The sequence below is a fragment of the Cavia porcellus genome, unplaced genomic scaffold (assembly GCF_034190915.1).
Source record: "Cavia porcellus strain 051 isolate PalLab524CR breed Dunkin Hartley unplaced genomic scaffold, mCavPor4.1 scaffold_29, whole genome shotgun sequence".
Lineage (NCBI taxonomy): Eukaryota > Metazoa > Chordata > Mammalia > Rodentia > Caviidae > Cavia > Cavia porcellus.
The window spans coordinates 19094286-19155233 of NW_026947512.1; the positions used below are offsets into that span (position 1 = coordinate 19094286).

At 46.9% G+C, this 60948-nt stretch overlaps 2 protein-coding genes across 5 annotated transcripts; both read left to right on the forward strand.

The window, feature by feature from the left end:
* The first annotated feature begins 10838 nt into the window (after positions 1-10838).
* On the forward strand, positions 10839-17075 carry Blacat1 (BLACAT1 overlapping LEMD1 locus). The gene has a single exon (XM_063240214.1). The coding sequence runs from the start codon at positions 10839-10841 to the stop codon at positions 10938-10940; it is 102 nt and encodes a 33-aa protein (XP_063096284.1). The 3' UTR covers positions 10941-17075.
* A 943-nt stretch (positions 17076-18018) lies between these two features.
* Positions 18019-58533, forward strand: Lemd1 (LEM domain containing 1). Of its 4 annotated transcripts, none has more exons than XM_063240210.1 (8): positions 18019-18207; positions 29813-29932; positions 30921-31043; positions 33876-33940; positions 44260-44343; positions 50665-50772; positions 55359-55435; positions 56280-58533. In XM_063240210.1, exons 1-8 carry the CDS (start codon positions 18063-18065, stop codon positions 56467-56469), a joined length of 912 nt encoding a protein of 303 aa, XP_063096280.1. In that variant the 5' UTR covers positions 18019-18062; the 3' UTR covers positions 56470-58533. The 4 variants fall into 4 exon arrangements, with proteins under 4 accessions (XP_063096280.1, XP_063096283.1, XP_063096282.1 ...); XM_063240213.1 differs by lacking the exon at positions 18019-18207 and adding an exon at positions 27313-27886; XM_063240212.1 differs by lacking the exon at positions 18019-18207 and adding an exon at positions 27932-28434.
* Positions 58534-60948: the final 2415 nt, after the last annotated feature.

The window sequence follows — 60948 nt, forward strand, 5'->3', positions numbered from 1 at the left end:
ATCAGTCATTCACTCATTCATTCATTCATGTATTCATATCTTCAACAAATCTAAACCCATGTCATTCAACCAACATCCTTAGAATAATGCAGTATGCCTCCAATTTAGTACCTCCTAGGTTACAATATGAGGAGTAGGGAGAGGGAATGCATCTTCCTGAGGTCCTACAGCCCTTTCATCATGGGTAGAGCAAATCTGCTGGATTCCAAGTTTCCCTAAAAGGCACATAAATCTTCAAAAAGCTCAGAGGAGTCAGTTCTGATGCAGAGTCATGAGTCTTGATGGGACCTTAGGATTGACGGATCTAACATCCAAGTACAATAGCTTCCTTCTCCTCTGGCATCCCATTTATTGAACACCTTCTGTGTGTCTGCCATGATGCGTGTGGAATGGTTGTGCACTTGTGTTTGGTGTCCACTGAGACAGACAGCTAGCTCATTGTCACCTGCTGGAACAGACCTCTTCTCCAGCTTTTCTTGGGCTAAGGCCACATGCTGAGTTCAAGGCCTGCCCTCCTTGGCCTCCTAGGTCCCTGTAGACCTCATAGCTCACTGTCCCCCCCCCCCGCCCCGTTCTTTTCCCTGCAAAGGTGGCTTACTCTGGCTTATCCTCCACTGGAAGCATCGCCAACCCCAGGACCCACATGTAGGCTGTGGCTCATGCAGGGTGACTGTGTACCCTTGCAGGGAACTGTAGGACCAGGGGCTCCCTGAAAGGCCAATATTTCCCCACTGAAATCGGCTTCAGTTTCCAGCTTGGACCTGGGCTTCCCAGTCTGTGTTAGGATTAAAGAACTGGTTCCTAGAGAGGAAGGGGTACCCTTTCCCCCCACAGAGTCTACCCTACCACCAGATGGAAGCCACCCTCCCACCCCAGTGGCAAGGGAATGCAGGAGACCAGGCCTCCTCAGACCTGCTCTCTTAGTGCCTCCTCCTGTAGGCTGCCTCATCCTTCCCCGGCTTCCTCCAGTTCTGCCTGAGCCCTCTGCCCTCCAGGTCAGCATGTGCTGTCTCCTTTCTCTGTCTCTCTCGGGCTTCTCTTGCCTTCTCTAAGAGCAGAAGTACCCATCCAAGTGAGTCAGAGCCTCTGCAAGCCTTGTTTGCTCATCCACCAAGTGGAAATAACAGTAATGTTTGCTTTACTAAGTGTTCATAATTAATAGACACCCGATACTTCACGACACCATTTTCACTCAACACAAACTCCTTTGCTCTCCCTCCTTCCTTTATTTCTATACAATTTCTCCGGTGTTTTCATGTTTCTTCTTACACAATTTCCTCAGCAACACTTTTGTCTCTCCTAGTTCCATCCCCCTGCCTCTGTTTTACACCCCACTTCCTTTTACTCCCTCCTGGTTACCCCCAGCCCAGCCCACCGCCACTCCCCACCCCCCCCAGCTCCTGCCACAGGCCCAGGGCCCAGGCGAGGAAGGGCAGGGCAGGGCTGGGCTGGTGGCAGTGCTTCTCACAGAGGCCCAAGAATGTGTGGAGTCATGAGTGACAAAGAGAGCCTGCGGCAGAAAGAATGAGGCCTCTGTTGGGGCAGGAGAAGTTTCCCAAATCCTGGGCTCATCTGCGGGAGCACCTGAGGGCTAGGGAGAGGTAGAGATTCCATGGCTGCAGGTGGTAGTGTGGGGGCCTCTGAGAAGGGCTGAGTAGTTGTGGGAATTGTTAGTGTCTGTTTCTGGGGAGAGCCTCAAGCTCAGGACTCTGCGGGGCAGGGACGGAGAAAGGCCATGAGAATGTCCCAGGGTCCTGTGAAGTGGCCTTTGCTTACAGATGTTCCCTTGCCTACTTGTGCCCCAGCTCTCACCAGGAGCAGAGTTGCGGGTCTGGGGTGGCCACAGAGAAGACAGGAGCCGTGGGATGGCTCCAGTGTGAGAAGGGTGAGTCCTTGGGATTCTCAGGGAGTGGTGGGTTATTTCCACTCATGGTGGAGGAGGCAGGGACAAAGAGATGAGGCATCTGACCTGCTCCCTTTCCTCTACATCTTCAGGGCTCCTAGATCCCGGCCCCAGAAGCACCTTTGGGATAGACTCCCCCTTCCAGAGCTTATGTGGGGCTTGTCAGATGGGCTGGATCCAGCAGGCTGGCAAAGCCCTTTTGTGTGCCCAGGGACCGGAAGCCAGGACTAGCAGGGCCAGGAGTCTAGAAAGGACCAGGTGAGGGTGGGTGGAGGGGCAGACTCAAGCTGATTCGAGGAAGGAAACAGGACAGACCGGTGGCGACCTTGTCCCCAGGGCAGGGGAGTGGTGGGAACAGGGGAGCTGGGCCTGCCCAAGAAGAGAAGGAGAGGAACAGGGACTGTCGAGGTGGAAGGGGGGTCTGGCAGGAGACAGGGCCTGCAGGGAGCTGCCTCAGGTCTCCTGCCAAAAATTAAACCATAAAAAAGCAGGAGGGGAGCGGCAGGAGAAGGAAAGAGAAAAAGGAGATGGGGAGGGTGGGAGGGGACCGAACAGCCCCTCCACACCAATAGCCCGGCAGGGGGACGTGAGTAATACACGGCCGGTTCAGAGGGAGTGAGATCAAAAGCGAGTAGATACAAGAGGTTTGTGCTTCACCGAGCAGACAGCCAGAGGCTCAATGAGACCTTTGTTACCCGGGCCCAAGTCAGGGTTGAAGGAATACCTGACCGCCCCGCCCCCACCGTGCTCCGGCTGGGGGAGGGGCGGGTCACAAGTGAGTCAAGTTGAGTTGGGCACAGCCCGGCCGGCCGGCCAGTGGTGGGCGGAGGAGGGAGGTGGCCTGCCCTCTCTGGGGCGTGGAGCTTCGGGGTGCGTGAAGGAGTGAGTGGCTGCCCGGCAGGCAGGAAGTGGCTCTGCGGGAATTGTGAGGGTGACTTCGAGGAGAGGGGGGTCCGCAGGTGAGCAGCCCCGGTGGTCGAGCTCGTGGCTGGGCGCTTGGAAGGGTACGGAGGGCGTTCTGCCTGGAGCCCACCGCCCTTTTGCAAGTGCTGGGTCCGAGATTTCAGGAGGGAGCCATGGTAAATGCAGGAGAGGAGAACCATGGCAGCTAGGTGGGGGCCCATGGCCTTGAGTTCTGGGGGGAAGCTGGCGGATGCCCATTTGGACAAGTCTGGTGCGCGCCGTGTGTGTGTGTGTGTGTGTGTGTGTGTGTGTGTGTGTGTGTGTGTGTGTGTGTTGGGGGGAGTGTGCAGTTGTTGGGAAGTGCAGGAGGTCCAGGGGAAAGAGGGGTGTCCTAGGCTGCCTCCCCCTGAAACTGGGGTGAGGTAAGGGGGTTGAGGAGGTCGTAGCTACTGTTAGGCAGAGACAGGTCTTGCTCTGGGCCTCAGGCGTTTCATCTTCCCGTTGGGGTGTCCTGGGAGAGGTCAGGGCTGTGCCTGGAAGTTCCAGTCCTCTGGGGCTTTCCTGACTCTGGGTGAGCAGGAGCCCTTGTGGGGCCCCATCTTCTGAGGTTCTCAGGATGCCGGGGCTGACCCATTGTGGGAGAGGGGAGAGGACATGAAATTTGTGTTTAAGACATCTTTTCTAGGGTCCTGATATCTTGGTGCCCTCTAACTCAGCTCTTTACCCTAGTCCTGGAGATGCCTGTGCCAACTGCTATCTCCCTGCCAGCTAAAGTGGCATCAAGTGGAACACCCTTCCCAAACCCAAAATCCCAAATCTCAGGAAGTGGGGATTTCAGCTCCTGTCCTTTTCCTGCCTCCCACCAGATCTGGAGAGAAGACCTTCTCTAGAGGGAAGGAGGCATCGGTCTCTGCATTCCTATACCCAGACCCTCCTTTGCCCCTGTGCTTCCTGTGCTGGACTGGAAAGGGTTAAGGCTCATAAAGAGGGAGTCTACTCTGGGGCCTCTCTCAGGCTGTTTGCAGCAGCCTTGAAAAGATCCGGCCTTATTTGCTAGGGGAGGGGGTAGTAGGGACCCTGGGAGGGGGCTGGAAGCTAATTAAGGGAATGCAGAGGAGGTCCTTTATGGCCAGGAAGCCACCCCTCCTCACCGAAGAGGGACCATTGTGTGGGGGGCCTTTGTAGAGCAAGTCCTGGAAACTCATTACTGGGATAGCTTTAGTGTTCTTGGGGCCAGGCAGGTGGTGGAGGGTGATGGAGAATGTAACCTGGGGGGTCCAGGACTTCGAGGGAGGCAGTGTGGGTGGGTCTGGGCTGGGGGTGGTTGAGAAGAGACTCCCTGTGCCCCCAGCTTCCTGCTTTTGAGATTCCTGCCACTGGACCCCTCAGCTCTGCTGTGGCCTATGGCTTTTCATTCCTATGTGATTGCTGTTCCAAATTCATGTAGGGCTAAAAGCCATGGGCTACAGTGAGGGGCGAGCTCCTCCTGCACAGCTGCACCTCCTACAGGACCAGCTACCAAGGGGCACCAGAGGGAGGTCTGCTAGGGGACGACCCTTCAGGGGATCTGATAGTCCTGGGTCTGAGGCTAAACTGTGACCTTGGCCAAGTCACTTCCCCTTTCAGAACCTGGTCCCTTACTCTGAAACAAGGAGATTGGGCTGGTGATTCCTAAGGAAGGAAGCATTCTGGGTTTGCTGAAGGCTTGATTCCCCTCTTCCCAAGCTTCAGAGGCCTGGTACACATTAAGAGACTTGAGGGCTGCAGTTAGGGGCATGGAGCCTCAAAACTTGGGCTTTTTCAATTCTTTATTTATTTATTTTTTTGGTCTTTTTCGTTTTTATCGGGACCAGGGATCGAACTCACGACTGCCTGCTTGCAAGGCAGGCGCTTATGCCGCTGAGCTAGGGGCTTTTGCTTAGTGCCTCCAGTGACAGTTTCGGTTTGTTGGCCTTGTTTCTCCCTTCAGTCCTCAGCCTTCGGGAAGAGACCTTAGTGGCTGAAACAGAAGCCAGTGGGGGTTGTTAGAAGTAAAAGGGGGCAAAGCAGCATCTCCACTGACCACAAAGTCAGAGCCCGCGGTCCCTAGCTTCTGGTCCCCCCACCCAAGCTGAGCACTATCTCCCCAGCCTATTGCTCAGCCTGCTTAGCTCCCTTTCCAATCCTATTTCTACTCCCACCTCTTTTAAATCTGCCTGGCTTCATCCCTGCCATCCTGGGAGACTCAACAGATGGAAATAAAGCAAGCAGTGTGGCTTGAGTGGCAGGGGAATCACACCCCATCCCTTCCCCACCCCCCAATCTAAGACACTGAACTATATTTGGTGTTAAGAATCAGAAGCCAAGGGGGCTGGGGATTTAGCTCAGGGGCATAAGTGCCTGCCTTTCAAGCAGGCAGTCCTGAGTTCGATCACTGGTACCCATAAAAACAAAAAGGACAAAAAAAAAAGAATCAGAAGCCAAGTTACTTATAGTGTCCTGAAGGTGTTAATTTCCATAATCCGCACTTACTAAGTACCTACAAGGTACCATGATCCTAATAATTTTACCTGTCCTAGCTCATTTAATCCCTAAGATAGCTTTATTATTTGTCCATTTTATTTATGCAAATTCTGAGACACAGGGGAACTGAGAAAGTTGGCCAAGTGGCCAGAGCTGGGATTTGAACATAGATTGTCTGGTGCCAGAACCATGCACTTGACCACACCGTGCTGGATGCTGGGAATATCCAGGGCATGGGAAACTGCTCCGGACCCGGGCCAATGCTTGCTCACACTGGGTTGCCTGCAGGAGGCCCCTGTCAGATGCGTGTCCATGAACTGGCCTCATGGCCCAACTCCAGACACCCTCTGTCCATCACTGGTTTTCCTTTCCCAGCATAAGCAGAGGGGGGAAATCTGAACAATAGGAGAAGCAAAGAGAAAGCCCAAGCCAGCTGGGTTTTTGCTGGGGCTGATCCAGGCTGCTTCCCCTCCCACCCGGCTTAGATGGTGGGAGGAACAGAGAGGAGAATTTGCCAAGGTTTCTCACTGTCTCTTGATTTTCTCCCCTGGGATGGGAGATAGCTGGCTCCTGCCCCCACCTCTTCCTTGTCAGCAGCCCCAGGCTGCAAATGATCCCATCTTATATTCTACTCTGCTCCAGACATCACCTCCTGGTTTGCTTCCTCTAGCTCCGTATCTCTAAATAGGAAAGTTGGGTTGGAGCAATGCTCCCTTCCTACCCAGGAAGGTGACAGATGATGGACTGTACCTGCCTAATACCCCAGCGAAGTGAGGCACCTAGGCATCACCGAGTCAAAATTAATGAAAGGAATTGTGAGTTGGTAGAAAAATGTAAAAGCGTAGAGCTGTCCTAACAGACCCAGCAAGCCTGTCACCTGAGACAGTCCCTTCTCTGTGGGCCTGGTGTGCTTCTGAGGTTCCAGGGTTGGGGTTCTTCCCCTTTCTTTATCTCTTGGTCACCGCCAGGGAGGCAGGCCTGGAGAAAGTATGCAGTTAGATATTTCACATAATTGTCAAGCTGCCCTGAATAGGTAAGCTGGCCTCCTGCCTTCTCTTCCTGAGACTCGCTGATCAGAAGGCTGGGTTTGCGCATCCCCTGCCTGCAGATAGCTGAAACCGAAAATATTCTGAGCAATCCAAGTGTCTTTCAGTCCTCAGATAGGTGGAGCAGTGCCCGTGTTTAACCACACTGAGATTCAGGCGACTCTTTGGTGGTATTTGTCCCATTTTAAGTGGAAATGAGTTTGACTGCTAAGCCCTCCTCCTTTCTAAATGCAAAGCCTTGGATGCAGTCTCTGTCCTCATCATTAGAAGGTGATGGCACCAGAGTTTGACCTGGGGGGGGGGGTCCCTTCTAGTCCGCCACATTGGGGGCCACCAGGTTCTTGCGGTGCTGCTGCCTGTTACATTGGTGATCCCTCTCCCTTTCTGTCATGGTTAGTCGGTGACTCCCGAGGTGAGCCAGCCTCGCCAAACCCTGGATGCAGGCAGAGCACAAGGACACATTAAGACTGCTGCTGTTGTCACCGCACCCCAACCCCGCAGGTGTGATGGCCCCCAAGTACCTCAGAGCCATTGATAAATGTTCTCTGTTGCCTTGGATGGGAGTGCTTATTTGCCTCCTTTTCTTTATTTCTTTCCCTCCTGCTTATACCCATTTCTCTGTACGCAAGCAGGAAACCAGGGGGCTTCAGGCCTGAAGGCCACGGAGGCCTCAGAGCGCTTGACTCTCACGGACAGAAGGAGCTCAGTCTCCCGCAGGCTGAGAAGGAGTTAACTTCTAAGGAGAACTCCGGCTTCTCCCAGACTGGAGGCCTGTGCCCAGCCTGGCTGCTGCCAACTCTGGAGAGAAGTCCTGGGATCTGTAGTTTGTGCCACCACCCACCCCTGGCCTCCCTGTTTATCAACACCTCCACAGAGACTACAATTCCCAGAAACCTGCAGAGGCCAGGCTTTAGGGGAAGGGTGGGGTGCAAGGCTCAGGGATGGCAGGAGAGAGGGAGAGGGAGGAGATGAGGAGAGAAAACCCAATTCACCCCCTTCCTTTTAATTCTTTTTCCTGGTGTGTCTGCTCCACCACCCGAGCTAATCCCCCAAATCCGGTCTCCTAAGCTGCAGCTGCTCCCCTCGCAGTGATGAATGGCTCAGGGAGGGAAGGTGAATTCATATTTTAATTACTGAGGCGGGGTGCTGGGCCACAGGGTGGGGGTGGTGGGCTCTGCATTTTCTGGGAATGCCCCCCTCACTGGGTCACTTCCCTCTTGCCCCTTACCTGGGGTGGGAGGTTGGGGGTATGTTTTTTGGGGGGGAGGTGGGTAGGAGAGACACTTTCCCTCTTGCTGGCCAGGCAATTCCTGGCAAGTCCCAAACTTGTGACTATCTTCCTACCCTTCCACTCTCACTGCCGCCTACTTGGATGGAGGGCATTGCAGAAATCTGAGACACCAAGGAGTGTAAGGTCCCTGGCCTTACCCAAGTCTTGTCTTTCTATTTCCTCCATGTGTTCAAGCTACCTCCAGCCCGCTACCCCATCTTTGCCCCTGTGCTAGGGTCAGAGGCTCCGTAGAGTGTGTGTGGCAGAGAGAGGGGTAAGGTGAAGGCCAAGGGAAGGGATGCCAGGAGGATGGCTTGCTCTGGGGCCTGGCGTCTCTTCTCAGCTCCCACAAAGCTGGCTGGACCAAGGAGCATCTCTGACCCTGACTGTCTTGGGGAGAAGCCAGAGAGGAGGATGGGGGAAGGGCCAGGGCCAGGGCCTGCAGTAAGCTGAACCAACAGTGGGGTGAAGTAGGTTGGGGACAGGGGGTTTACTGGTGGCCACTCCATGCCTCTTGCCCTGCCAGTTATGGGTTTCTAGGCGCTTTCTTTCCATTGCTTCATCCCTCCTGGATCACAAGCATGGAGAGGAGAGTTCTGGAGGAGCAGAGATGAGTGGGGTCTGTTCTGGGGATCTCCAGCTGATGCTGCTGAAGCCCACTGCTAAGTATGAGGATAAAGACCAGGAAGAGAGCAGTCAGGGCTCCTGCTCAGCCCGCAGCCATGGCAAAGGGGCTTTTCAGGTGCCCACTGGTTGGGGCTCCAAGGGAGGAGGACAGAGCGCCCAAATCAGGCAGAGACACTGGTATGAGATGGATTTCTCTGGTCCATGTGTTCCCCACTTTGGAAACTAGCTCAGTGACCACACCACAGACAGAGCCCAGGCTGCCTCCAGAGCTTGGAGGAATAACCAGGACCCAGGAATCCTACTAGGGCAACTAAGCTTCAGCCCTAATGGGCTGTTCAAGCGTACCATGTAGATCTGGTTCCTACCCCAATCTTCTCTGCCGTGGTAGGCTGAGCAAAAAATCCCAAGGCCTCCAAAGGGAAGCAGTCACTGAAGAATATACATTTCATTGTTCTGAAGAAAGATTAGGCATGTGGTGAGGGGCAAAAGGACAAGGATCTTTGTATCCAGAGACCTCGAGCTGCCCCTCTACCTGAGTGGGGCTGGAATGGCCAAAGCTACTTGCAGGACTTCAGCTGTGAGTTCCTTTCCCGGATCAATTCTGTGATCCTGGAAATGTTTATATCCCCAGCACAGAAGTGTGTGCATTTCTTTTTTTTTTTTTGGTCTTTTTTCTTTTTATCGGTACTGGGGATCAAAATCATGACTGCCTGCTGGCAAGGCAGGAGCTTATGCTGCTGAGCTAAACCTCCAGCCCCAAGTGTGTACCTTACTGATACTGGCACCCAGGCACCCACGTGCTCTCCCTCCAGTTTTCCCGACCAGGTAAAGGGTCCTATGGCCTATCTAGCCCCTTAGGTTTGGGGTCTATGTGTTAAACCTTGATTCACCTTCTGGTATGCTGAATTGAGGACAGGAGGGGCAAGAGAGATCTAGCATTTCCCCCCACCCCCAGGAATGGAACCCAGGCTTCCTAAGTCTCAGTTTGGTTCCCTGTCTCTCTCTAGGTTTGCCATGGGAGGGACCCAGAGATAACTGCAGTAGACAGATCTAGAAATATAGTAGTTGTATCTTGGCTCTGACTATATATATTCTGGAGGTTGCTCTCTGCTCACTATATATACTCTATCAGAGTGGGTGTATAAATGGTACTGGAAAGCAAGTTATTAAATAACAGCCTACCTACCCATGCTGACTCAAGCTGGGCCTCCTGCCACCCAGCTGGCCACTGGAAATGCATTGCACCTATTAATTACAGCTATTAGATGTGTTACTGGGATGCTGAGAGTGGGAGAGGGGAGGGAGGCATGATCCTAATAGGACCCTGATAGGTCCATGGCAGGCGCTGCTCCTGCTAAGGGCCTCAGGCTTACCTGGAGAATATGAAGGAGATTCATCCAAGGGCCAGGCTTGGGGGACTGGCAAGAGGTGCCTCACCTGCGCCACCTCAGGCTCCTCAGAGATAGCGGAGGAAGCCACTTTGCAGGTGTGCCCTGCGTGTGGGGCATAGGACATCCCTGCAGCCTCTGCCCTAGCCTGGGCCTTCCTGTCCCTCAGCACTGGCTGTCACTTACCTTCTTGCTGCCCGTATTCTTCCCACCAGACCCAGGACACAGGGTACCCTCCTTCCTCAGCTCCTGGCTTCCCTGCCCGAGCTGACTCGAGGGCTCCTCTGCTGCAGACTCCGGCAGAGGTGACTTGGAGGAATGCGCAGGTGGACGAAGCTAGGGGAATACAAATGGAGAATGGAGTTCTGGCTTGAGAGCCAGCGTCCCATCCCCAGATACCAGAGCAGCCCTTGACTGACTCATGTTGAGGGTCAGATCATCCAGAAATGGGACGCTGCCCCCCTGGGTCAAATCTGGCCTCAGTCTCCACTCCAGACTGACCTTTTTTGGGTAGGGGAAAAAAAAATGATGTCTTTCCTTTTGTACCTACTTTCCAAGCCCTTTGCCTGGCAAAGCACTAAATAAAACAGCCTGATGGCTAAAAGAACTCTCTTTGCTGTGTGTTACTCTGAGCAGTCAAAAGATGTATACTGTTCCCTGTGGATTTCTGTAAGGTGTCAGACAGCTTGGCATGGATAAGGAAGGGCAGTGTGTGTGACTTGGTTCCTGCTATCAACATAGATACTGCGCTGGGTGAAGGACTTTTCCCAAAGTTCCACAAAGTCCCACCTCTGGATCGTCACATGAGACCTAAAGGAGTACATGGAAGCCCCACCTGGAACCCATGTAAGGTGGTACAAGTCAGAACCCAGGCAGCTTACTTCCTGTCCCCCACCACAGTGCGTGGACGAGATGAGGCAGAGGCTAAGGGATGTAGCAGGCGGCAGCTGGGCTTTCTCTTTGTTGACATCAGCTCCTGACAGCTTGGGAAATGGAGGTTCAGAGGTTCTTGTTGAGTGGCATGGCTCTCTGAGCTGGTGTGAGGTGGCAGGCAGAGCCCCGGAGTTTCTGGGAGTCCACAGAATTCCGGGAACATTAACCCCAGCTTGCTTTTCTCTTCCTGCCTTTCTCCCACCCTTCTTCCTCCCCTGCCTTTCCTTGTAGATCTCTGGTGAGCCCTGCCCAGCCTGGCCCAGGGCATGCCCCAGTTCACTTTTGTCTGCTTCTGTGGCCTCCACGGCTTCTGCAAGATGAAGAGGAAGAAGGAAGAAGTCCACAGAGAACGAGAAACAGCAGTGTGAGCAGAACCAGGGCCCCTTTGTTAGCCTGCAGCAGGTCACAGGCCTGAGGCTGTCATTCCTGCAAGGCTGGGGCAGGAGCCTCAAGCATTCTAAATCTTGTTTGAGCTGGTGCTCTGCTGGCCTACTCTTACCTGAGGGCACTGGCCTCCCGTGTGCCTCCCAGGCCTACTCACGCCCATGCGTCCTTTAGCTTCTGGTCCTCAGACCTCTCTGGTGAGGTCCCAGTCACACAAGAGGAATCCCAAGGCCTCTCAGTTGCCTTCCAGAGACAGAAGCCCTACGGAAGCCAAGACCTAAAGCTCTGCACCGGCCCTGAGGGCTTCGGGGCTCTGCTCAGGGACTTTTGCCTTATTCTGCCTTGTGTGAGGAAAGCTGTTTGCTAAACAGGAAACTGGCTGCTCTAGCAGAGACCCTGGAGGTGGCCTCAGGGCTTGAGGAGTGGGATAGCCAGTTCAAACCAAAGACGGAGCCTCTGCTTGGGTCCCAGGACCTGGAACAACCACAACCCTGGGAAATGAGTCTTTCTCAGCCCCTGCAGCATCTTATTGGGCCATGTGGGCCAGATCTGAGGTGAGGAGAGAGGCGGATGCTGAGTGGGGCATTCTGTCCACAGCCCTGGCCCTCACCCTGCTTCCATGATGTCTGAGCCTCTGGCAGCAGTACAAATGTGAGGGGTCTGTCCCCCACGTGCTGGACACCCTTCAGGAACTGTCTTCCAGGGACCAGACTGTGGGGCCCCTTTTCTGACTAAACTGTGTCCTCCTTCCCTTTATTTCCTAACTCTGCCTCACCTCACCTTCTCAGGAACCATCGAGGAGGGTGATGCTTGTATGTGGTACCTTCAGAGGAACTACTGGAGTAGGGGGATCTCTGGGACTTCAGACTTGGACTCATCTCCCCATTCCAACAGCCGTCCCGTTTCAGTCTTGACCCTCCCACTCCAAGCCCATTTCCAAGAGGTGGGAAGCAAAAGAACCCCACCTCCACCACCATTTCATCATTGAACCAGGACCCCTCAGGTGCCAGAAGAGAGCCTGGATAGAGACCTGTTAGACCGATTCTAATGCTTCTGCAAGCCAGCTGTCTTCTCTGCACAGAGACTGTCGGTACAGGGTCAGTCACACCCCTACTGGCATCCAGGGACAGAATTGCTTGTCTGACATAAACAGGTGGCCTGGTAAAAGAGGCAAGTGCCCCAAGAGAGGAGGGTCTGCTTTCCTATCCTGGGCCTCTCTGGGTGACTGGAGAAGGCACAGGCCTCTTTGCCACTCCTCAGAATCTGACAGTGTCACCTGCCCAACTTATGTCAGTGCTAGGAGTGTTTCCTGTCCTTTGGGCGGATTTGGTGGGGTCAAGGTTGCCTTGGTGAGGCTCAAGCACAGCTTAAGAGTTCTTTCTTCCATCTTCCAAGTCTGCCCCTGCCTCCCCTCAGCTCCAGCCTCCTCCAATCTGTTATTTCCATTTATATTCAAAGAATTATAAACAGAAGTCCTTCATTCAAGGGAACAGTAAGATTCAGCCATCCAACCCAGTGAGGTTGAAAGGGCCAGCAGAAATCCTCCCTGGTTCTTTGTCCTCATGGGCAATAGAGGCCTTGGGTGAGGCAAAGAGATGCACAAAAGCTTTAGAGAGCTGCCTTGACAGAGTTGCCAGAGAGCCCGCCTGGAGTGCATGTGTCCCTCGTGGTGGCCTGTGAGATGTCACCGCTGTGATGCAGGATGAAATTGTATCCCTGGAACGCAGAGGTGTTGGATGTTTTGTCCTAACCACAGAGCTGCCCTGGAGGAAAGGTCAAGAGAGTGGAGAACAGAGGCTCCTGGAGCTTCGAGAGGGTGACAGAGGACAGCTTTCTTTGTGTGCACCTCTGAGCCCTTGGCAGGGGTGGTAGTTGCAGGGTTTGGCAGGGAGCAGGCTCAGAGGACTGCTTTCCCCAGGAGAGCTCCCTCGGCCCTGGAAGGACGTTGGCTATCTCGGGTATCAGCATATGGGAACATGGCTAGGGTCCCAAGGTGAAGGCTTCCGAGTGCAGGGCTAAAGCTGGGGCCAGGGCTACAGCAAAAATGGCCGGTGGAGGAGGCAGCAGCAGCTACAAGCTCTGTGCTATTTCTCCCTTAGTTTCCTTCTCAGGGAGAGGGGGACTTTCCCCTTTCACCTTCTTAGTAAGCAGCCTGGAAACCCCTTCCCAAATCTGTGCCCTTGGATGGGCCTCGGCAGGTGAAAACCCAAAAGGGCCAAAGTGGCCCTAGGTCTGCCCAGAATAGGGCTGTGCCGGGGCCTCTGACTTCTAGCCCGGGTTCCTCTGCCTGCTGCTCCTTTCCAGGTGGGCCTGGCTTCATGTTCCTAGGTCTCACTTTTTCCCAGACATTTCATTGGGTAACTTTGCTTTTTTGTCCCTATCCCCCAAGGACTGGAGATTGAATCCAAGGCCTTCACACTGAGACACATCCCCAGCTCTTTGCTTTTACTTTTGTTTGAAATAGTGTTTCCTTAAGTCAGTAGGTTGCTAGGATGAATTCAAACTTGTGACCTTTCAGAGTGCTGAGATTACAGATTCAGTGTGTGACACCATTTCTATCTTAATTGTGCCCTTTTTTTTTTTGGACCGAGGATCGAACTCATGACCTCATGCTTGCCAGGCAGGCGCTTATGCCAATGAGCCAAATTCTCGGCCCTTAATTGTGCCCCTTTCATTTCAGATCTCCTGCTCAAGTAAAGGCCACCCCGTAGTCTTTTTCTGGAGACTGCTCTAGAGGTGGGGTGCACAGACAGATGATCCTGTGGTGGGAGTGGGGAAGTTGTGGTTTGTTTTTGTGGTATGGTACCGCCTCTTTCTTGCAGAAGGGTAGGAGGCCTAGCATCCCCATCTCTAAAGGGGGGACTTCTGTCCTGTGCCTATTTCCCTTCTTGGGCTGTGAGCAGTTAAATGCAGGACAAGGAAATGTAAATGGTGCTTGTGGTCCTTGTGACTTGAGTCTCATGAACCCCAAGGGACCTCTGTCTCAGGTTGCAGGCTTTTTATTAGAATGTCATTGCCTTCACCCCCAGGGAGGGGCCTTTTGAATGTAGTACATGGGTCCATGGCTATATACAGAGAGTTTGTTATTTTTGTAATATGAAAAATAATTAAACTAACTGAAATCTTCATGAGGCGGTACAGTGGGGCGCAGAGAGCCCTGAACGGGGGACTTAGGCTCCAGCCCTGCTTGGACGCTGCAGATCCTGTGACCTTGTTCTCCTCAGGGTCTGTTTTCAGACTCTTCGGCCATAAAAGATTGAACTTACATCCTGTGAGTCCCGCTGGAGTCCAGGGCTCTGTGGGTCTGGGAAGCAGAGCCTCAGGGCCATACAAGCAGAGCGATTACAGGCGTCCCGTGCCCAGCAGCTGCACTGTGTACAGGTGGCAAATCTGTGGATAGGGTGGGCAGAGGTGGCATGACAGAGCTGGGAAATGGAGGGGGAGTGACAGGGAAAGCAAGTCCCCTTGAGCTTTATGGGAATCCTGTAGCCAGGACCCGTATGTCCTCTCCTCTTGCCCATAGCCAGGCCCAGCAGAATAAGTCTAGTAGCCTGGACTCTGGCTCTAGACCCTGTCTAGGCCACCATAGGTGCTGCTTTTGTGCTCTTTCCTTCCCATTTCCCTCCCTCCCTTTTTTCTCTCTCCCTTTTCACCATCACCTCAGATGCTCAAGATTTAGACTGGATCTCAAGGGCCAGCACCCTGCCCAGTTATGTGACCCCTGGGCCTTTGCATAGCTGCCCACACATCCATCTCTGAGTGGATAGAAGTGTCCCTTGCCCTCTGCAAGGAAAGTGCCTCAGGCCAGAACTCACCTGTGCAGAGAATGAACTTGCATCCTTCCCAGTGGTTGGGGATGTGCCTATGGTAGGTCATCCCTGATGATCCTCTTTGCATGGAGAGCTCCAGGACCCCAGTGCTGCTGCGTGACTGACTCCTGTCTGTGGCAAATTGCATCTTCTCTCCCAGCCTCCTCCACAAAGGTGGCACTAAGTTCTGCTCCCTCCATACCACACAAGAAGGCACACATTACAAGAGCTCATTGTATCGGATGTGTCTAGGTATGATTTGGGCTTTTGGAGAAGTCATTGTGTTCACAATGCAGAAAGGCCTTCACCAATGCTGAGAATGTCTGGATTCTATGCAATGGGCTCATGATAGGCTGGTCTGGGAAGTCTGATGTTCATCTTGAAAGTAGCTGCTGTGCCAAGTAGGAAATTGGGCAGAAAAGAGCACAAGAACCAAGAACCGGGATCTTTTCTGATGGAATGCACGCTGTCCTTCCAGTACGCAAGCAAGAGACAGCTATTGTTATCGTCAGCCTGTTCCCAGTGCAAACACAGCTCCCAAGTCCATGTTGTGAAACAGTTTAGGACCAGGGCATCTGGCTTGCCTGAGCGACTCCTCCTGACTCCTTGGCCATCCCTGGAGTGGTCAGTGCCTGCCATGTTGGGGGTGTTGTGGCTGGTCAGTCCTGTCTGTGTCTCTTTTGCTAAATTTCCATTGGGCCAGAACCATGGAGTGAGAAAAGAAAACAGAAACCCTGTCTTTTCACAGAGGAGCCCAGGGGGCAGACCTCTGCCCATGGCATCCCCAGAGGAGCTCTGCTAAGTGGTATAAGGAATTCCAAAAGTCAGGAGCCCTCAGATCTGGGAAGCTTGGAATCTGGCAGAAACCCTTAGGCTCTAGAATTCAAGGGTTTTCTTGTGGGCTGCTGGTCTACTTTCCTCTGGGGCAGGCTTGCTTCTTCCCCCAGCTCATTCCTGTGTTCCATCTGAGGGGCAGGAGGAAGGCACAGGAGGGGGAGATGGCAGGACCCAGCCAGATCCTCAGGACTCTCCCAGCCTCTGTTGCCATGACAACACTGCTATTTTTATCCCCTTGTTCATGATGCTCAAAGCGCTTTCTCCGTTCCAGAGAGGCCAGACTGCCTTCTGCCCTCATCCCTCAACACAACACCTTCTCCCAGAAAAGGGAACCTTCTAAGTCATCCCTCAGTTATGGGAATCTGTTGGACAGGGCTTTGTCTCTGCACTTTTGACTCTTGGTTTGCTACCCAGTTTGAGCACCCAGTTTCATGTTTCTGGGAGATCAAAACTCCCTTGGTTGCCCTGGGAGGCACTATAGAGAAGCCACAAAGAGATGCCACAAGCTTGAGATGTCTCCCTAGCCAGCCATGACACTGGCGCTACTGTCCTGGGGAAACCAGACCTGGTTTTAAGGAATGTCCTGTTGGTATAAGCCAACTCCCACTTCTGGAAAAGGGCTAGAGAACTAAGTTTAGTAATTAGCAGCCAAATACACAGGACACTGGTGAATCTAAACCAAGACGTTCTTTTCTTCTGTCTCTTTACCAAAGAACTAGGACAATTGGCTTCATGTCTTTGTCCAGTCTTTCTACTCAAAGCAAGAGAGTATAAATGCTGCAGGCTAGAAAGCATATGCCCCTTAACCTAGACAGCTCTGTTCCCTCTAGGACTTTGAGGTCTCCCCCTTTCCCTTGCGGTGCTGGGATCAGACCCAGGGCCTTATGCATGGTAGCAAGAACTTTGCTGCTGAGCTGCAGCCCCAGTCTGGAGCCTGAGCTCTTGATGCCCTTGAAGGCAATGTTTAACAAAAGTTATCTTAGCGCTGTTATTTTGCTGTCTCTTTGCCCTGGCCTAACCATTGGTCCTCTTCCTATGTCCCCACCTTCTTTGCAGTGGCAGGGGATCCCTGAGAGTCAATGGTGCTAATGTTCCCCCACATAGATGCCCCTGTATAGGTCAGTGAGATTTGAACCTTGTACCTGGGTGGCTGGGTTGGGGAGTACATTACATGTACACCCTCAACACCATGACCTGAAGACAGGTGTATGTCTTAATCTAGAAGAGTAGCAATCTATACCTTGTTAAGCCCTGCATTGAGGTTTTTCCTCTGCCGAACTGAATTCTGGATGGTTAATGTTCCTGAGGGTGGCTGAGACCCATTTACTAAGCCTCTAATTGGTTTCGTTTTGGCTCAAGTTGCATGGTTTCTCAAATTTGTGCACCTGGAGTAAGCACTTTTCTGGCCACCACTGAAAAGCATGCCGACAAACACTGCTCTGTTAATTGCTGTAATAAACAGACTTTATTATATCCCTTTGCAGTAAATGAATTATGCTGTCAGGGTGGATGGGGCATCCGTGTTTATTTCACACTGGAATACATTGCAACACAAGCTAAACATTTGTTTCCAACAACTCTGCAGAGAAAAGGGAGAATGGAGCCTGGAAGGGGGAAGAGTTGGGGTCTAAACGTAAGTGAGGTGATGGGGCCTAGGGGAAGCTTTTGGGGGACACCTTGCACCCCTGCAACTCACAGCCTCATCTATGCTATCTATAAATTGAGGGAAGCCAAGCCTCCTGCCTACTCTCTCAGAAATGGGGTAAAGCTGGCAGAAGTGGATGCTGAGCGGGTATGGGGGAGATGGTTTAGGACCACAATATGAGCCTATGTTCTTACAGAGACAAATTTAAGATGGAGTAAAGACTTTGCTTAGGCCTGTCAATACCATTGATGAAACAAGGGAGGCTTATAAGGAGGGAAAGACGCCATAAGATCATGTGATATGAAGAAGGATTATAGCCAGGTTGGTGGTACACGCCTATAATCCTAGCACTCTGGAGTGGCAGGAAGATTGCAAATTCAAGCCTAGCCTAGGAAAATTAGCAATTTAATGAGACCATGTCTCAAAATTTTGAAAAATGGCTGGGATTGTAGCTCAGTGCAAAGGCCCTTGGTTCAATGCCAGGTACAGGAAAAAAGGAATAAAAAAAAAAAAGATGATTATTTCATATGGTATGTGAATTGTATACTAGCAAAGTTGTTTAAAAAAGAATTATTATATCATAACACCACTTAAACTGTGAGACAGAGACTCAACTTATCTCTGAAGCTGGGTCACATATCTTATGTTCTCTGGTGTACAGTTCATATACTGAATGGTATAATAATCCTTTTCTATCAACAGAATACCAGCAAAGAGCTTCAAGTATCAGGGCCTGGAAGACCATGACTCTCAGAGTGGAGAAGGATCGTGAAAGGCTCCTTAGAGGAGAGAGAATTTCAGCAGAGCCCTGAAGGATGGAGAGAAAAGTATGCTCAGGCCACATAGACCTAAGGACCCTTCTCTGTGCCATCACTTGCAGACTTCTGCCACAGCTGCACATACACACAGAGCTAGCAGTGACCTGGCCAGCAGTGCTGTGTGGAGCCTCTTGCGTCACAGGTGGGCCCCTTGCTCCCAAATCCCTCTCTTCTCCAGGAGTCTGATACCTGACATTTCCTTAGTGCTTCCTTGCTTGGATTTTAGGCTTTGCTCCCCAGGGTTTGTAATCTAGGCAGGAAGCAAGCACTGAACTGCTACCAGGCATTTGTCCCACAGCTTTGGTGACAGTGACATCAGAGGTCTTCTCGTGTGGGTTCTGTTTGGAAGGAGGAAAAGAACGAGAGTATCAGCAGGCCGCTGGCCAAGCAGCCAAGGGCATTGCTTAGTTCAGGAAGAGGGTGCAGAAGGAGCCTGGCTGGGAGCTCTGAGCGTGAAAGCCATGTTTGCCGCACATATGAATATGTGATTGCCCACCCTCCGGATCCCCTTTCTTTTTCTCTTCCTTTCTTTCTCTTTTCCTCTGACTTTTCCCTCTGTGCTTCTTCCAAAGAGATAGTTGATAAACTCAAAGACATGACGCACTCTCCCCACCTTTCACACCACGTTGCCCACAGCCGGAAGATGAAGGAGAGGGTACAGGCGGGCAGCCCAGAGGTGCTGTGCTGGGGCTCTGGCTCCGGTGACCGCATAGACACATCATCTTGCTTTTCTAGGCCTCTGTTTCTCTACTTGTAGAGTGGGTTGAACTCTGCCTCCTCCCTTCTGCTCATTTCGCTACCCTGGAAGAGAATAAGACTCAGGTTCTAATTCCGGTTCTCCACCACAGTGCCCACCTCTTCCTGCCATCTTTCCGTATGCTGAATGCAGACCACAGCAAGGCCATCTCGTTTTGGGGAGATCAGGTCAGGTGGTGTGTTCTCAAGTGACTACTTAGCCCTGTGCCTAGTCCAAAGTAGGAGTTCAATTCGAGTTAACCAGAGAGGTTAGTTGGAAGAAGAATTACAAATGTCCAGTACATATTTTGCATATTTTACAACCCATTGCTTCCAGCACAGTGCTGGGCACAGAAGAGTGATTCACTTAATACGAGTCAAAATTAATTGAATATGTCTTACTAAAGTAGCTCAATATGCCCTAGATAATGTCTCCAATGCAAGGTACCAGACAAGACATAGCGTAGAAATACATTTTCCCCGAAATGCAATGAGCTGGGGCTGTGTGCACCCCACCGCTCCAAACTGCGTGCTCAGTAGTTCAGTCACTTTCTTCTGCTGCAATTCGGGGAGCATCCTGCAGGCGGCGCTGTCCCATCATCTCAGCCGAGTTGGGGGCTGGGGTAGGGAGGGAGTGTAGGATAGGGGGAGTGTGAAGGAAAAACAACCCCACGCGTCACTCACATGTTTACATGGGAACTGTCAAAATAGTTATTTTTAAGTCGAGTTCCGTCTGCTGCGGGTTTAAAACCGAGTGGCGCGGGGGCGGGGGCGCCCCGCTGCGGAGGGGTTGGCGGCAGTGGAGCCGAGTGCGCACGCGCACAGGACCTCGCGGGCGGCGGGGCGCCGGGCCCAGTGGGGTGTGCATGTGCGGGGAACCCTGCTTCTTCCTTTGGTTGCACGGGCTCTGCTTGGCCCGAGGGAACCTCTTGTGCCATGCCAGAGGGAGCTCTGGACGACTTTGGGGATGTCCACGTGCTCTTTGTAAGGTCTCCAGAGGCCTCCGTACCTCCTGGCCACACAGTGGGGCCCACTTCCCAGTCTCAGAGGACAGCTCCACAGGCTTAAGCCCCAGATCTAATCTAGAGGACCAGTCACCCCTGTCCCCCAGCCAACAATACCGCCAGTCTTGGGCCGGGGATGGGATTGCGGGATGGGGGATGAGTGGATTGTTTGGGGGCGGGTCACCATGGGGCAGACCTGAAGCTAAAATCCCTCAGGTCTGCAAACAGCAGAGAGAATTACTTGTCCTCAATGATAGGGGAGGCACGAATTCATTTTTCTCTGCAAAGTGAGGGACCTGCCGTGTTGACACTCCGGATGCTTCTCTCTCTCTCCCCGTTGCTCGCTCAGGGGCAAAGGGATTTGGGACAGACGCTGGCTGGCCCCGCTGCCATCAATACGTGTCCCAGCCCTGTCCAATGTCTACTCTGTAATGAGTTGTGCTTCGGAATGTCACCTCTGTTAATGGGGAAGCGGCACCTGGGCACAGCCGGAAGCACCCTCTGTCTTCATTAGGCAGTCCGCCGCCTAGCTGCCGGCTGCCCTCGCTGGGTGACAGATGACAAGGAGGAGAGTGAGAGCCGCAGCCTCCTGCTGTCCAGGACTCATTCCCAGACAATGACCCCGAATGCCCGTCCCTCCCCTCAAAAAATACACCAAAATAGACAGCTGAGAAAAATGCCCTTCTAGGGCCAGGTGCAGCAAGGACAGATAATAAAAAGCTAAAAAGCAGGCTAAAGCAAGAGGAGCCATTCATGGAGACAGACACCTGTTCTAACCACTCAGATCTGCTGTTTAGATTGAATTTGGGGAGCTTTTCCTTCTCTCCACTGAAGCTACCTTCAGATGACACCTTTTATGTCTCTTCTAATAGATGTGCGCACCATGCAAAAGTCACCAAATGATGGTATAATGAATGTTCTCATTCCAGACTTCCTTTGAGCCTGGCCTGTAAATTGCCTCGCACCCAAATCCTGGTCCCTTTACACCTTAAGCCTTCTGAGGCTGAGTCCTCTGAGACCATGGGGCTTTGGGCTGAGCAGAGTCATAAAATGCTGAGACACTGACCTAACATAGAAGGTATCCTCTTCTGTCATGACAAGATCAGTCCTTGAAAATCCACCACTGATACCATATTTCTTCGCATGGCCCCATGCACCCACCCTTTCCCCAAGGCCATGGTTAGTAGTCACAGCATCTCCTTCTAGTCCCCCCTGCCCAAGCAAATGAAACTCGACTCAGAAGTGTTCTTGGGAGTGCTCTGGGCAACCAGAACTGGAGCTGAGTTGGTGGCAGTGGTGGATGGTCACTTGGATTGCCTGAGGCAATGGGTCAACCCAGCACCTGCTGAGTAGTTGGTTTCATGATGGGAGCTGGTGGCAGAAGTGGCTTTCTGTCCCAAGACCTCTCTTGAGAAGGCTGGGAGAGAACCCATATGGGAGTCAGGACTTTCCTCCACAACCCCTCCTCCCTGCCCCAGAAGGGCATCTTCATGTACTGAGATACTCAAGCCCAAAGTCTGAGTCATCTTTGTACCCCCACTGTTTATTGCAACTCCCTTCCATTATCTAATGCTGCTGGGTCTCTCCTAAATCTCTCTCACACTGAGTTCTCCCCATGTCCACTGTTGCTACCTTAGCCCAAACTTATCTGCTCTCCTGGCCTCTCCAGGCCCATCTGCTCTGGCCCACTCTGACTTCCTTGCTGTTCTAGGAGCACAGACAGGGTCCTCCCTGGCCACTCAGTGTAAGGCCTCTTGCTCCCCAGACTCCTCTATCACCTAATCCCTCTTGTACACTTGGAACTCTGGCTTACTCCATTTCCCTCTTTGCCTGCTGCCCCTCCTACCAAGGTGCTAAGAACCTCAGATGCTTTATTTATCTGGAATCCTCAGCACCAGAAACAGTGCTAGACTGCAGGACTCAGGAAATAATGAACAAATGAATGAGTGAGTGAGTGAATGAATGGTTTGCTGCCACCCAATGATCCCTGTGTACCCAGCCCTGCACCAGCCTTACCATCCTCTGCAGAGCAGCTAGAGGGATCTTTCTCAGACATAAATGTCATTCTGCCAGTCCCTGATCAAAGCCCTTTGGTGCAGGCTAAACGTTGGTGGTTGTTGAAGCAGAGTAAGGGGCCTGCCTGTACTTCATTATACTTTCTTTCTTTGCTTGTAATTTATACCTCTGAAAATGTTTGAATTAAGTTTGAAAATTGTGGAAGCAAAAACCTCTGTGAAACCTTCAATGGTCCCCACTGTGTCCGTGGCATGTGGCCGACAAGTTCCTGAGTAAGTCTCTGAGTCCTTGCTGTCCACCCTCTGCTTGATTTGCATTCTCCCCAGTGCCCATCACCCAGTGCCCAAACATCCAGGCTTCTTCCTAGAACCAGGAACAGTCACAGAACCCAGAACTGTTGTTTTGACTTCATTTTTATGAGTATGGAATAGACTAGAGTTTTTGTGCACTGCTGGACTGCCAGGTCAAACTGGAGGTCCTCCACCAGGCACAAGAAATAGGCAGGCCATCAGGATGTCCATCTCTCTCAGCCTCTTCTTTGCTCCATTTGATGGTGTGACTGTTTCGGTCTTCTCTTTCGTCCATTTTTGTAGTCTTTCTGTGGCTGTTTTCCAATTTTCTGTGGTATAGAGTGTCCTTTAAGTGTGTCCTTTAAGTGTCATTTCTCCTGTGTTTCTTTCTTTCTTTTTTTTTTTTTTGGTACTGGGGATTGAATTTACAACCACGCGCTTGCAGGGCAGGCGCTTATGCTGATGAGCTAAATCCCCAGCCCGCTTCTGGTTTTAAAAGAACAGAAGTGATGTCCCACCACATCCTTGCCATCTTGGTTTGTTTCATCTCTCATTAAAAGATGACACTGTTCAAGTGCTCCTGCTGTGCAGAGAGCTCTCCTCTTGCTGCTATAAACCCATCCCTGTGGCGTGTTCTCTCTCTCTTTTTCTTTTTTTAACTTTTTATCGGTACCAGGGATTGAACTCACGACCGCCTGCTTGCAAGGCAGGTGCTTATGCCGCTGAGCTAAATCCCCAGCCCCAGTGTGTCCTCTCTTGCATGTTCTTTGAGAAAAAGTAGGTCTTTTGTAATGAAAAGAAGCTGCTTTGAATTTCCCTGAGTTCCCAGGTAAAAGAGTGGACTACAAAACTAAATGATGGACGTGGTGTCCCCTCGCCACCAAGCATCCAAGCAGGGTACCCCAGTGCCACCATGGCCTTACTCCTAGCTCACCCTTGTCAGCACTCACCATGTGCACTTGTGAACTCAATGAGTGAAGCTCCTGAGATGCATTAACTCAGCTCTCCACAGTTCTATGAGGAATGTACATCATTCCTATTTCGGTTTTACAGGTGGGGAAGCCAGGTCTCGGGGTGACAAATCCAGCGAGGGATACAAATGGAGGCCGTGATACAAAAAGTCCAGGATACAGATGAGGCATCCTGGCTCCAGAACCTGACTCTTATCCTGTCTGGAATTGCCTCCTAGCATTCCTGAGCTCCTGGATGGAGGCTCTTATAATTCAAGGCCACCCTGCATTCCCTCCTCTACTGTCATTGTCACAGGAGACGAAGGCAAAGGAGCCATGTGTCTCCCCCTCTGTCCTTTGTCCAACTCATCCTACCCTGAGCTGAAGGAGCACTGTCCGACAGCCATGGGACCATCACATGGGGCTTCCAGGGGCCTCCTGTTGACAGCAGAGGACCCTACAATGGAAAGATCTTCAGTACAGAAGGGATGCGGGGCTCACACCTTCCCTAAAAATCCCTGAACATGCTGCAGACTGGTTCAGCCACATCCATCCACTTCTCTAATGACAGAGCCAGCCAGTGTTGTCCTCTTCTTGTCCCCAAGCCTCTGTCCATGATGCGTCCTTGTCTAGAGTCTCCTCTCTCTGTTTGCTACCGTGAAGACACTGTCGGTCCTACACTTTAGGTCCCACTCTCAGTCCACCTCCCCCAGGGAGTCTTTCTTGAACACTCAAGTCTGGTCAGTGGAGATTTCTCTGCTTCTGAACTTCCATAGCACTTATGAGTACTGTTATGTTTGTATTTGATTAGGAACTTTAACTTTTTGGTTTTTTTATGGTCCTAGGCAAGGAGCCTAGGGCCTTATTTATGTCAGGCAAGTACTCTAAGCTCCTAAACTTTGATGTTTTACTTATCGTTTCCCTTGTGTGGTTTGATGCTCTGTCCAGAATGTAATCTCTTTGAGGTCAAGAAACTCATATTAGCCAGGTGCGATGGCATATGCCTATAATTCCAGCACTTGGAAAGCTGAAGCAGAGGATTGCTCTGAGTTCAAAGCCAGCCTGGGCTACACGAGTGACTTCAAGGCTAACTGGCACTACAAGACCATGTCTTTAAAAAAAAAATACCACCACCAACAAAAAAATTATCTTAGATGCATTTCTGTCATCACAGATTTCCTAAAATTTCTTGCATATGGCTTCTGTACCAGATTGCCAGCTGCAGGATTTATAGTATACCAGGAAGAAAGCCCCAAAATTGTAATTTGTCAGCGTCAAAGATCTGCTTTTTCTTCTGACAAGACTGAAGTCTAGGCCGTTTTGTTTTTAAGAAGCAGCTTAGAAAACAGGGTAGATGGGTAGCTTCCTATTTTTGCATAGCAGTGAAAATGTTCTTGGAATACAGTCTTTGTAGGCAGAGGTGGTTGTGGCCACCCCGGAGGACTGCTTCTCTGTGTCCCCATAGCAGCTCCTAACATCTCTGAGGAGATCTTGAACTAGTGTGTCCCACAGTGAAAATCACTAGGGCATATCACACTTAGACATGTCAGAAGAATGCACTGATTTGGCTTACTGAAAGAGGAAATTAGGCACATTCATTTTTATTAAAAGTGTATTTGTTGCTGTGTTCATAAAATGGTGATTAAGTGACTTTACCCCCCTTTGTTTAATACAGAGTTGCTGAGTTTTTTCTCCATTAACCGTGTTCATGTGTATTCTCTTCCAGGGAAAATACTTCTACCAACACATGCATAGTACCTGATTAAACCAGCAAAGGGGAGCTTTGCTTCTTTTCTCACCATGAGGCATCTTCACTAGTAGTGGGCACATAGTTGGTGCTCAGTGGCCCACCTCCCCAGGGGCTGGAATCTAATGTTTATATCAAAGAGCCTGAGCCTGCTCTCATCCATGCGATTGGCCCAAAGTGAATTTCACAGTGGCACTGGCTTCCTCCTGTGCTCAGCCTGCCCGGCTCTCCCTTCCCCTGCCCAGCTGGAGTGAGGCTCAGAGAATATTAGTTAATTTTGATATCAGTCTGAGAAAGATTAATTAGGAAGGCAAATTTGCTCTAAAAGATGTAATTAATTCCAAAACCAAAGAGAAGAGTGTTATGGATTATCTGCAATGCTGCTGCCTTCAAGTCCTGTGGATAATCAAGAGCTGAAGAGACGAGCACAGACTAATTTTTAAAGTGTCAGTGCTGTGTAGGCCAAACTCCATAAGGCTTCTTATGTAAGCAGACTCATGGCCGAGACAAAAGACCTTACTGAAGTGGAGTGTATGCAAGTGAACAGAAGAGGAAATACCAACCGGATGGCCCACCCTGGCTTTTCTGCCTCCTCCGTCACTTGTGAATCATGCGTCTTCTTCTCTTGTCCTCCCCAAACCAAATCCTCACCTTTCTCCACTGCTGTGGTAACAAAGTAATCCTGTAGCTACCTTTGCGCTCCAAGCCATCCTCTGCTCAGTCAGCTTCTAAGCTGGACATGTGTCCCGGCTCCTTAGCATGCTCCTCAAGGTGTTTCACACATTGGTCCCAAACTCTTCATCCTGGCTCATTTCCCTCCTTTTGATTGTCACACTCCTCAGCTGTCTGTGTCCAATCCCTAGTTTTTTAGGACATACTGTTGACCCACACTGGAAGTTGCAACCTTGTTGAATGACACCTATGACTCTTTAGAGCCCCCAAGTTTGGGCTTCTCTACTGATATCTTATTTTCTTTTTTAATGTTTTGTTTTTTGTCTTTTTCTTTTTTATCACTACCAGGGACCGAACTCACGACCACACACTTGCAAGGCAGGCACTTATGCCGCTGAGCTAAATCCCCAGCCCCCAGATGTCTTATTTTCTTATGATCATTTGTTTTCTTTTCTCTTACTGGAGACAGTGAGCTCCTTCAAAGACCAAAGCTTTTGTATTCTTCTCTGCCTTTCCCTGTTTTAGGCCAAGTATAACATGCATCCAATGGGAGCTGCTCAATAAGTATTTGTTGCAATGAACTGTCAGCTGACAGTTTGAGCAGTGATTGCAACAGGTTTAGATCAATGAAACCCAAACCTGACTCTTCCTTCTCCCATCCCCCCGGTCACTAGTAAATTCAGCTTGAAATCTCAGAGGAAATGACCGTGTTCTGCTTCCTTTGCTTTGGTAGGTGAGCTGCAGAGGCAGGTGGCTTCTGGAGGAGGGTTATCTGAGAATAGTGAGTGATGAAAACTTCAGACTGACAGCTGCTGATCTTTGCTTAAGTTGATTTCCCCCTTTGCAAATGGTTATTGGCAATTGAAACTGCAAATCTACTATCTGCTTCCCTATGTAAATTGCGTTTACATTTAAATTGTGCATTCTTCCAAAGGATGGGGTTAGTAAATAACTGGCAGATTAAACTTGAGGAGAGGAAATTGTGTCCCACATCAAACCTGAGACTCAAGTGACATCTGGCTTTCACTATTTCCACTATTTCGGTTTAATAACAGCATGTGGCATTAAGGGAAGAGAAATTGGATCTACATTTTAATGAAAGGAGGAAGTGCTCAGGATTTAGATAACTTATCATGCTGAATACCTTGTCAATTGGTGATTAAAACTTGCTTCCCTCCAGAAATGGCATAAAACCGTCTTTGCAGCTCTGGAGAGAATAAAAATCAAACAGACAAACAACAACAAAAACTAGGCTAATGCCCAGGACTACAGAGAGAAAACGGAGAGAAATGCTGTAAACTCTGAAGCCAGATACTTCAGAACTCCACAGAGTGCAGGAATTCTTAAACGATAGAAGGCTAACAGTAGAATCATGGATACACACAAGGTGGATCTTTAATAAAGTAGCTTTGAACAGAATAGTTTACACATAGAAGGGGGCTCAACTGACAGATATTGGTTGCAGCATTGGCTTAATTCTTTCTCAACTTGCCTTGTTTTAAATCCCAGAGGTTTGAACAAGAAAATATTTAAAAAATGTCTACTTCATCCCAGCAGTCTTGCTGTTTAAAATGGAAGCAGTTCCACCTGCTAGTTGCTTTTCTGTTGAAAGCAATTCTGGGAAATATAAACAAAACGCTTGTGCATCCTAATAAGCCAAGCCTATCATTTATTTGCTTTGATTGGAACAAATGTGTCAGTTTTCAAAGTGTTTGTTTGGTGAATCCAGTGTTTGGGTGTTGGTAAACATTGCATTTTGCATTTGTTTGGAATGGATGCTCTATTCAGTAACTTTGGAGTCGTAGCCTGGGAGCCTTCCTAACCAGCCAACCAGAGATATGCAGCTCTTTTCCCAGGATCTGAAGACAGTTGAAGTCCCTCAGTGATGTGTAAATGGGATGGAGCCTCCTGAAGAAGAGATGGGTATGGAAACTTTCAGGGATAGGGCTCGTGATTCATTAGAATAATAATTAGAATCATTTGTGTAATGCTCCCTTTATGTGTATTATAATCCATTGACCCTTCATGACAGTCGTATGCATGGTACCACCATCATCCCCATTACAGGTAAAGAAGAGACATATTGGGGTTAGTAATTTACTGGGTCCTGTGTCACCCAGCCACTAAATGATAGAGCTGGCTGGAGCTGCTGTTCCCTTAAACCTTTTCATGTGGTTCCCTCCTCTCCCTGATGTTTAATCAGTGCACTAGCATGGTATTTTCTCACAGCTACATTTTGCCTGGTATAATTATTTTAAAAATTGCAGCAGTCTTTCAGGAAATGTGCAAGCTAATAGTCTGCTGGATCTTTCCTTTAAATAAAGCAGCAACAAGAAGAAAGTTACTGCAATGAGATGACAGTATCTGTCTCAGCTGTCTCACAGGGGTGTCCAGTGAACAGAAAGAGGTATAAAGCATTTTGAAAAGGCTCAAATCATCCAACTTCTCCAGTGTATGATTAGTTACCTGCACTCCATCCTGATTATTATTTTCTTAAGCAAATAATCCTTAACAAATTAATATAGTTTTCGTCTACATTCAATTTTCCCTAGAGTGCACAGCTAAATTACCCATCTAGTACTTTGGGTCTCTTTAGGTAGGCTGGACTCTGGAGTTTGACTTCTTTCTCCTACTAATTTCTTGGCACCATTACCCTTGGCGTGGTAGCAGCTCTTACTTCCTGTGTCTAATGATAACATTCCTACCTCTCTTGACATTTTCTTGTGGCAGTCTGCCTCTGAAGTCGACCAGTACTTCCTTCTGTTTGAACTTAGTTTAAATTAATCATCTGGTCTGTTGCTATGGGGGTTACTGATGTCACACTGCTGGTATTATGATTACCATAATATCTAACAAGCATAGAGGGGTTGGTTGCTCCTGGAGACCTGTGGGTGAGACTCATTCTGCCTCAGTAACCATCCCAATTGCATAGACTTTAGATAACCATGTGAAGGGGTAAGTGGATTAATCATCCAGTTGGATTTCATTTGAATATTTTTCTTCCATATGCGTGTTCCCTCCAGGCAATTGTCTAGCGTCACCTGAAATTGATGAGGGTTCTTTTGGAGGTTATTTTTGGGAAACTGGAGAAACAACAGACAGCTGTTCTCAGGAACTAGTGTCATAGGATTTGCCAAAGCTAGCCTCCAGGAAAAAAAAAGAAAAGAAAAAGAGAGAAAAGAAGAGAAAACTGAGATGCAGTTCCCCTTTTCTTTCTAGCATTAGGTTTTTTCTTAGGGAAATGGAAGTGTTAATTCAATTTCCCAAACACATAGAAAGGAGAGACTGGCGTTTGCTAAGCACCTACTATGTGAAAGAAAAATAAGCAGTTTTAAAGTTTAAAACCATTCAGCTAGGTGCTCCTGAGCACTCATATAAGACAATTCATGGCGTTTTCTAGTTTGTATACAATGTTCTTCCTAATTGGACATTGACTGATCACCAATAAAAGCAAAGTCATTACTTAAAATTGATCTAGATCCTCCTATGCTGAGTAATTATCTTGTGGTCACTTTCTCGGCAATATTAGAAAGCCTTGAAACATGATAGAAATGAGGTACAAAATCCTTAAATTAAAAATCTCTGTTAAAAGCCTTGACAAATGGCTCTGTCTTCCTCACAGTTTTGTCAAATGAGTGGAGGGCTTGATTTTAGGGAGATCAGGAGATCAATGAGATAAAACTGATTGAGCTTGAGGCGGCAGAGGTTTGGAAGCTAGATCAAGACTTGCATAAATCTATGTAAATCAATTTGTGTGCCAGAGAATGAATAGTTGACTTTTTTCAAATGCCAATTCAGCAATTACAAAGTCTGCTGGTGGTTAATTAAAAACTACCATCTCGTTATGCTCAGAGTTAAATTGCAAGTGTGAAAACTACTACTGCTTGCAATAACTGAATGCTCTGTACTCTCTGTACTGTCATCAAAAGGAGGGCAGGGATAAATAACTTTTATTTAACTCACTTAAAAAAAATCTCTCTCAGCTCTTTCATATTTAATTAACTTCTTATCTTCCCGGAGCTTGAGTCTTACACAGAGTTCCTGAACAATAATGGAAATATTTGTTCATTTTGTCCGGAAGATTTTCCTCACATCAGCCAAGCAAAGAAGTAAGAAATGTTGGGTAGGATGACAGCCCCCCCAAAGCTTCCCATGGAGGATGCTAATGCTAGAAGGGCTTAAAGGCAGAAAACAGCAGAAAGGATGATGTGGACTTTGTGACTGTGCACCTCCAAGAGGGGAAGAAGGCTTGAAAATCCTCTTGTGGGTGAATAAAGCTTTAGCACTTATTCATAAGACTGTCTTAATGAATTTGATTTTCTACCATTCCCAGGATTCCACTGTCAGGAAAGAGACCAGACTTCCATCACCATGGTGGATGTGCAATGTCTGAGTGATGCTGAATTGCAAAATCAACTTAAGAAGCTTGGATTTTCACCTGGCCCAATACTGCGTATGTATACACAGACACAGAGAACTAAACCTTTATCATTTGCCATCTACCTCCAAAGATGGAAAATAACCCTTACTAGGGGAAACATATGCAATAAAAACCATGCAAATAGAGATAGAGAAACTGAGCTTGTAGCTCAGTTCCTAGTACCTAGGATGTGTGGGGCCCTGTGTTCAATCTCCAGCACAGTTTCCCCCAGTGAATGGGGAAACAGAAAATCATATACACAGAGAGAATCCTTACAGTTTAATACGTATGATGCCAGAAAGGATTGCTTTTTTCTTTTTTTTTTCAACAGTGAAACCCTGTTATTCTTTATTATATTACCTTGTTTTGTTTTGGCTATATGCTCTGTATTAACTAGTTACTCATGTATGTGTTTACTGTCTGTATTTCTAATATGTAGAGTAAGATATACAATCATGGCCATCTTGTTCTAATATATATTCAATGCCTGACTCTGTGGCTAATCTACCTCAGTGTTTGTGGAAGAGAAGTGAGCTCAGTGGCTGTGGCATCTGCTTCATTTAAAAAGTTATAGGGAGCTGGGCATGTTGCACAGCTATAATCCCAGCACTCTGGGAGGCTGAGGCTGAAGGACTGCATGTTTGAAGCCAGCTAGATGCCTTAGTGACTTAGTAAGACCATGTCTCAAGATAATAAAAAGGAGCCAGGCATGGTGGTGCACTGCTATAATCCAAGTATTAAAGCAGGAGGATCGTTGCAAGTTTGAGACCAGCCTGGGCTACACAGTGAGCCCTAGGTCAGCCTAAACTGTGTAGTGAGACCCTGCCTAAAAAAAGAAAAAAAAAAAAGAAAAAAATAATAAAAGGGTTGGAGATGTAGCTCAGTGCAAAAAGGTCTGGGTTCAGTCTCTAGTACTGCCAAAAAAAAAAAAAAAAAAAAAAAGGCTGAGTTATGAAATACCCTGAATCCCATAGGATCACATATAAAAATAGGACAATTTGTTCTCCACATTCTTCCTCAGCTTCCACCAGAAAAGTGTATGAAAAAAAGTTAGTGCAGTTGTTGGTTCCACCTCCCTGTGCATCACCTATGCTGGATGGACCCAGAAAGCCGGATGGACCTAAGGACAGCGATGACAGTGAAGGTACTGTCGAAAGCTGCGCTGCTAATTAGCATTTAGCACTTATTAAAACCCTGTCCGGCATGATTCATGCAGCTTTACGTAGTGTGTATGTTGACCCGTGAAACAGCCGTGCGGCCTGTTTGCACACAGAGCAGGGAAAATAGGTCCCTGGCTGCAAAAGGAATCTGAAATTCCACGTTTGTATTCACTTCGGAGACTCAGTTGGGTTGGAAGTTGGGGGAAGGACTGATCAATTTGCGTATCCTTTAACTAATTAGAGCCAGATGCATGTGGATTCCTTAAAGTCAGAAGTTCCCACAGATAAATTCCAGACTTCCTTTGAAGTCTCCACCTCCACTTTGTCTCAATCAATACATTTGATCATTGTTTTCTTTGGGTTAAATGGTTTCATGTCTATTAAGAAACATGCATCAGCCTGTACCTCCTGAGCCCCCCTATATAACTGCCCTCCTGATTTACATCGCAGCTGATGGCTGTAGAGCGGGTGGGTGGGAGCAGTGGTCTTGGTTCCTGGGCTTTGCTTACAGTGGCACGGGCCCCAGGAGGACCATTCTCCTGAAGTGGTTTCTGGCTTCAGAGCCCTAGAGAATGGCTTTGCAGATTCCCACAATGTCAGTGCTTTGTCCCTGCAGATAGTGACCGGAAGTCCTCTGTGAGCCATAGTGAAAGCCACTCATGCATTCTGGACCTGATGTACATTATCTCGTGTAATCCTCAAAATCCTTGGCTGAAGCTCCAAGAGGCAAAGTGATGGGTCCATCATGTAGCTCAGAAGATAATCACACAATAGAAAGTACCCCAAAGAGCAAGGCCATCTGTCTTCACCAATGTTTTCTGCTTGCAACTAGAACAGTACCAGGCACACAGCAAGAGTTTAGTATATGTTATATTATGTTTGTGGAATGGAAGTGATAGAACTGAGATTTGAACCCAGATCTGGCTCTCAAAATTGTGCCTTTGCTACTTTACTCTTTTCTCATAATGTCTATTGTGAGGATGAACGCACTACATTTTGGATCGAATTTGATCTGTAAAAAAAACTATTTCACATAGTTCATGTTAGCAGTTCAATAATAATATAGGTGGCTTCTGGAAGATCTCCAGACTACAGTCCTGGGACTGGAGGTAGAGGGAGCTTTCCACAAGGCTTGGGCATAGCTGGGCTCATTTGAAAAGGGCAGCAAGGTTCTGGGACAGATACGTTGGCCTCTGAGTAGGACAGTTAATACAAAGGTGCCACAAAGCAAAGTGGCCATCCCACATCCCTCCGGGATAGTGAGCATGTCCCAAGTCCTGTCCCCTACCTGGCTTTCTTGGAGAGCAGCAAAGGGATGAGACCTGCCATGGGAACTTTTCACAAGGCACAGGTCACAGCAGAGTTAAACTGTGCCTGTCTCAGGCCCAGACTCACCCTGCGTCCCAGCCTGCAGTCTCCTCAGAATTTGTGCTGGGGTCTGGGAGAAACTTGTCTTTTAGTTTATGAGCTTTGCCTCTCTCTCCAACCGAGTCCACCTGCTGATCCCCATCTATGGGCCACCAGGTGAGTGATGAAGACGCCCTTTCAGCCACATGTTTGTCATGCAGCCCTTGCTATCAGTGGCTGGTGCTAGGAAGCCTGGCTGTCCAGGTACGGTCTGAGCCACGCACTTGAATTTATTGGAAGAATATCAGGGTCCCTGGTGCCATGTGATTGGAGGGGGTGAAATGGAACTGATGGAAGTGGGGTCAGAAATCCAGCCTGCTGCATTTTACAGAAGCATCTAATTCTGAGATGGGAAAGTGATGGGGGAGAGGAGACAGGGAGCTCTAGACCTGCGGCTAAGCTTTAGGTCATCCAAACAACCAGTGAGTTTGATTTTTCTTATTTTCACTCACTGTTTAGATGGTGGGTAGGCATCACTTTTGCTATCTAACCTTTTTTTAACTCCCCCTTTCCCCACATTTTGTAGTGATACTGGGGACTGAATCCAGGGCCTTCACACTGAACTACATTCCCAGTCCTTTTTTTTTATTTTGAGACAAGAGCTCACTAAGTTATTCAGGCTGGGCTTCAGCCAGGCTGGGTTTCAGTTTGCAAATCTGTCGCCTCAGCTTCTTAGAGTCCTGGGATTACAAGCATGTGCTACTAGGCCCAGCTCCCAGATACCATTCACATGGAAAGCTCATTTAAAATCTCCCCATTTGGGGGTTTGGTGGCACTGGCTGTAATCCCAGCACTTGGGATGCTGAGGCTGGCCTGGGTTACATAGCAAGACCCTGTCAATAAATAAATAAGTAAATAAAATCTCTCTGTTGAAAGAGATACTGATGGTACAATAGCACACAAATCTCCAAGTTGATCATAATGGCTCCTGCATTAAGGCTGGGAATGTAACGTAGTGGTAGAGCACTAGTCTGGCCTATAGCAGGTCCTGGGCTTGATCTGCAGCATTGCAAACACAAACACACCAATAAAAGTGCTGGTTTCTCCTGCTGCCCTCCACCGTGGTAAAGTAGGAACGTAGCTCTGGCCTTTCCTTTTTCTCCTGGGTGTTTTTTTGGATACAGCTAGAGAAAATTCCCCTGCCCTATCCTGTCATTCAGGACCACGTGGAACCTACAGGGGGTTTACAGGGACAATGAGGAATCTGCAAAAAGCCACCAGATGAGCAGCCAGCTCTGCGTTTCTCCCGGAGGCAGACGGAAACAATCTTTTCCCTCAGAAGGGCACCTTGGATTTTCTTCCCTTCATAAAAGTGCCCTATGATTGTGCGACATCATTCTTGGTGTTTATTTCTTTTGTGGGCTTGTATGTTCTCATGGTCTATTTTCCTTTTGTCTCCCATGATCCAGAGCTTAATATCACTTTGAAAGGAAATGTCATACTCGCAACAGAAAAAAGCCAGGATTCCAAAAAAGTATGTACAATTCTAATGCACATATATTAAAAATAGGAAATAGCATCTTTCATGTATATTAAGAAAGGCAAATAACATCTGATTCTGTTATAATGGTAAAATCCAGGTTTCAAGAAAATCGTTTGAGCCGAGTGTGGGAGTGCATGCCTGTAACCCCAACTACTCAGGAGTCTGAGGCACGAGGATCACGTGTGAGGCCTCCCTGCACAACTGAGCAAAATAAAACGTCTCAAAATAAAAGGACCAGGGATGTAGCTCAGTGGTAATGCATCCCCGTCTTCAATCCCCAGTACCTAGAGCAAAAATGAAAAACAACAAAATCATCTGAACATAGGCTTCTGTATTGTGAAACAACTTTCATATTCTAGCAGAGAACGCAGAATAAAGGGTGCTGCTTCTGCCTAAGAGCTGCCCCCTGCTTCTCCTGCCCCCGCCCCCCGCGCCCCCTCTCCGCCCCCCTGCAGGCCACAGATTCACACTCGCAGATAGTGCTGTGCAGGGTGCTGTAAGAATAGGTGCGAGTCTCTACCACCTTTTGTTTCCTGGAGGTTGAGCTCTGGCTTCCACCCCAACACCCTACAGCAGCAGGAGGCCAAGGGTAACGTGCTTTAGCTGGGAGACCCTTGCCCCTACTGTCAGTGCCTGCTTGGAGAAGTCAGGTAACAGGAGCGAGCCTTCTAATGCAAATTACCAGCAGGAGTCACCTTCTAGCTCTCAAAACTCTCTGCACAAATGAGCTGGGCTTTTTCTTTTATGTACTTTGTCCCTCACTAGTTTGAGACACCTTCTGAGATCTTTTGGCCACTCCATGGCCACTGGTTTCTCTGTTCTGTCCTTCATCAGGGTTCCTTTCTGACTTTTCTTCTTGTCCCCTGAAGATGGTCCATCTTCAGCCCCTCCTCTTGTCATCACCACTCTTGTCTGCATCCCCGCCACTCCCATGCTGGGACTTCTCTCCTGAGGCTCAGGCCTGTGTATCCAGCTGCCTTTCAGAAAGTTCCTCCCTTTTCCTCCTCTCTCTACAACTTTTTCTTCTAGTAAATGATGACTCATGATCATAAATATTTTGTAGCTGATATAGATGAATTTATACTTTGCCCTGTTCTTGTTCCCTGGATACCTTGGGCTCGGGGAAATATCTGGGACGAAGTGTGTTTTCAGTCAGCCCAAGCCTGCCTTTGTGGCCTCTGCAGAGCATCATGGTTTCTCCACCTCCCCAATGTCCAGTCCCAGAGATTCCAAGCAGCGCAGTGCTGGCTACTCATCACTTCTCCCATGTGAACAGGTGTCTGGTCCTAGGAATTTTAAGTACGATCAGGCGCTGGAGGTTTAATTCAATGGTATTGATCAGTTTTCTGTCACTGGGACAAAGTGCCTGGCATATACAAATGACTGGAGAAAAGGTTTATTCAGTTTCAGTTCAAGACAGAAGCAACACGGCGGAAGGCCATGGCAGGAGAAAGCCGCTCACAGCATAGCAGCCAGGAAGCAGAGAGCACAGAAAGAGCCAGTGAACAAGGGATCAGGGACCAGATATAGTCCCTAAGATCACACCCCCAAAGACCCAGCCAAACACACCCACAAGTGTGCTTTACTAATCTCCTAGGTGTCTCTAAACCAATCCGGTTGATGAGCTTTATGCAAAGCCCTGCGTTTGATTCCCCAGCACTGCAAAACAAACAAAACAAAACCCAAAATCCATCCATCCTCTTTTCCCACTGCTGCTGTGCTAGCTTGCACCCAGAATGGTTTTAAAAATTTTATTTGAACTATTGCAAAATCTTCCTAAATGGTTTCTGCTTCCAACTTTTCTCAATTCCAGTTCAACTCTACAAAAAGAGATTTAATGTCATTCATAATGCCCAGAGATTTTCAAAAAGAAGGAAACCAACTCTACATGATGAAGACACTCCCGTGTTTCCTACAGTGTTTCCTTCCTCCCCAGCCACTGACCCGTGGTGTATCCTACGCTGTCTTCCCCTGGGCCTTCACCTGACCTGTTCCATGTGCCTGGAGTCCTCCTCCCTCTCCTGTGCCTTGCCTGTCTTTCCCCTGGTTAAGATCCTATGATTTTCTCAAGGAAAGTCTGAAAGGCCACCCATGTGAATCCCTTTAAATGTGGCATTTACTATAGTCAGTAACTGTCACAGGCCCCAAGCTTACCCACCCACCTCATCTACCAAACAGCTCTGATGACAAATAACTTGGCTTGCAAATGTGTTCTACTATGTCAGTTAACTGCAGTATTTAAATAAATGAAAAGAAATCCAGGTAAACATGGTGCAATATGCTGCCACTTTAGCTTCCCGTTTAAATATAATTCAGATTTGATGAAGTAATTCTGATAGCATATCAAATTCTCTAAAAGGATTTTAAAAGTCTCCAAATGGGTTATTAAAAAAGTCCTTCCCATTCAATAAGCCTCAGTTCTGCAGAAAACCCTTTTGCCTAGTTTCTACGAAGAGGCTGAGAGTAGAAAAATGAACCTGAGTGTTTAAAATGTACCAAGTGGAACCAGCACCCTTCTTCAGTCACTGCGTTACATAAACCTGAAATAAAAACCACATCAATATTTTGAATTGGCGATAGAATTAAACAGAAAGTTTGTTATGGCATAAAATCTTTTGAAATGAAGGATTTATTTAAGCCATTTTGATTCTTACAAGGGCCCTGAGACATCTGTTCAGCTTTAAATCTGAAATTAAATGTAAATAAGCATTTAAATTTCCATGTAAAAGGCAGTAGAAAGTGTGTTTATTGAGACACTTGTCTTACACTATAGACTTTAATTACTTAAGAGCAATGGTCTGTACCCAACAGTCTGCTAAGTGCCTTTCTAGATAATATTTGCATTTTTTTCAAAACATCCTGCTTCCCCCTCATTTTAGAAGGTCTCTAGAGGAACAGAAGTGACTTTGAGAATTGGACCCTGTCAATTTCCAGACCCTGTTTGGTGTATGAGCACGTTTTATCAAATCGCATCACAGCTTATTGACTTGGTCCTTAAAACCACTCAGAAAGCCAGCCCAGCCTGGGGACACAGCTTGATAAGAGTGTTTGCCTAGCGTACTCAAGAGCCTGGGCTCTATCCTGCAGAAATAAATAAGCAAAAAGTGAAAAAACAACCAGGTCCGGGTTTTGTTCTTGTTGTTTGTTTGTTTTATTTAAGAAAGTTTTTCATCAGAAAAACACTGTACATGGCCAAAGTTTCCAGTGATGGAACGTGAACTGAGCCAACATGTGTGACTCAGGCTCTGAGTTCCTTTCTACCCAGGCGAGCATGGAACTGGGGTTTGAGAAAGGTGACCCTGCGATGTATCATCCCAATGAGGATGCTTTTGAGAAGGAAAGGGACCTAAGCTGGAAGGGGTGCTGGAGCAAGAGGAGTAAGCTCAGACCATCCTAGGCAAGCAGGCACACGTGGTCACTCCGGGTTTGGGGCAGCCCCAAGCATCAAAGTGTTTGTACACACACCCACCTTAGAAGGAAGGGCTGCCATATCCAGTGCCCAGAGGGAGCGTGGCTACTCGTGAGCCCTCCTGGCCCCACTGGGTGTCTCCTCGTCTCTCCCAGGGCCGCAAGCTCTCTGCTGCCAGAACCTCGGTTCCTTCTCTTCCTCTCACCTGGCTGCTGCTCCTCGTCCCCACGTCTCCTACACTCAGCTAGAGTTCTGCAAAGTGCCTTCGGTACATCTGGGCCCCAGAATCTGCTTTTCCAACTAACCTCTGCCTACCTTCTGTCCAAAAACTTTTGCTCTAGGTTGTAGAAAATAAGCTAAAAACTCATTCCATTGAGTCCTCTGCCTTTAATTCAACGCCAGGTTTTGGCGGGGCTCAGGAGTGGCGGTGGTGGCGGACTCTCTGTTGGCTGCACCTTTGTCCTAACTAGATGATTTCCTTTCCTTCTGCTTTATGCTTTGTCTCTTAGATGAACCTTATGCAGTCTCCTGAGAGCCAGTGCTTAATTCCTAGCAAATTGATGGCTGCGGAGAATGGTTGTAACAGAGCTCCTACCTCTGGCTCTGCCTGTCAATGGTTATTTTTTGAGAACAAGACATTTTTAGTCTTCTTTTTCTCTTTTTATTCTCCCCCCTCACCACCTTTTCCTCCTCTTTTATGCTGGGGATGGAACCCAGAGCCTCACACATGCTGGGCAAGCAGTCGTCCCCCGAGCATCTCCTCCAGCCTGTGCTAGAACTTCTTGAGGAAAAAAGTAGGAGCAGAAAATAGTGCGGTTTCCACCCCAAAGAAAGTTAAAAATGAGCTCTGGATACAAAAGATGTGTGTAACAAACATACAGCCTAGAGCCAGCCTGCCTGGGTTCAAATCCCAGCTCTGATGCTCACTTGGTCAAGACCTTCTACCTTGCCATGTCTTAGTTCTTATCCATAAATAAGGACAGTGTGATTTCCTGGTCCCTCATTCCTTCATGTACCCTGTGGGCCTCATGCAGAGTAGTCCCAGCACTGGGTATGGCACTGCGTATGACGAGCCAGCTGCAGGGTGGGTGTGTCCTGCTGCTGAGGGCAGCTTCCTCTGGCCAATGCGGAGCAGATGGCATTTTCAAAACTTTGAATTTCTGGAGTCTACACAATGTGCAAGAATAATTTACTCTTTAAGGGAGAAAACAATCTACCTTTGACAACACAGTCACAGTTCCAGGGTCTGATCCAAGTTGGCAAGATGGGCACAGGAGCAGGATAAAGTCCCCTGGAGGGAAAGAAAGGCATCTATGGAGACAGAGAAGGCAATAGCCCAGGTCCTGGATGTAGAGTGCCAAGACTCATTAGCAGGTGACAGAAACAAGTCTGACTTCTTAAAGGAAAGGCAGGGCCTCATGTCTGAAGAGATAAAGGTGACCCTGAAAATAACATAAGGGAAATTTTAGAAGCAAAATTCACAATACTTGAGGTGAAAATTTCGAAGAATTCCCATAGCAGGAAAGAGTGGTGGGAAGTCAGTGACTGAGCCTCATCAAAACAGAATCGGTGGAGAAAATAGAAAGAGACTCTAAGTAAGAGAGGATGCTACAAGCCTGACCTTTAAGAGAAAACTAGATGAGCTGAGTAGCAAGGTAGACAAAACTAAAAATGACAATGGGAGCTGAAACAAGACATTACCTGGGGCTGGGGGATGCAGCTCAGAGCTGAGGCACCTGCCTGACAAGTGTGAGGTCCTGAGTTCAGTTCCCGGTTCCAGAAAAACAAAAAGAAATTACTTCAAAGTTACATATGAAGATCCTCAAGTTACATATGAAGAAATCACAAAGTCCAGGTAGAATTTCTGGAAAGAGAGAACAGAAAGATTGGAGTGTGCAACCCAGCAAAAGAAAAGGGAGAGAGAAAAACCTTGAGAACTTGAAGAATGAAGAAAGGCAGCCAGGGATTCAGCTCAGCAGCATAAGCACCTGCCTGGCAAGTACAAGGTTGTGAGTTTGATTCCTGAGGAGGAGGAGGAGGAGGGGAAGGAGGAGGAGGAAGAGGAAAAGAAGAAGAAGAAGAAAAGTCACTGACACTATATAAAGGGGCTTTACTGCACAGTTGTCATCAGCAACACTGGAAGCCAGGGGGCTGGGGATTTAGCTCAGCGGCATAAGTGCCTGCCTTGCAAGCAGGCGGTCGTGAGTTCGGTCCCTGGTACCGATAAAAATGAAAAAGCCAAAAAAAAAAAAAAAAAAAAAGAACACTGGAAGTCAGCAAGCAGTAGGGTCACATCTTCACCATTTTGGGAGAAAATGATTTTGACCCTAAATTTCTATGCAAGATTGAACTAGCATTTAAATGTGATGGTGAAAAAAGACATTTTCAGATCTGCAGAGAATCAGAAAATTTACCAGCCAAAAGGCTTTTATGAGACATTTGCTGAAAAATGTTCTTCCACAGAATGAAAACTCACACAGACGAGAAAGATAATATGGGATGCAAAGAAAAGTGGATAAATCTGTAAAAGCCTCAAAGCGTGAAGCCCAGTAGGCAAGGGTTTGAACTTCTTGTTCATTAAATAGGTGAAGGTCGAGAGGGCTGGAGGTTTAGCTCAGCGGCATAAGCACCTGCCTTGCAAGCAGGCAGTCGTGAGTTCGATCCCTGGTACCAATAAAAAGGAAAAAAAGACAAAAAAAAAAAAAATAGGTGAAGGTCGGTAGGCTGGAGGAGAGGTGCTCAGTGTCTTCAGGATGGAAAAGCAAAGGAAGTCCCAGGATGGAAGAGCAGGAGGTCATATGGCTAGCGGAGAGGGAGCAGAAAACTCAGGGGGAGGGGAAGAGCAGGAGGGAGAGCTGGGGGTGGGTGGGAGGCAGAGGAGGAGGAGGAGGGAAAAACACTCAGGGATGGAGGAAGAAGAGAAGACACAAGGAGGAGAAAACTCAAAGACAGAAGAGGAGAGAGAAGAAAATCTGAGATGGAGCAGGAGGAAGAAGACAACTCAGGAATGGGAGAGAAGGAAGAGGAGAAGCGGCCACAGAAGGGAAAATGAAACCCAAGTGCGAAGGAGGAGAGGTCTCAGAGTTGCATGAAGAACTCGCCTGTAATTATTTGGCTGGGGAAGAAGAAAAGTTGAAGCCCCAGGAGGTGCACAACACTGAGGGAGAAGAGAGAACAGCTGCTTCTGGAGGTCAGGGATTGCAATCCGCTGTCTGACCTTGCCTTTGACCTCTCTCAACATCACTAGAGAGAAGTTCCGATGATCAGGAAAAACATTCATGCACAAATCTGAGTACTACATCAGGAATCACAAAGCCTTTAGGGAGAATAGAGGAGAGAGACACAAACTCTGCAAATAGAACAGCTGATATCCAAAGAAGCAGAGTTAATCCAGGAAGCAGAAGGAAACTTCAGAAGAATGATCAGCATTTTCAGAGGGATACAAGAGGAGACTGAAAATATAAGGAAATACAATCCAAATGCCGTGCAAGTTAATCACTTAGTAATCTGCATGGCAGAGTAGGTGTACTTGAGGAAAGAATGAGTAATCTAGATGACCAAATGGAAGAAGCATCTAAGGATACAATGAAAATGCCTTAGCGCTGATGAGTAAAGAAAAACTAGATACAGAACCTCCAATATCTGTTTGACAGCACCTCCAGAAAAAGCTGCAAGGGAGACAGAGCAGAGGATTTCATTAAGGACAATAACTGAAGAAAGCTTCTACGAGCCAAGAAGGACTCCACTCTTGAGGTTGTCAGTGCTCATTCAATCCCTAACATGGTCTATGCAAGAAGATTCACTCCTAGAAACACTCTTTGGTGATATTCTGGAGTTCCAGTGAGAGACAGAATCCTGAGGGAGGAATCACTGCAGGGAAACAACAGTGCAGACTTCCTGCCGAGCACACTGGATGCCAGGAGTCCAAGGGGTGATATCAGAGAAGGCCTGTGGAGAAGGGTTTCCAGCCTCAAATCCAGCATCCAGGAACACTGATCTTTGATTTTTGAGGAAAAACAAAGGCTTTTAAAAATATTGATGAATTTAAGAAATTTATTTCTCCTGTACTCTCTTTGAAAGAATTCCTAGAGAATACATTTCAGCACCCTAGACTGGAGGCAGCAAGTTACATTACACAGTGTGCTTTTTTCTCTACCAACACAATTCAAAAGTCAACAAGTAAAGCACTGCATCTCTACCAAGAAAGGTCGCCAATCAACACCTCTTCTTGGAGCTGTGAAGAAGGAACATTATTACACAGATATTCTTAAAGGATGTATTTTACAATTTAATGAGCGTTGACCAGGAATTTAGCTCAGGACACAAATGCTTGCCTGGCAAGCACACAGTCGTGAGTTTGATCCCCAATACCCTCTCTGTATAGAAAAAAAAATTAAAAAAATTAATGAGGATCAAGTGAGGCACAGGGACACACCCCTTGTAATCACAGCACTTGGAAGGCTGAGGCAGGAGGATCACTGTGAGTTCAGTGCCCACCTGAACTACATAGTGAGACCCTGCCTCAAAATAACAACAAAAATTTTAAAAAATATATTAATGAGGACCACCATAGATTGTGTAGAAGTTTTCTGTTTTTGTTTTTGTGTTTTAACTGAAAGGTGAACCCGGGGCTTTTGCACTGAGCTATGTTTCCAGTCCTTTATTAACTGTTTTATTATGAGATGGACCTCACTGGGTTGCCAAGGCTGGTCTCAAACTTGTGATCCTCCTGTTTAGCACTGAGTAGCTGGAATCCCACCGCAGGAGGAAGGTGTGTCATAATTTGTCACAGTGGGAGTCTCTACAAGAAAGCTTTTTCATTTGAAAAATAGGAAAAAGAATAATAATGGTCTCAGCCTCTGAGCGTGCGTGGAAGGCAGAGCTGGGGACATGGTCCAGTGCTAGGGCACTTGCCTAGAATGCTCAAGGCCCTGGATTCTCTCCCAGCACTGTGGGAGCAGCATTAACCCTCACCCATTCTCTCTAGCACCCACAGACAACTTTGGCTGAATCAGCATCTCACACAATGGCCCTACATTTACTTTCTTTTTTTTTTTTTTTTTGTCTTTTTCCTTTTTATTGGTACCGGGGATCGAACTCACGACTGCCTGCTTGCAAGGCAGGTGCTTATGCCGCTGAGCTAAATCCCCATTCCCTACATTTACTATTGACCTCTTCCTGTAGGGAAGGCCTTTTCCTACTCCCCATTTATTCACTCCTTCATTTCCTCAATCACCCAATCATATTAATCCTTTTTTCAATGGGTTGTGTCCATTGATGGTATTTTAATGCTCAAAATTATCCCAGATCTGACCGGATGGATGCTGTGTCCTTTGACAAATCCTTATTGTTCTTTGGCCCTATCTTGCATTTCTAGCACAAAATGTTTCAGGGTTGTTTTGTGCCTTCCTTCCCTAAGAAACACTTTTACAAGGATGATGCTTGAAACCAAGGTCTAGGGCTTCAGGGAGCTCCTTGCCTCCTGGGTGTCATTACTTCTAGACGCTTTCAGCAGGTAGAGCTGGAAAATAAATGTATCCTCTGGTATGTACAAATACAGGCACATGTCTGTGACTATTTTATGTATGAATGTCCATAAATATAACATAAAACTCATTAGGAGGCTGAGGCAGGAGGATTGCCATGAGTTTGAGGCCAGCCTAGGCTACATGGTGAGTACAAGGTCAGCCTGAACTACATAGAAAGACTGAAAACAAACAAAAATCCAAATAAACAAACAGACAAACAAAACCTTCACAAGTTCATAATGATCTCCAATCACAATCCAATATTTCTGTGTTCTTTTTTTTTTTTTTTTTTTTTTTTTTTTTGTCTTTTTCGTTTTTACCGGTACCGGGGACTGAACTCATGACGGCCTGCTTGCAAGGCAGGCACTTATGCCGCTGAGCTAAATCCCCAGCCCCTCTGTGTTCTTTTCTAACCATTCTCATTTGCAAATCACTTCTTATCGTGATGTCATTATTCTCAGACTGCAGATTCCATTATCCTCAATGAATTCACATTTCCCCCCAGTTTTCTAATTTTCTGTGTGTAACCAGCCCCCCAGTCACAGCATCACCTCCTTTTCTGCAGAATCCCCACTGCTGCCCCCCAGACCCCTGAACCTAACACTCCAGGTGGCCCTCCCCTCCCCTCCCTCAGCCACCGTGACACGGAAATTTTCACGACACCCAAACTGCTTCTGCTCCAAGCTTTCAACACTGGGCACCGAACGCCCCAGTGTCTTGCCATTCCGTCCCCTCTGTGTCAATGTCCCTTCTGCCCTGTCTCCTTGATGTGCACGGCACATGGACACCTAGGGGCAGAGAAGCAGAGGAAGGGAAGGAGCGCTCTGGGCTCCTTTTGGCTGCCAGTTCTAGGTTGTGTTAACGTCTTGGTGCCAGTGCTTTAAAGGATTGTTACTTTCTGTGTCTCGATGTCTATTGTTGCTTGTCAGATACCTCACGGGCCTGCAATTAGCATGTGTGGGGCCTATTCAGTGCCGCCCTCTGAAAGCCCAGTGTGACAGGGGACTGTGTATATAAAGGACTTCAATTAAGTGCGTAGATGGAGCAGCATACAAAGGTTTTAGAGGACCTGATGTTAAACATCTTTATCACAGTTTCTTAATTAATTAAAAACATCCTTTTTCCCAACAGGAGTTGCACATTCTAGTTGGGTCAAAGTGAGGAGTAAATTACATATTCTATAACTACTTAATAAGCCCTTTCTTCTTACCTTTGACACGTGCTAATGGGAGCTAAATGCCATCTTTACAAGGACTGTAATTTAACATTCTTCCCCCAAAATACTGACCTCCCAGGAGAGAAGTTTTGGATGTGCTAATGATCAGGGTGTCTTAATCTCACTGATTATATTTTGATTTCTTTCTGCATAACAGAACTTAATCTTTGAAATTCAAGAGGCGCAGGAAGACAAGGTGAAACCAAAGTGTGGTTATGATCGTTTCAAGACGCTCAGAAAGGTAAACTATTACTTATTTCATAAAATTAAATCATGAGTGTCAGTGTTCTTCTGTAGAAAAACTATGAATTTGTGTAGACAATTCCCCTTGCTTGTCCCTTTTATCTAAGAATATTCCCATGCTGACTTTAGCTAAGTTATCATTTGCTTATGAGTTATCATTTGCAATGAGTTATCATTGCTCTGCTTCCTCTTGTACCCCATAGAAGCAAACAAGAGGTTCATTTGTTTGTTGTTTGTTTTATCTTGTTGGTAGTAGAGATCAAATCCACAGGTGCTCTGCCACTGAGTTACATTCCCAGCCCCTTTTATTTTTTTACATTTTGAACCAGCATCTCATTAGGTTGCCCAGGTAGGACCTACACTTTGATCCTCTTATCCCAACCTAATAAAGCCCAAGAGTTACTTTCATTCCTTGGAATATCTCAGTACTCCTTGAGTACCGAGCTTTGTGCACCATAATTCATGAGTCAGGCATGATTTTTTTTTTTTTTTTTTTTTTTTTTTTTGTCTTTTTCCTTTTTATCGGCACCGGGGATCGAACTTAAGACTGCAAGGCAGGCGCTTATGCCGCTGAAGTAAATCCCCAGCCCCGAGTCAGGCATGATTTACTATGGATAATTATTGATCCTCGGATTTCCTATAGGAGGTTGGTTGTTTGGAGGAGGTTATGTGGCTCATCATACAGATAGAGGAACAGGCAGGAAAGGGACGTAACATGCCCAGCATTGCCCGTGGCCCTATGATTGGACACACATGTGCTACAATAAAATACATTTTTAAATAAAGAAAATTTTTGTTACTTACATACATTAACTATGTTATATAGTTTATATGTAGTCCAAGACAGTACCATGAGGCATGTCCAACCCACACTGACCAAGGGGGAGGAGAAACAGCCAGAGTGATGAGATAGCTCCCCCAAGTGTTCCTCTGCTAGTATTGCAGAAAGACTTGGGCCACCTGTTCACCCAAGATGTCACAGGCTGCCTTTCTGGATGAGCCCTTTGCAGAGGAAAGTCCACAAGCCACATTCTCCTGTGACCCTTCACGCATTAAAACTGTGGTGCAAAAATCAGCACATTTGGAAGTAGGCTGACATATATGCAAATGGATAGGTGGAGTTTCCCCAAGTGGAGTGAAAAACAACTTTGAATCTGAAGGCCTTGTTGATATTTTATTATAAAATATTGGGGCTGGGGATTTAGCTCAGCGGCATAAGTGTCTGCCTTGCCAGCAGGCAGTCGTGAGTTTGATCCCTGGTACCGGTAAAAATACAAAAAAAAAAAAAGAATCAAGAATCCTATAATGAAAAGATGGATTCCAACTCCAGAGATTAAGACATAAATCATTGCTAAAGATGTCAAAGACCCTAAGTATCCTTCTTAGGACACATTCCTTCCCTCTCTTTTTACCCAAGGTAGCAACTATGCCTAATTTTTAAAATTCTTTTCCTCTTATTTACATTATCCACAATTTTGGTTTAGTTTTTTACCATTTGGATTTTATTTAAGTAGTATCACAGTCTAAGTTTTTTCTATGGCTTTTTTTTCATTTCCAGGGTTTGGGGTTTCATTCTCTGGTGCTGGGCTTTGAACCCAGGCCCTGAAGCATGGTAGGCTGGTGCTCTACCACTTGCACATCACACTCACCTTTCCCCCTCTATGTTTTTGTACCACCATGATTTAATGTTCTGAGAACTTTGAGATGCCTAACCTGGTGAATGCATATGCAAGAATTTCTTAATTTCATGAATGCAGCTAAGCACAGAACTGCTGAATTGAAGGGTCCGCACAGGCTCAAATTAAGACATTAAATTTTTTTTTTGTCTTTTTCATTTTTATCGGTACCGGGGATCGAACTCACGACCGCCTGCTTGCAAGGCAGGTGCTTATGCCACTGAGCTAAATCCCCAGCCCCAAGACATTAAATTAAAATGCTCTACAAAGTGATTCTTAGAATTGCCAGACTTAATTTCAATCAATAGGATGAGTGTAAGATGTTATTTTGTGATAGTAATTTGTATTATTATTACTAATAAAATTGGGCATTTTCACACATTTATTGGTTAATTGTATTTTCTTCTCTGTGCAATGCCTGTTCATGTCTCTTGCCCATTTTTAGTACATTGCTTATCTTTTTCCTTTAACTTATTGGAGCTTTTTTTAACTTATTGGAGCTCCTTTAACTTATTGGAACTTATTTTAGTTTTGTTTATTTATTATTTCGAAACAGGGTCTCACTGTGTAGTTCAGGCTGAACTTGAGTTCACTATGTAGCCCAGGTTGGCCTCAAACTCATGGTGAACCACCTGCCTCAGCCTCCTGAGTGCTAGGATTACAGGTGGGTGCCACCACACGTGGTTTGGTGTCTTTTTTAAAAATGTTCTTTTTTTGGTAGTTATTTCAAAATAATTTCAAGTCCTATATGGTTCATCCAGAGTCACCAATTGTTAAAATTTTGCCACATTTGTTTTATACTTTTTTCTATCTTTTCTCTTGAACTATTTGAGATAAATTTCAGTCATCGTGAGTTTTTACACCTTTCCCCAAAATTTCAATTTGTATTTCCTCAGAATAAAAACATGATGATATTCACTTATATAAAGTACAGTGACAAGAATCAAAATTTTGTGACAAAATTAATGTAACATAAAATCAGTTTGATGCCACTTAGTGCACTCACAATGCTGTGAAATCATACGTCTCTCCTGCTTCCAAAACACTTTTTAACACTATGTGTTTGATTTTTAAAGTTTGTGGCAGTACGAGTAGATATTGATAAAATATAAAAATGCTCTTCTTGATACTGTGAAAAAACAAAAATTCATAATAAAATACTTAAAGAATAACCATGGTTAATTTACTGTGTATCATGATCTTCAAAGAAGGGCCAAGATGTTATTCAGAGTAGAGGTAATAAACCAAAAAAGAATATCTTTTTCAAAGACAAAACGTACAAATAAAAGGACAAAACTTTCTTTTCAATGAATAAAAGAAGCCAGTAGAATAAACAAAACAAACTGGCATTTATCTCAAAATGTAAATAAAAAAGTAGATCATTTGAGGAGTTGCTTGAACTTCTCCTTCCTGTTTACCTACTAGAGAAATACAATTGGAAACTACACTGAGATACTGTCTTACCCCAGAAAGAACAGCCATCATCAAAAAATTAAATAATAACAAACACTGGAGTGGATGTGGGGGGAAGGAAACTCTCTGATTGCTGATGGGCATATAAACCAGCACAACCACCATGGAAATCAGCGTGGAGATTCCTCAAAAAATTAGAAACAAAAATTCCATTTGATCCTGCTATCCCCCTTCTAGGTCTCTTCTCAAAAGAGTTAAAGGCATCATATTACAGGGAGGGATATGTATATAATCAACCCGCATAGACCCTAGTTTCCCCCAGCCTCCTGCCTACTCTACCACCTCTGCAGCTGCAAATCTGTTTTTGGTTTCCCTGGATCTACCTCTTCTGAATACTTCATATATGCAGAGTCACTCCGTAAGTGACATTTTATACCTGGCTTCTTTGGTTTTGAGGTGGCCATACTGTCACATGTGTTTGTGACTAGTTTATCCCTTCCAGCACTCGGTTATACGTATATACACGGTCACTGCCCTCCAACTTAAATGATGGCCATTTAAGTTGCTTCTATCTTTGGATACTGGGGGTAGCACTGCTATGAATTCTCACATTACAATATCCGAGTACCCAATTGCAATGCTTTCAGATGCGTACCTAGGAGTGGAATTGCCAGGTCACAGTGCACTACTGTGTTGAACTGTTTGAGGAACTGCCAAAATGTTTTCCTCAGTGAAAGCATTATTTTACATCCCACCAGCGGTGAATTAGGTGAATAAGGGTTCCGACTCCCCCACATCCTCACCTACGTTTGTTTTTCTTTACAAAAAAAATCATCCATCCTGGTAGGTGTGAAGTGGTCTCACTGTGGTTTTGACTTGCATTTCCCTCCTGATTAATGATGCTAGATATCTTTCCATAGGCTTGTTGTTCATATATCTATCTTCTCTGGAGAAATGTCTTTCAAGTCCTTTGCCCATTTTTAGAAGGTCAGTGCTTTATCCGTTAAGCTACCGAGGCTTCTCGCTTGCCCACTATTAGACCATGTTTTGAAAGGATTGGATCGGGTTGGGCTGGGCTGGGCTGGGTTTCTCGGTGGGGGACTCAGTCCTGGGGATGGAAGCACCTAGAGCATCATACATGCTGGACAAGCAGTCTACAGCTGATATACAACTCAGGTGTTTTTAGATTTTATTCTGAGACAAAGTCTCAGTAAGTTACCCAGGCTGGGCTCAATTTTGCAAGCCTCACACCTTCCCTTCTAAATCATGGGATTACAGGCATGCATCACTGTTCCAGCTGTCTTTTAGCTCTTTGTTGCTGAGTTGTTCTTTGGATAGTCTGAATAAGAAGCTTGCTGGAATGTATTTTGTAAATATTTCCCCCGTTCTGTACCTTGGTTTTGTATTTTCTTGGTAATGTCTTTTCATGCAGTAAAGTTTTCTTTACTGTGGTGAGTCTTGGCCTGGATTTCTTTAGGTTTATCGTATGGGAATTCACTCAGCTTCTTGAATCTGTGTCTTTTGCTGGATTTGGGGCCTTTCGGTCATTATTTCTTCAATATTTTTTTCAGCCCCCCGCTCCGTGTCTTCTTTCTCTGGACTGCTGACACAAAAGCCAGGTTTTGGGCAGAGTCCTACAGGCTCTCCAGACCTTCCGCCCCGTGTGCTTTCTCTCTGTTATTCAATGTGAACAGTTTATACTGTTCTATTTTCAAACTCACTGATTCTTTACCTTCTCCATTCCACCGCTGATCTCCTCCGCAGGGATTTGGGGGGGGGGGTCTTTTGTTTGTTTGTTTGTTGTACTGTTTTCAGTTCTAAAATTTACACTTAGTTCTTCCTATACATTCTACTTCTCTGCAAGGGTTTGGTTTTGTTTTTCCCTGGTTCCCAATATGTTCATACTGTTCACTGGAGCGTTTGATGATGACTGTTTAAAGTCCTGGGGAGGTAATCCCGTGGTGTTGATGGCTGTTTGGTTAATTCTTGAATTACAATCCTCTGGGCCTTACATAACCCTTAGTGGACTCCTTGCTGCTGTGAGAACAGCTGCTTCCCGGCTGTCGGCTGTCGGGGGACACCTTATCACAGGGCTGCTGGGGCGTGTCCCCCCGCTCCGGGCCCTCTACTGACACAGCCAGCCAGAGCACACGGGTCCAGCACGTGGCGGGGATGTCCAGGCTTCCTGTCCATGATGGTTGTGGGTGGAATGGCTGGAGCAGGACGCATCCTCCAAAAGTTTTGTTTTACGAGGCTGCTCCTTTCTTGTCCTCTGGCTTTTGGGGCTTTTGGGAAGACCAGAGCCATTGTTATTTCCAGGTTAACCTCCCTCCCTAGCATCCAGTCTGAGGTGTGTGCAGCAGAAGAAGAAAACCTAGGGACCCCACCGCCCCTTACAGTTTCCTCCTCCTCGCAGTGGCCTCTCCGTTCTGAGACTAGGTCTTACTGTGTTGCCGGGCCAGTCTCAGACTCCCAGCTCTCCCTCCTCCCTCAGTCTCCCGGTTACCTGGAATTCTTTGCATCTTCAAGCCTGGCTTCTCGGACCGCTTCTCTGTAATACTTAACAGCAGGCAATCTTTCCTTGGTTTTTATTTTATTTTATTTTGTTCTCTTTTTGAGACAGGTCTCACTGTACTTCAGGCTGGCCTTGAACTCACTTTGTAGCCAAGGCTGGCCTTGAACTCACAGCAATCCTCAGGCCTCAGCCTCCCGAGTGCTGGGATTACAGGCGTGCGCCACCACACTTGACTCTTGGTTTTGATTTTAAAGGGAATATTTTTAGTAATTTTCTTTTAGTATGACCACTGGTTTTGGAAGACACTTTTTATGAAGTTTAAGAAATTCTCACCCTATTCCTGGTTTTCTAGATTTTCTTTTTCTTTTCTTTTTGTAGTATTGGGCCCAGGCCTGCTTCCAAGCCCTTTTTAAATTTTCTAAATTTTGAAACAGGATCTCACTAAGTCACTAAGGTTAGGTTTAAACTTGTGATCCTCCTGCCTCAGCCTCCTTTACTACTGAAATTAGACGTGTGTGTCACCATGCCTGACCTGATTTACTAGATTTTTTTCCAACTAAGAATGGAGATGGTCATAAGGTTGTTAAGCTTTTTCTTGTTGTTATTGTTAATATGGTGCAGATTATTTTAAAAGCTTTTTAGTCAATTCAAAATCATTACTATACTTAGGCTAAAGAACATGTTTTATTTACTTATTTTATTTTTTTGGTACCAGGGATTGAACTCACCACTTCATGCCAGCCACACCACTGAGCTAAATCCCTGGTCCCAAGAACATGTTTTGAATGAAAAATTTATTGAATCAAGATGGAGGCACAAAGAAGTAAGTATCTGTTATTATAAGATCTTTTGATTGAATGGTTTTAGTCAACTAAGGGATTTGAGGTTAACTCAATTTTAAAGAGTCTAAATCAAAAGCTGCTTCTTTTGCCAGTAAGCAGGCGGCAACTGCCAGTTTGCTGTGTCATTTGTAAAAAGGTCTGATTTGTGTTTGTGTGTGTTACCCAATCATGGGGGAAGGAACTAGAGCGACCGGGAGACTGTCATGTTTTGCTTGGAGACAATGCCATGGCTGAGCCACAGAGCTCCTGACTCCCACAAGTCAAAGGGTAGAAGTCCCAGGGCAAGAAGCGCAGAAAAGGCTCTTCTTCCATGGCTCAGCCCACATTTTGGTGAGCTTTGTGTCAATAATGCAAGATACATACCTTGTGGAAATACAAGCAAGCCTGTACTTCTTTAGGGACAGTTAGTAATGGCTTTAGTCAAGGTTGATCTTTATTCAAAAATCAAATGTAAGCTGGGCATGGTGGCACATATGTATAAGCCCACTACCCTGGGAGGCTGAGGCAGGAGGAATGCAAGTTTAAGCCCAGCCTGGGCCATATGGGCAATTTAGCAAGAACGTATTCCAAAATAAAAAATAAAGGGTTGGAAGGTGGCTGGCACCCTTCTCCCCCCAAATACTGAGATTTATTAGCCCAGTGTTTTGTACTATGCTACGGTAGAATACAATACAGTATCACGTAGCATTTCATATGCATCTCATCTTAAATTCAGTGTGATGTAGGTAAGGAAGCCAAAGCTGGCAACAGTACTCCCCTGCAAAAACCTTACAGAAGGCTATTTTTCTGAAATATTTAAATATAGAATGAATGAAGACTTCCACAGGAAATTCATGGAAACAGTTTTTACAAATATATTTTTATATGTTTCCCATAAGGGTTCTTCTCATAGATTTTCTCTCTTTCCTTTCCTTTCTTTTTCTTTTCTTTGAGGTAGTGTCTCACTGTGTTCCAGACTGGTTTGCAACTTGCTGTGTAGTGCAGACTGGTCTCTAGTTTTTGATCTTCGTGCTTCAGCCTCCAAGAATGCTAGATTACAGACATGAGCTATCATGCTGGTTTAGAAATATTTATTTTAGAAAGACTTTGGCAAAAGAAAGTCTCATGTTAATATCTGTTTCTTTTTGGTTTATATCTTGCACTCTGAGTAACTAGTTTTATTTTATTTTTATTTATTTATCTTTTAAAAGATGGGGTCTCACGAGGTAGCCCAGGTAGGCCTCAAACTCCTGTGATCCTCCTGTCTCAGCCTCCCAAGTGCTGGGATTACGGGTTGTGGACCGCCACATCAGGCTTGTATAATTACTTTGACAATAATGATACACAGTGTAGTAACTATTATTTTTTATCATGATTATAAAATTTTGTTTTATTTCATAAAATAAAAAAGTCACAAGAAATGCAACTTCAGAAAAATAAAAAAGACTTTGGATCGAGAGTATCTGGGTCTAAAAAATATAACTGTGCCTTTTATTAATTGTGTTACCTAAGACACATCAATTGGTTCTTTAAGCTACTGTTTTCCTCATCTATTAAGTGATAACTGTCACGGTTTCTCTTCAGGGTGTTAGAAAGGCTAACTGAACTGAGGGGCGGTGGCTGTCCGAGCTAACTGGCACAGAACACAGTGCCTCCTGCAGTGAGGCAGAGCGTGCTTTCCGCAGTTCACTGAGCGGACAGGACTCAGGGACTGGGGACTGCGCGTCCAGAGCTGGCCCTGGCTCTGTGCCTCATCCGCTTGTGGCCACAGATGGCTTTGAAAATTGAGTTTATTTATATCAAACGTTCTGATCCGTGCCTGGCACACCGGAAGTGCTGTCCAACTGTGCGCAACGCACTCCTGCTTTACCGGTAGTGCACCAGGCCTCAGGTCCTGAAGTGTGGGTTGGCAGAACCTTCAGATCCAAGGGCTGGGGGCGTAGGGAAAGGGAGCAGAAGCAGAGGAGGCCACGCAGCTACCGCAGGGCTCTGAGTGCTTGGCAAACCCAGCAGCTTTGCAGATTTTATCTCTGGGCACAGGGAGAAGGGCGACAATCCCGCGTGCTCCTGTGAGCCGTTCACCATAGCTAAGCCCTTGCGTTAATGAGCAGCCGCATTTTTCAGTTCCACTGTGATGTTGTTTATGGTGAAAGTCACATTAGGACAGCGTTACAAGGAGGTTTTAAAGGTGAAAAAGGGTCTGGGGGTTTAGCTCAGCGGCATAAGTGCCTGCTTTGCAAGCATGTGGTTGTGAGTTCGATCCCTGGTACCGGGAAAAGAAAAAAAAAAGATAAAGTAGAAATCAACTATCAGTTCACCACTGGAGGCAAAAACTAGTTTGTGTTGATTTCTCTCTAGTGGTTTTGGTTGGTTTTTGTTTGTTTTGTTTTGCTTTGGATTTTTTGGCAGTACTGCAGATTAAATCCCGGCTTTGCGTGCACTAGCCACGCACTGTAAAACTGAACTGTGCTGCTAGACCTTTTAATTTCAGGCAGAGTCTTGGAAAGGTGCTGGGATTGGCCTGGACCTTGGGCTCCTCCTGCTTTCCAGACCCTCACACCAGCCCCCTGCAGTGTGCTTCAGGGCTTATCTAGTATCTGTGCCTGTCTGATTTTTAGACCCTACCCATGGTTCAACATGAAGTGCCAACCTTTTTGTTCTTATATGGTCTTCATAGTGTTATTATGGAGGGCTGCACACTCAGGTGGATAGGCCGTAATTAATCCAGTTTGAAAATCAGAATGTTCACCTTTTACATACTCTAGGAGAACTCCAGCTATGAATGATAGCAAAAAAGATAAATTACAAAAGAATGGGATAACCAAGTGTAATGGCTCATGCTCATAGTCCCAGGTACTCTGGAGGCTGAGACAGTTGAGCTAAAGAGTTTAGGATCACTCTGAACAACACAGTGAGATCTTGTCTCAAACAAGAAGAAGAAGAGGAAGAAAGAAAGAATAAGAAAGGGATAGAGGCAGAGAGACAAAAAAGAAAGAAAGATCTACTCTTTAGGGCAGGAGGAAAGGGAAGGGAAGGAATATTTACTTGCCTAAGAGCCTGAAAGCCTGTAATTTGACTTTGAATAGTTCTATCCCAAACACTTTATTTAACATATCTATTTTTAAGTTTAAGAAAATTAAAAAGCCATGACATGTGATGGGGGTGCAGGGGCTCATTGCACTGTTGTGTACTTTTGTGTGTGTTTTAAGTTTTCCATAAATAAGAACGCTGTTTTTTTTAAAAAGAACTTGCTTAATCAAAGATATTCCTGACCGTCTTGGGGACAGCCAAAGCTCCTCTTTCTGTGGCCAGCGCCCCTGGGAGGTGGATGCTGGGCCATGCAGCACCCATGCTGTGCCCAAAGCCCCTTCTCAGTCGGGAGGCCACTCTGGTTTTCTTTAAAGAGAGGTGGGCCGAGACCAGCAGATGCATGGCGTCGGCGTCGGGGACTGTGTAGAGTCACAGTGTGCCCTGTCGGGACCTCCCCATGACATGCCTGCTAAGACCGGCCCTGCTCCTCCAACCTCATCCTGTCATCTCATCTTCACTGCCGAGGGGTCTCGGGTCTTGGGCCAGGGCCTGGCAGACTCTGAAGCAGGAAAAGGCCTAAATCTTAAACTTCAATCGACAATAACAAAGGAAAAACAGGGTGTGATAGTCAGCTCTGTGAAAGAAAGAAAACCAGACTATGAGAAATATTAGTAACATGAAAATTAATAACTATAACCATCATAATCATTATTAATATTAAGTGCTTACGCTATGCCAGGAGGTGTTCAATCACCTTGCCTGCATTAAGTCACTTAACTTTTACAACTCCATTGCACAGCGGGGGAGTCAAGGGCCGGCCCTTTTTACTTTCTTTTAAAAATAACAGGAGACATTGTTGAGCAAAGTAAAAAGCCAGGATTCTCCTTTTACTTCTCTCATAGAGAGGCGTTTCCTTTTCTAAATTATTTTATGGCCCTTCTTCATAGTCAACACGGTTTTCAGTTTTATTTAGTTTTGCTTTGTTTCATTTTGTGGTTCTAGGGATTGAACCCAGGTCCTTCACGCTGAGCTATGCCTTCGGCCCTTTTTAATTTTTCATTCTGAAGCAGGCTTCCACTAAGTCGCTAAATTGCCCAGGCTGGGTTCGAACTCAAGACCCTCCCATCCCATCTTCTCGGAGTGCTGGGAGCACAGAGGTGCAGCCAAGCACAGCTCATCGGACTTTTATAGTGACTTTTTCTTTGCCTAAAACTGACATATAGAAAAAAGCTCCAAGTCATAAACAGATAAAATAGGAACACAAACTAGGGAGTTGGAATTTAAGAACAGAGCTCTGTTTTCGTCCTCTGCTCCATCAGTCCTGCATCTGTCACTCTCATGACTCACTGAAGTAAAATTTGTCTGACTCGGATGTTATTGCTAGTTCCTGAAGAAAAGCAAACTTGAAGCTGTGTTATGAGGTATCAAACCCCCCGATGTGCAGAAATTGATTGGTCCTCAGATTGGGTGCTTATTTTTTTCTAAAATAAAAACCAAGGTCTTTTGTACACGGCGTTGGCATTTGGTACACTGTTGACATTTTCTTTGTGTTTATCAGAGACCTGGGGCTTCCACCAGTAAAACAAGAGCTCTCAATGTCTACTGTGTGGGTCCGAAGCCTTCCAAGGCAAAAAGGTAACAAAATCCCCTTGTGAGCAGAGGAGGAAGTGGTATTATGGGGTTCTGTAACTCCTGGTAGAAAATTGCCATTCAGATTTCCGGCCAGGGCTTGAGTCAGTAAAGAATCTGTTGAGAAGGAGGAAGGTATGTAATGGTGTGTACCCTCCAAGCCCACAGGGCCGTCGTGGCCTCTAGTCTGCTGCTCCTATTAGACAAAGGCAATTGGGCTGGGGTGGCAGTGGAGAGGACCCCAGAAGTCTGCATCTAAGACCAAAGTCCGGGCTTCCTACTGGGCGGTCTTTGGAAACCTTTGTTCCTGTTGGTATCCTGGGAGATGGCTGAGCAGTGTGGGGTAGGGAGCATATATCTGAAATAAAATCCAGCTGGGTCATTTTACTAGTCAGAAAGTAAAAGTGGGAGAATGGGGCCCGGAGGTGTGGCTCAGTGGTAGAGGGACAGTCCCTTGAAGTCAGGAAGCTCCCTACCTTCTGAATGAATATTAGCAGGTTTTACAGAGTTGGAGAAGTAGAAATAAGTAGGTTCTCACTAAAAAATTTCAGCAAGTGTGCCATCTTTTGGCTCTGGTAAATACAGATTTTCATAAGGAAATGTACAAGCCCTCTGAGTCAGGCTTTGGATCAGCACTGGGAAGCGTTAGGCTGGTGGTGGAAATGGCCGCGCAGTGGTTTGTGGGCTTAGAACTGGTCACCAGTGCAAAGCAGCGTAAGTGCTGACCCAGGGCTGTACTGAAAGCCACACTGTGGTCGCTTCTTCCGACCTTGAGGTCTACACAACTCACTTTAAGGGGTGCTCAGGAAGTAGCTATGCACAACCCTACGAGCCACTCGTGTTTCCACAGGTGCCCTGCCAGAGCGTGGAACTACAGGAACAAATGTAGGACTGTCCCCCCAGGGACGAGGTGCTGTGTGGGGAACCTGAGTGACCTCAGGAGCCAGTTCCCAGTGTGCCTGAGGCTGGCTGTGCTTGGCATTTTCTTCATCGTGCTGTTCGTCTACATTACTGTGGAAAAGAAGTCACTCTTCGGTTAGGCACTTTAGGAACAGGGCGTTGCACCGAGCCTTGGTATCTCCGCACCAGCCCTTCTGCTTCAGGGACGAACCCAGGGCTAGGCCGGACTAAGCTGGCCAGCACTCTGAAGCCAGGCAGCCTTCCCTGGCCCTGTGACGGGCAGCACACAGCCATATCGGGGCCCAGCCAGGTGGAAAAAGAGAACCAGGCAGCCATGTGGAGACAGTGATGGTTAGCAAATCCCCTGAGTGATGTAAGTCATCATTAAAGGCACTTCCATGTAAAGCGGAATTCAAACAAGAAAACCAGCCTGCTGTTCTTCTCTCCTCTCCTCTCCTCTCCTCTCCTCTCCTCTCCTCTCCTCTCCTCTCCTCTCCTCTCCCCTGCTTTCTCTCCCCTCCCTTCCCCTCCTCTGCCATCCACTCCTCTGCCCTCTCCTCTCCTTTCCTCCCCTCCTCTCTCCTCTCTCTCTTTCCTTTTCTTTGCAAACAAAAGATCTCACATCTTCCTCACTGAGCCAACCCACTAGTACAGAAAATAGAAACAAAGAGAAAATTAGGTTCTCAGGAAAACATGTCCAGCTGGTAGACAGTGGCAACCTTCACAGCTTGGTATGGCAAAGTGACAGTGACACCCCTACAGCATAAATGTGAGTCATCTCAGGTGCCACTTGCTCATAGACCTGGCTTGATCTTCTTCATTAAGTGGTGCCTAACTTTGTTATCAGTTTTTATCCAAATCCACTGGGGAAGAACAGGTGAATTTCTTTTGTTTCTCAGCCAGGAATCCCTTGATCCTGAGTCGTGGTAGGGTCCCAGGAATGGAGTCTGTGATATCCCAGATAGTGGAGAGGAGGAGACAGTGTGGTTAGCTACAGTGATAAGTGGGAGGTTATTTTTTAGTCACTCTGCAAATTGTACAGCCAACCTCAAGAAAGGCTTCAAGAGCTGATTAACAAGACAGGGGGAAGGTTGTGACTGGGGAAGAGCTCTCTGAAGCCTGAGCCCTAGGTTTGAATCCCCTGCTCTAAACACAACAGCAAACTAGGAACGTGGTTAAGCCAACCCAAAGAAATGCCCAGCATCACAAAAACAATTTAGAACAAGACAGCATTTTTATCTTCGGAATTTAGAAAGAGTCTAAGAAATAAAGGCCTAAGGAGGGAGGGTAATGACCAGGGGCCCCCTCTTTTATGGCTCTGTCAATTAGCATCAACTGAAAACTGAGACAGAACAGACCTCTGAGGGTACTGAAGAATTTGAAGAAATAATGCATATAAACTACTTCCTGGGGTTGCAGTAAGCAATCCATAAGTGCGAAGCAGTGGTTCAGTGTGACCTCCTTCCCCTGGGAGGAGCCGGTTTTAGGCACGCGCTGTCCCAGTTTCCCACTCAAACACCCAACAATGGGGAAATAGTTGAATAAACAGAATTACAGTTACCACCTCCCCTCCTCCCTTCTCCTTCTCCTCCTCACCCTCCTCTCCTTTGCCTGTTCTTCTATTTTCTTTTTGTGGTTCTACGGATTGAACCCAGGACTTTCACACCGAGCTATATTCTTAATCCTTTCCTTTCTTTTAAAATTTAGTCTTTTAGAGATTTTTGTTTGAAACAGGATCTAGCTAAATTGCCACAGCTGGGGTCCTCAGACTTTCATTCTTTCTGCCTCAGCTTCCCAGAACACATGAGATTATAAGTGTGCAAAGCTACACAAGGACAGGGATTGTACAGCTTCATGACAGATAATAAAACAAAATTTAAATATTAGCTGGATGTGTTGACCCATGCCCACAATCCCAGCACTCAGGAGGATCACCTGCACTACATAGTGAGTTCAAGACTGTTTGCTGTTCAGGGGAGGTGGGGTGCACCTGTAGTTCTACTTACTTGGGAGCCTGGAACAAAAAAATCACAAGTCTGAGTGAGAACATCTTGTCCATGAAATAAAACTCCAGTAAGTCTGGCTTAAACAGATAGGAATTCATTTTTATCTTATAAGAAGTCTGGAACTTAAGACATATCATATTGTTTACCACATGTAATATGATTCTGATTCAGATAAACCAAATAAAGAAAAAATTGTGATCAAGGAGATTTGAAAATGACTAGATCTTTTGTGATATTACAAGATGCTGGTCTTACTGGGCTGCAGCAACTATTCTGTGACTATGAGGTAAGAAGCATACAAGAAAAGATGAATCAGAGTCTCTGGCCAGGTACCTCTGAGTTGCTGGAATTAGTTCTGTAACTGAGGCCATCTTGTTAATATTTAAGGTAGAACGTACAGACTGATTACCATTCATCACTGGTTGCATGTAATGTATTTATTCCAAAGCAGCAAGGAAGATTCAGAAAGTAGCATTTAGCTTTAACAACTTCCACATTAGACAAAGGAGAAGAAACCTGGATACAGGAATAAGAGGCACTAGCCTTCAGGAACCCTGTTATCTCTGTTCTTAATAAGATCAAGTATTACCAAAATTAAAACTCTCCTAGAAAGCACTCAGTATTTTCAGATTTCGCCACTGAGTTCTTATGTGATCCCAGAATCCTGGGGTCAGTGTAAAGAAACTTTGGTGGGTCTCCTTGCAACAACCAAGCCAGGACCTGTTTCTTTTTTCTTTTTCTTTTTTCCAGTTCTGGGAATCAATGCATGCTAGGTAAACAGTGAGACACAGGGCTGCATATACCCTCAGGCTTTTTCTCTGAGACAGAGCCTCTAACTTGCAGTCCCACAGGAGAGTCACTGGGGTTGCAGGCACCCGTCATCCGCTTAGACCCTGCCTGCTAACAGGGCCCCAGGTGAGTCCTGTGCACCCCGAAGTCTCCCACTCCTACCCAATGCCACAGTGTAACAGTTTGATAAGAATACAGACTTGGTCTCCGCCCCTGTTTCCTGGTCCACAGCTCCTAAAACCCTGGGACTCATGGTGTCTCTGTGGTGTTGCTCCTGGCTCTAGGTAGCTTCAGGATGGGGACTGATCACCCCAGAATGACCAAGGTAAAATTAGGGTTAAGTTTTTTAGCCCCATCCCTCAGTGTCTGGGGAGGGGTTAGGCTAGGTTGGTCAAGTTGGTTTCCAAGAGCCAGTGGTATAATCAGGCTACATAACAAAGCCCTCACAGAAACCACAAGCACAGTGTTTAAGGGGCTTTCCAGATAGTGACCAACCCAAGGGTTCAACGCTAGGGGATTTAACCCAACACATGGAAGTGCCTGCCGGACAGCTCCCACCCACTTCCTGGCCACCCTAAGCCTCTGCCCCAAGGGACTGTCCACCAGAATCTGTATGTCCTCATGAATAAACCAGTAAATACAAGCTAACATTTTCCTTGGGTCTGGGGGCGCTGTAGCAAATGAATTAAAGCTAAAGAGGAAATCCAAGAAACCCTCATTTATAGGCAGTGGCTCTGCGGCACAGAAAGATAACCCAGGCTTCAGATTGTTATGGGAGAGGGTCAGGCTTGTGGCACTGAGCTTGCAGCCAGTGGGGATCACACAGCACAGGCAGACAACACTGATGTGGAACTGAGTGAAAGGACTCCGCCTGGGGCCCACTGGAGAGGCTGGTGTGGCACCTGCATAGAGGACAGGGAAACGCCCCATCACCCGCTGACAGAAGCAGCGCTCTGGCCTCTCCCGTCTCTGATAGATGCTACATAGGAGTCCCCAAGGACTGCAGTGAGTCTATCAAGAGTCTATGCACAGGGGCTGGGGATTTAGCTCAGTGGCATAAGCACCTGCCTTGCAAGCAGGCGGTCGTGAGTTCGATCCCTGGTACCGATAAAAACGAAAAAGACAAAAAAAAAAAAAAAAAAAAAAAAAAAAAAGAGTCTATGCACAGTGGGGGGGGGCACCCTGGGGAAACTGTCTTGAAGGAAGAGACTCAAGGCAGACAAATCCAACTGTTCCTTTGCCACTCCCCTGCACCTGCAATAAAATGACAAAATTAGCACAGGCGGCTCTGCACTCAACTGTCACCAAGAATACAAAAAATGTTTAGTGCTGGTGAGGATTCAGGAAAAAGGAAGCGTCCTGTGCTGCTGGGGGAAATGTGAATTAGTGTCTCTGTGAAGTCAATCTGGAGAATCCCCAGAAAACTATACAGAGAGCTACCATGTGACCCGGCTCTACCATGGCTTGGCATGTTCCTGAAAGAAAGTCTGCACATGATAGGGACACCTGCAGGCCCGTGTTTACTATGGCACAGTTCACAACAGCCTAGGTAAGCAACCAGCCTAGGTGTCCATGGATGAATGAATGGATGAAGAAAATACGGTGTGTCTACACAATGGAATATTATTCAGCTATAAGAACAAAATTGTGTGCCTGCAGGAGCCTGGCTGCACCTGGAGATCATCATGTTGAGGGAAGTAAGCCAGACTTTGCAAGGAAAGTGTCACATGTTTCCTTACTACATGGACACTTAGGGAAAAAAGAGAGATGAGAGAAGAAGGGAGAATACTGTTATTATGATCAAAAGGTTACATGTAGGTAGGA

Excerpts from the sequence above, each read along its gene's own strand:
- Lemd1 (XM_063240210.1), top strand. The coding sequence starts at position 18,063 with ATGGAGAGAAAAGTATGCTCAGGCCACATAGACCTAAGGACCCTTCTC. Across the intron at positions 18,208-29,812 it reads TGGAGCCTCTTGCGTCACAG|GATTCCACTGTCAGGAAAGA; the intron begins GTGGGCCCCTTG and ends TACCATTCCCAG. Across the intron at positions 33,941-44,259 it reads AAAGCCAGGATTCCAAAAAA|AACTTAATCTTTGAAATTCA; the intron begins GTATGTACAATT and ends TCTGCATAACAG.
- Blacat1 (XM_063240214.1), top strand. The coding sequence starts at position 10,839 with ATGCCCCAGTTCACTTTTGTCTGCTTCTGTGGCCTCCACGGCTTCTGC.